The sequence below is a fragment of the Tenrec ecaudatus genome, chromosome X, assembly GCF_050624435.1.
Source record: "Tenrec ecaudatus isolate mTenEca1 chromosome X, mTenEca1.hap1, whole genome shotgun sequence".
NCBI classification, from domain to species: Eukaryota; Metazoa; Chordata; class Mammalia; order Afrosoricida; family Tenrecidae; genus Tenrec; species Tenrec ecaudatus.
The window spans coordinates 9,916,698-9,988,786 of NC_134548.1; the positions used below are offsets into that span (position 1 = coordinate 9,916,698).

Genomic DNA, 72,089 nt, shown 5'->3' on the forward strand with positions numbered 1-72,089 from the left:
CCAGACTAAGAACAGACTAGAAAGAAAGGCCTGATGGCTTATGTCTAAAATCACTTCAAGAAAATGCTGTGGATCACAGTAGAATTCGGCCTGATATAAAGCTGAAAGGCGAGCAATACACTGATAAAGGCTTGGATGGTACTATAGAATAGCTGTAACAGTGGGCACAAATATATCATCAATTATGAAGATGGCACAAGACCAGCGACCAACTAACACCACCATATAAGTTTTCCATGACTTGAAGCCAACTTGACAGCAACTAACAACAACCCATTTTAGACATGGCATCATATCCTGGACCTGGATTTAGAAAACTGAAAAGGAAGAACACCCTCAGCATATCTCAGACTGAAAGAACTGTGAAGAAAAACATTCAAGCCTTAAGCTGAAATCTCAAAAGGTCCTACTTTAAAAAGTATTGAATGACTTGGAAGCATCCAAAGAAGATGGAAGGAATATACAAAGTCACTGTACCCAAAAGTTGACATTCCATCCATTCAGGAGGTAGCACATTTTAAGAATCGATGGGATTGAAGGAATAAGTTCAAGCTTCACTGAAGACATTAGTGAAAATCAAGGCTCCAGGAACTGATGGATTACCAATAGAAATGTTCCAACAAGCTGATGAAGCACTGGAAGCACTCACTTGTCCATGCCAAGAAGTTTGTATGACAGCTAACTGGCTAACTGAATGGAAGAGATCTGCATTTATGCCCATTCCAAAGAATGGTGACCCAACAGAATGCTAAAATTATAGAACAATAGCATTAATAACACATACAAGTAAGGCTTTGCTGAAGATGCTTCAACAATGGTTGTAGCAGTATATTGACAAGGTCAAGCCAGATTCAAAAGAGGATGTAGCAAAAGGGTTATCATTGCTGATGTCAGGTGGATCTTGGCTGAAAGAAAAGAATACCAGAAAAATCTTTACTTATATTAACTATGGATAACACTGAGGAGACTGCTAATTCCAGAACATTTTATTGAATTCATGCAGAACCTGCTGATGTGCCAAGAAACATTCACTCCAACAGAACCAGGGGAAATGACATGGTTTAAAATCAAGGTTTAAAATTGTGTTAGGGTTATATACTGTCACGATACTTATTCAATCTGCTGAGAAGCTGGACTATCTGAAAGAAAAGAGACATGAGAATTGGAGGATGACTTATGAACAACTTGCGACATGCAGACAATACAACCTAGCTTGCTGAAAGTGAGGAGTACTGGAAGCATTTGCTAATGAAGATCAATGACTGCAGCCTTCAAGATGGATTAATACTCAATGTAAAGAAAGTGAAAATCATCACAATTGGACCAATAGATACCATCATGATAAACGGAGAAGAAATCCAAGTTGTCAAGGATTTCCTTTTACTTGGATCCACAATCAATGGTCATGGAAGCAGTAGTCAAGAAACAGTAGTCAAAAAGGATGTATTGCTTTGGAAAAATTTGTTACACAAGACCTATTTAAAGTGTTGAAACCTCCTGCCCCCCAAGACCAATAATGAGAGTAGCAATACCAGGAAGGCAAGGGGAAAGTGGGTGGAGAAAGGGCAACTGATCACAATGATCTACATGTAATCCTCTCCCAGGGCGACTGACAACAGAAAGGTGAATGAAGGGAGTGATCAGTCTGTGTAAGACATGAAAAAATAGTAAGAAATTATAAATTAGCAAGGGCTCATGAGGGAGGGAGGAAGGAATAAATGAGGATCTGATACCAAGGGCTCAAGTAGAAAATGTTTGGAAAATGATGGTGGCAACAAATGTACAAATGTGGTTGACACAATGGATGGATAGGTGGATGGATGGATGGATTGTGATAAGAGCTGTATGAACCCCCAATAAAATAATATATATTTTTAAAGTGTTAAAGAACATGGATGTCACATTGAGTAATAAGGTGCACCTGACCCAAGTCATGGTATTTTCAATCACCTCATTTGAATGTGAAAGTTAGACATTGAATAAGGAAAACCAAATAATATCAATACATTTGAATTATGGTGCTGGCAAAGAATACTGAAAACACCGAGGACTTCCAGAAGAATAAACAGATCTGTCTTAAAAAAATACAGGTAACATTTTCCTTGGAGGTGAGAACAGGGAAACTTGGTCCCATGTCCTTTGACTATGTAATCAAGAGAGACCTTTCCCTGGAGAAATTCTCGTGATTGGGAACGAAAAAGAGGAAGCACAATTGATGAAATGGATGGACACAATGACTACAACAATGGGCTCAAGTATAACAACAATTGTAAGGATGGTGCAGGAGCGGGCAGTGTTCTGTTGTGCAGCGGTCTCTGTAAGTAGGAAGTGACTTGATGGCACACAACAACATGCAACTTAGGGAGGCCCACATGTGTAGTCATGTTTGTATTATCAAAAAGTTATCGGACATAAATAGGTCATTCGTCTTGCAAAATTCTATCATGTCACCACCCAGCATCATATCTACCACTAATGCAATAGTTTCCCATTACAGGGCCTTCTACAACAGACCCCAATGAGATAAAAAGGATAATCACAAAGTACTATGAAGGTTTGTATTCTAATGAATTCACTTTCCAATTACCAGTAATTATCAATGCATCTGGAGTGCATGCTAGATCAATTTCAGACTGCAGAAATTGGTGAAAATCTTCATCTTCTTCATGTTTAGCTTGAAAGGTTGGTGCCTAAATATGAAGAATGACACTTACTTGTCTTCCTTGGAGGTATCTGGATATTGTCCTGTAATTGACAGTGTTGTACTTCAGGATAGGTTTCATTTCACTTTTGATGATTTCCAAGGTTCCTAGATTTATACTTCACGCATGTCATGTTGTGATTATTGGTGGATGTTTGCATCACATGGGGTGTTTATTCGTGGATGTTTAAAGTGGCTTTAAAGAACAGAACTTGATTTTCGCACAGCTCAGAAAGCTGGAAGTCTCAATCCAGGGCACTTGCTCTGCTGTAGGGAAGACACTCTCTATCAGGTCTTGGGAAGGTCCTTGTTTCTTTCTGCTTCTGTAGCATTGATGTTCTTGGGTTCTCTGGAAATTTCCATGTGACATCTATCTCTACCCTCCTTGTGCTTGTTTGTCTTTGTGTCCAGGCAGCTCCTTCGAATTCAATCATAATTAGGTTTAGGACACTGCCCTCATTGATATTGTCAACTTGCTTGGTTTATTTACCATAAAAAAGCACAACCCAATTCTTAAACAGTATTATACCCACAGAGACAGGGGCTCTCACCATATATTTTTAGGAGACATAATTCAATCTACAACAAGTATCAATTAGATGCTGTTTCTCAGATGGCACTGACAATTCTCAGATGCAACACAGTTACTATTGTGTGATACTGACTAGATCTGACTCATAGCAGTGCATGCGATAGAGTAGAATGGTCTCAGACAGTTTTCTTAGCTGTCATCTCTATGAAACCAGATCACTAGGTCTGTCTCCTGAAGAACTGTTAAGTGGGTTCAAACTACGAATCTTAGCAACACCAGGGCTCTTTTGCTTCTGTTATTAGGTGCTGTCAAGTTGGTCTGACTCATAGCAACCCAAACACTTCCAGGTCCTCTACCCCCTGACAACTGTTAGGTTTGAGCCAAGTTTTGAAGCCACTGTGTCAATCCGTCTTCTTGACTATCTTCCTCTTTTCTACTGATCTTTATCTTCTCAAACCTGATTTTCTCTCTTCTCAATCTCCCTGACCAGAATCGCCATCCAAGACAGAAACCTGAGCTGCTCTAGATTGCGTCATTGTCCTCCCCACGTCACTAACTCCAGAGGGTCTGTGTTCTCAGTCACCCTTGAAGTGACTAAGTCTCGATTGTCATTGCTGGAGCCTCAATTCAAAATTGCAGGCGATGATACAGAAGAGCTATCCAGAGACACACTTGGCCTAGAACCTAACAGGGCTGGGACTAGAACCTACCCCTTTGGACCACGGTGTTCCTCAGCTTCAGATTCTTCCCTGGGCTCTGCCTACAGCTTGTGAATATGATTGTAGAGCCTGCCGTGGGCAATGGGAAGCAGCTGGCAGCAGGGAGTTCGGGTGTTAGGATATCAGGCTACTTCAAGTCCACTTGCTTGGTCAATTTCTCTGTATTTCATTTACTTTCCTTATCTGTAAAATGGGAATGATAATGTTTCTTCACCACATGTATGAAAGCTGGGAGGATATTGTTTGTTTTCATACTTGTTTTGCCAGTAAAACCAAAGCTGACCTTAATGATGAGTGATGGGACCCAATATGGCCTTTATTTATCCAATTAAGAACATTCTCCCAGTTCATTGTACAAGTATGGCCACTGGACCAACTATGCAAGATGTTGTTTTACTTTTCAGCTGTACAACAGTGTCTGATTCTGCGATGTGTTTGACCTAAAGGTTTTCAGAAACTGGTTGTGTATCTGTCATAGCTACTTCATAGGTTTGTCAGAGGTGTTTAAGAAATTATTACCTGTCAGGCAATTAGAGCATTGACCATTGTAAACTCTTTGGAAATATTTGAAAAAACAAAGGGTTCATGTAACACGGAACTCTAGAAACCAAGTAAATGGCAAAGCACTTTGTGTTTGTATAGAGGTTGAAGTGTTTGCGGCCTCACCATTTTCCACTGGCTTTCTACCACAGCTTTCCTCTTGGAAAGAAATGGAACAATCGAGGGATATGAAAAGCCCTTTGGAATGGTATCCCAACCCTTTCCTTGTTTGAAGGTAACTTCTCTTCTAAGATTGGTATGAATCATTTCCTTGAAACGTTTCTAGAGTTTACTTTTAGTGTGTAGGAGTGAGGTAGTTAGTTTATTGTGCCAACCTGGCTGATAAACACACGTGGGATTAATTGAAGAGCGGAAAAATAAATGGCTCGGCAAGCTTGCCTTTCTTATCTCTTGTTCTTTGCTCATTGGACCAGTGTGCAGCTGCCTTGCTTGTTCTGTGCCTCCATTTGCAAGCTACACTACCTGTGGGACACCTAACCCATGGACTGTGTCACTGTAATTTGAGGTTCCTTCAAGACCTGCTTCGCCACACCATTGGAATTGACATCTCTTGAGTTGGGGATTGTCAGACCCTGTCATCTGGCTGACTGTTGGTGACCTGCCTTGCTGTTTGCTGCCTGTGCCCAGATAGCCTGAATTGCTCTACAGAGGACTACCCAGTGGCCCTCAAGACGTGAAGGACTGCCAGTGTCTCACAGCTGTCTCACAGGAGTGAGTTGCACTGAGCTATTTGTACTGCTTTAAAATTTAACTGTTTATTTCTTGTGTTATATATTTATCTATCTGTTTAAATATATATAATTATTAGCAATATGGTTTTGTCTCCCTAGAGAATTTTAGCACAAGGAGTCTCTATTTTTTTTTAAAGCTTTGGGTAAATGCTATCTTACTGTACCTATTGTAGAACCTCCGTTTTTATGAGACACTAATGGCTTTTCATGTATTTTGTGGTTTTGCTAGTTGACATCGAGTTGGCTTCAACTCCTGGTGAGCCCATGTACCACAGACGCAAATACTGCCCGGACCGGGGCCATCTTCACAATTGTTGAAGTCATTCGTTATACTTCGATGTAGTGAGAGGGCTCCCTCTTCTAGAGTCACTGTGAGTCTTCCAGCATAGTAAAACCAGTGCTCTGTGGTGATTCATATGGTTTCATTGCCTGATAGATTACTGGGTCTTTCTTCATATTATATCATAGGAAGCTCTGCCAAGACTTGTGCATCATGGGTAATTCTGCATACTTGAAATACTGGTGACATAGCTTCCAGCATCATGGAAACATACAAGCCTTCACACTATGACAAACAGGTGATAGCTCATACAGGTAGTCTAGCTGAGTTCTCTCTATCTCTTTTTTTAACATTTTATTGGGGGCGCTTACAGTTCTTAATCACAATCCTTCCATCCATTCATTGTGTCAAGCACACTTGTACATGAGTTGTCATCATCCCTTTCAAAACATTTTCTTTCTATTTGAGACCTTGGTTTCAGCACATTCCCCATCTTCCCCACACTCCCATCCTCATGAACCCTTGACAAGTTATATTTTTTCATGTCTTACACCGACTGCTGTCTCCCTTCACCCACTTTTCTGCTGTCCATCCCCCTGGGAGGGGTTATAGGGTGATCATTGTGATCGGTTCCCCCTTTCTCCCCCCAACTTCCCCTTACTTTCCTGGTATCACTATTCTCATTATTGGTCCCAATGGTTTATCTGTCCTGGATTCACTGTATTTCCAGCTCTTATCTGTACCAGTGTACATCCTCTGGTCTAGCCAGATTTGTAAAGTAGAATTAGGATTATGATAGTGGAGGGGGGAGGGGAGGAAGAAGTATTTAGGAACTAGAGGAAAGTTGTATGTTTCATCGTTGCTACACTGCACCCTAACTGGCTCGTCTCCTCCTGCGACCCCTCCATAAGGGGATGTCCAGTTGCCTACAGAGGCTTTGGGTCCCCTCTCCCCACCCCCCCTCATTCACAATGATATGATTTTTTTGTTCTTTGATGCCTGATACCTGATCCTATTGACACCTAGTGATCACACGGGCTGGTGTGCTTCTTCCATGTGGGCTTTGTTGCTTCTCTGCTAGATGGCCGCCGGTTTATCTTCAAGCCTTTAAGACCCCAGATGCTATATCTTTTGTTAGCCGGGCACCATCAGCTTTCTTCACCACATATGCACCCATTTTGTCTTCAGAGATTGTGTTGGGAAGGTATAGTTCAATTCTCTTGAGTCTGCGTTGAGATTACTAACCTATGTCCTGTGGATATGCGCTTTAGTATTCACTGATTGCTTGCTAATAAAAATGGGAGCATGGTTACGCACATCTTTTTTGCATTATGTGGGAGTAGTGAGTCTCTTGGGCAAAACACCTGACAGCACCATTGTGTGTCATGTGCCCATGTTTGAACTTTGTGAGACAATACCAACGTATTCTCCCAGTTGGCAATTCGGTCTGCACAGCCATCCACAGTTCCTGCTCTTGCCATCGTGACTCATGTTTGGTGTTTTCACATTTTTTTAGACCTTTGCCAGTCTGAAGGGTGGGTGATATCCTTCATGTTTTCTTTTGCAATTCTCCAATTGCTAGTCAGGTGGGGCATCTTCCCTGTCATAGGCTTGTGTTAGGGGTTGAATTACCCTCCTCTCCCTAAAATATGTGTTCAGATTCTAACCCCTATACCTGTGGATATAATCCTGTTTGGAAATACGGTGTGTGCGTGCGTGTGTGTTTGTGTGTGTGTGTGTGTGTGTGTGATGTAAGCAACCTAAACACTTCTAGGTTATAAAAAGGTCAGAGTTGTCATAGATGTTATGTGAGGGAAGGGACTATGGAATGCCTAGGAATACCTACAAGGCCTTGGCATGAACAAGGTCTTCATTTGGACTTCAAGTCTGCAGAACTGGGAGAGAGTAAATGTCTGTTCTCTGAAGCCCTTCTACTTATGGTATTTGTGTTACCACGGCACAAGATGATTAAGACAGCTTATAAAATGATGTCCAGCCTCTCCTTGGCTACTCCCAGCTGGGTGTCCCTCAGCAGTTGGGTGGCATTTATAAGAATTGGCATACGATCCTACCAGCTTAGACACCCACAGATTTTTTTAGAACTGGCTGAAGAGCTAGAGCCTTTAGTTAGGTTCTGCCTGCTAAGGCACTCGCTCCTATGTACACCCAGGGAGAATGACCAGAGACTATCACCAACAAACACAAGCACAAATGGAACTATAAAAAAGAAGAGTGAAAAAATCCACAGACTGGAAGCCTTGGGTCTTGTTTTCACACTTCTTGGGTAAACAGATTTGCCAGCAGCTGGGAAAGAGTTCAGTCTGGGCGTCTAGTTGTTTCCAGCTCTCAGAACGCCCACATGGGTTCAGCTGAGGAAACGGCACCTGTCAGAATTCTTCTGATCAACTGAGGGCCCCTTCTCCTTGTGACTCTTTTCCTCGCAAACTTATCTTAGGGGTCCTTGGCACCCCCCCCCCCCCGGCCTGCAGATGAAGTGTTCTCTCTCCCGAGCCTCACCAAACCCCATACCAGTTTCCAAATGCAAGATACTGTTTCACAGGTGCTCCTTGGGAGAAAGATGGGGTTTAGGAATTCTAGTGGTGTGGTTGTTATATGTTGAACTGCGATCCACATAGTCAGCAGTTCAAAACCAACAGCAGCCTGAGAGAAAGTCTGGGTTTTTCACTCCTGTCAACAGTTACAGTCTCAGAAAACCCACAGGGGGTTGTTATGAGTCAGCACTGACTCGCTGCCAGTGAGTTTGGGTTTGGGGCTTTACGATGTGGCCAAGGAGCCCTGGTGGCAGAGTGGTTGTATGCATTAGGTTGCTAACCAGAAGGGCAGTGGTTTGAAACCACCAGCCTTTCTGAAGGGGAAAGAGATGTTCTACTTCTGTTGAGATTTATAGCCTGAGAAACCCACAGGCTATGAGTTGGAATCAACTTGATGACAATGAGTTGTTGTTTTCTTTGTCAGACCACGTGGCCAGCTGTATGTATTTGATGGGCACTAACTCAGTGCAGGAACCCCTGGGAGGCATCATGAGTTAACACACTTAGCCGGTAACCTCAGAAGGAAGGCCTGGTGATCTGTTTCTGAAAAAACAAGCTCTTGAAAATTAGTTCTTATCTGACATACACAAGGACATGACACACAGGGCTTGAAGGTAACTCAGTGCCATTTTAACTCAACGCTTTTCTCACAATGAGCCCAGGAGGAGGAATTATTACTACTCCAGTTCAAATTGGGAAGTGGAACTGCTGGAGATGAAAGGGCCATGTTGGTGACCGAGTCAGCAGAGGTGCGGCAGGCATGGTGGTTTCCCTATGGGAAAGGTAGGAGAAAACTAGAAAGGCGAACTTGATTCAGTCCTCTAGTGTCAAGACGGAAAATGTCACTCCCTAGTACTCAACAACCGGCAGCAATGACAGGCCATGCTTTGCCTGAGGCGCCCTGTTAGTGCAGTGGTTAGGTCTTGGGTTTCAATCTGCAAGGCCTGCAGTTCAAAACCATCAGCTGCTCTGCAGGAGACAGGCAGGGCTTTTTATTCCAGTAAACAGTTTCGGAAACCCACAGGGGCAGTTCTGTCCTGTCCTGTAGGGTCATTATGAGTTGGCATGGACTCAATGGCAGCAAGTTTGGGTTTTATGCGTGATTGTGTTTTGCCTGTGTACCTGAGTCTGACTGATTCTACAATTTGGCATATGAATGCATGATGAAATAGGAATAATACAATTTGAAGTTTTTGTCATATGCCAACTTCACTAAATCCAGAAAGTTTGTTCTGGATTTTGTCTGCAGTCTGTCTCCTGGCACAAATCCCCAGGAGCTTCGGAAAAAAAAAAACACCAGGGCCTCATGCAAGTCAGGCATGTGTCTCAGGATGAGGGAACTCAGAGTTGAATGCTGGTGGGGAGGAACGTGGCAATTTTGAAACTCCCTCCCAGAGGCCAAGGCAGGTGCACTCTGGCAGCTCAAGGTCATACCTCATTCCAAAAGGGGCTGGTTTTTATTTTTATCAATCATTTTATTGGGGACTCTTACAGCCCTTGTAACATTCCACACATCAGTTATATCAAGCATAATTGTACTTATGTTGCTATCGTTATGTCTAAAACATTTTCAACTTGAGCCCTTGGTATAAGCTCTTTTTTCCCACCCTCCCACTCTCATGAATCCTTGATCAATTGTATATTATTATTTTGCATCTTACACTGTCAGTTGTGTTGTCTCCCTTTACCCACATTTTTGTTATTCATCCCCTTGGGGGGGTGGTTATATATCCAACCTTGTGATGGGTTTCCCCCTTAAGTCGTTGGTTTTCATTGGTGACTCACGCTCCACGGGGATGCTAGAAATAATGGCAGACAAGGGTGGCATCCATTCCAGGAGGGCAGGGATTGGCAAAATCCAGCTTTGTAAGCCCAATTCAGCCGATGGCCTTGCAATGCACTGTATTATTTAATGTGGCTCATTGTCACCCCCAGCGCATGACTTTTGCTGAACAAAAGACAGGGGAAGAAACAGATAGGATTCGTGGTGAGTGCTTGTGAACTGGGGTCATTTTGATTGTCGTTCTGCTGGTTATAAAATGAGCCTTCTGCGAAGCAGCAAGAGCAGACAGGAGTGAAGTAGGTTCTGAGACTCCCTGCACACTGAACCTTTCTGATCCAGGAGATGGTAGCGACACCAGAGTAGTAGTACCAGAAGAACTAGGAGCTAGAGCCAGAGACCGAGCAGTTTGTCCAGGTCATAGAGCAAGAGACCCTCAGTGCCTTCAGGCAGAAGGCTTGATTGTGAAGTATGAGGAGGTCCCCCATGAAACCGATTATTTTTCCAAAACTATGTATATAAGATTTTTAAAAAACCTATCACCTTCAAAGTACTCTCCATTACACTTCATACATTTGTCATATCTCTCCATTACACTTCATACATTTGTCATGCTTGGAAACATTTAAAAAACTCATGTTTCTCTGTTTTTTTTTCCCCTTTACCTCCTCTACACCATCACATCGCTGTTCTTTCATGTACCTCTTTATTCACAAAAACAAAGTAGCATGGAAAGAGGTCAGGTGAGTAAGGTGCATGGGGCAAGAGAGGCATGCTGGATTTTTTTTTGGGGGGGGCAAAAACTGGTGCATTAGGCTGTGTGAGCAGGTGCATTGTTGTAGCAAAACCAGTCCCCCATCTGCCACAAATCAGTTTTGTCACACGCTGTTACACAATCTTTTCACAACCTCTAAATAGAAAGCTTGATTAACAGTCTGATCTGGTGGAACAAACTCCAAATGCACTACAAGTTGACATTTTCATCCATTTGGGAAGTTGATGGACATACAGAAGAAAGATTATCATCAATCAACATTTCACCTTTTTTTGAAATGAGAAAACCACTTGTACACTTGAGTTTTTCCCATAGTGCTGTCCTTGTAAGCTGTATTCACCATCACAACAGTTTCTGTGGCATTTTCCCCAAGCAGAAAACAAAATTTCACAGCCACATGCTGTTCTCTTAAATCAGCCTTCAGCAGTTTGAGTCAAACTGCTTTTAAGAAAAATTCACTGTGGCCAGAGAGAACCTTCCCAGGTGACGCCACTGGGTGCACTCAGCAGAGTTGCTCAATGTTCGCCTAGAGGGAAAAAGACGTACTACAAAAGCTCTGCTCTGCCCAGCCCAAATCGGTTTCTTTTGGGGTACTCCCTCTAGGCAGTTAATTGGGGAAGCTTAAGCTTAGGCCCTTTGCTTTGAGTGGAGTAGTAGTGTGCCTTTTGGGGAATTTATGTAGGTGTCCTAATGGTATAATGGTTAGCAGCTGGCTAAGATCCTCAAGGTCAGCAGCTCAATAGCACCAGTCACTATGAAAAAGAAGGGACTTTCACTTTCTACAACTGTCACAGAAGTGTGACAGTCTTGGAAACTTGCAGCAGCAGTTCTACCCTATCGATAGGGTCACTATAAGTTGGGATGCACTTGATGGCAGCAAGTTTGGTTTTATTTTGGTTTATGTGGGGACTGCAAATGGATTGTGGGCTGTCACTGCCACCCATACCCTTTTTTCAAATTGGGGGACTCAGAATTTAAGCTCTAATCAGAAGTGAGAAACCAGAGACCTGCCTGGGGAACGGCTGAGAAGCTGCTGTCTTGTATCTTGAGCATTTCTAACTTGTTAACTTCTCTAACAATCCCCATGTTTCTATGTTCTGTGAGTTGCCCTGTGGCCATGCAATGGATTCTTGAACCCAGTTGAGAAGCAGAGGGTTCTGCGGGAAAGATGGCTGATGTTAGAATTGGTAAGGTGGAAGCAAGACCAACTTGGGGCTCCTAAGAACTGACCTTGGGCGATGCTGATAGGAATTGGCCTTGAAGATACTGACAGGGACTTCTAGTCTCCTTTCCCATTGTGAAACAAGAGGTCTGACCACTGTCCCCATGTACACATACATTTTCCCTCCCTTATCAGCCTGTTTATATAAAGTATTGTGACACACCCACATCCACTGACCATGCAGTCTTTGGTGGCCTCCATGTTGCAAGGGTATAAGTTGACTGTCACCACACACAGCGTTTACCAAGTCAAACACACAGGGCTTACAAAGCCAAAGCCATGTGTGCTCTGGGTCCTCTACAGAGCAAGTGTGCAGCCCCTGGCTTGGAGAGAAGTGGCACTTACTCATCTTGTTCCAGGCTCCAATCATTTTCTGTGGGGGCTAAGGAGGTAGAGTCAGGGGAGGTCCCAGGCTGGCTCCTATAAGGTATTTGCATAATTTAGCTTGGGAGAGAAAAGGCAAAACCAAAAAACCCACGCCCTGCCCTGGAGTAGAACTGCCCCCAAAGGTTTCTGAGGAAGTCATGGGGTGGTAGAAGGCCTCATTTTTTCACATGTGGGTGAGCAGATTACTTTAACCACCGCACCACCAGGGCTAGTAAAAGAAACACGGCACACTAGGCAGAAGGTGGAAAACTTTAATGGATCAAACGCCACCGATAATATAACAAGACCACGATGGACAGGGAGGGGCTGGGGCTCAATCTGCCTCCCAGCCCTGCCACCTCATGGCTCATTCTCTGAGCGCTAAGGGCAGGGTGGCCGGGCCCTGAAGCCGCCTCAAAACTTCAGGGGAATCACTGGCCAATACTTAGGCCTCTTGCGATCACAGAGCTTGTTGAAGCTCAGCTGCACAGCTGCCTCCATGGCCATAATCTTGGTGGCACTATCCCCGTATAGACGTTTCATCTCGGCCTTGCGCCTCTCGTCAGGCCTCCCAGATGGGGGCTCCACCGACCGGTGGTTGGAGAAGTACAGGTCATGGTCGGCGTTCACATACTCGCTGAGACGTTCTTCTTCCAGTTGCTGCAGCCGCCCTGAGAAACAACCATGAGAGAGACGGGGTGAATGAGGTTTCTGCCATGGCCAACTCGACTCCTAGTGACCCTCTGGGACAGCATAGAACTGTCTCCGACGGTTTCCAAGGCTGTCACCTTTAAACAAGCTAATGGCCAGGTTTTTCTTCCGAGGAGCTGTTGGGTGGATTCAAACTGCCAACCTTTTGGTTCGTTAGCAGTCAAACTTTCCCTGTAACTGCAAGTGTTAACGGATTTTTAAAAAACCCTCACTGTTCTCGTCTGGATTCTGATTCATAGTGACGCTATAGGGAGAGCGGACCTGCCCCTGAGGTCTGTAACTCTTCAGAGTGGAAAGCTCGTCTTTCATTCTGCTCCACCTGGTCACAGTGGTGAGGAATCAATATGAGAATGGGCTGCATGTTTGATGCAATTTTTCTGTAAACCTAACATTACTCTGAAAAAAAAATAGTTGACTGAGACCACCCACCCCTCATCATCTGAGAAAACCCAAACCAAACTCCCTGCTATTGAGTCCATGGCGACTCATAGCGACCCTAAAGGACAGGGTAAGCACCCGTGGATTCCCAAGACTGTAACACTTTAAGGGAGTTGAGTAGAAAGCCCTGCCTTTCTACTGAGGAGCAGCTGGTGGTTTAGAACTATTGACCTTAAGGATCGCAGCCCAAAGGGGAAACAACTACACCACCAGCACTCCCCATCCTGGAGGGAGGGGAAAAAAAACTCAGATTAAAACACAAACCACCTGAGCCTCTCCTTTCCCTTGGGCATGCCCCGACCCACAGGCTGCTGGGCTAGCAGTGATGGGGCAGCTGGGAGAAATAAAGCTTCCAGCAAAATTCAGGGTTCCAGAGACAGTCCTGAAGCCCTACAAATGGTGGGCATCACAACTCTGGGAAAGGCACTGCCTTCAGACAGCCCGGCTAAGACAGGGAGTCCTGTCCTCTGGCCCTCCAGCTGTCTGCAAGTGGGTCACTTCTCACCTGGTACACCCTCCCTTTGCCCGTAACTGCCTGGCCTTGGGCAAATTTATATACCTCCCCCTTTCTTACTTTGAAGTGGGTTTTTCCAAAGCTACAAATGTTTCTTCCCCTCTCCTCTCTATTTTGAACTCTTCCAAATCCCAAGGCTATAATTTCTCATTGTATGGAAACTTCAAGATACCAATGAAATCATGCTGCAGCAGGTGCAATTTGGCCATGGAACATGACTGCGGTGTGTCTGCCAAGATGAACCAAGCAATAGGTAGCAGGACACACATCTCTGTCTACAGTTGCTACCAAGAGATATTCACGAAATAAGGAGTGAGGAAGGTTGGAGGGAGGTATAATGATACAAATCATGCTTTACACATGCACGCACACAAAGAGAATGATCAGTAGATTCATGGGTATTCTCCCCACTGCTACCTGGGAGGAGACACAGTCGTGAGCTCATCAAGTGCAAACCAGTTGCCACTGAATTGATTTCCCCTCCAAGTGTCCCCTCCACACGTGTCACAGTAAAGCTGTGGATGACTTTTCAGCAACAGATTGCCAGGCCTTTTTCCCATGGCACCACTGAGTGGTCTCAAACTCTTCAACCTTGTATATTTGGAGGGAAGGTGTTTTCAGTCTTTGAGGATGTTATTATAAAAACAGGGAAATTGAGTTATACGATCCAGAAATCCCCCTACTGGGTATATACCCAGAAGAGGCAAGAAACAAACCACGGCCAGACATTTGTGCTCCAATGTCCATTGCAGCACATTTCACAATTGCAAGGAGATGGAAATAACCTAAATTTCCATCAACAGATGAATGGATTAAAAAACTGTGGTACATACATACAATGGAATACTACGCATCACTAAAACGCAATGATGAACGCATGAAGCACATCGCCGTATGGAGGAAATTATGCTAAGTGAAGTAAGCCAAGCGCAAAAGGACAAGTACAACATGAGTCCGCTGACACCCCATCGGACTCGACTGGAGGACACTCCTACAGGTCAACAAACAGACCTTGCACTATTTACAGGTTTTTCTTTTTAAAATTTTTTCTTTTAAAAATTAATAAATTTTTTTGGTCCTTGGTTTTCTTTGTTATTGTCATCGTTGTGTTCTCTTTTGTCACTTTGTCTTGCTATGCCTTTTTTTGGTGCATATTATTAGTTCTGCAGGTCTATCTAGATAAAATAGGCTGGATGAATAGTCTGGAGGAGAAAGCAATGGGACCGATGGTTCCAGGTGGCCATGGGAGTGGGGGAAGTGGGGGAAAGGAGGTGGTATTTACCAACCCATGGACAAGGGAACAACTAGTGATCCAAAATTAGTGGCAAGGAGGGTGTGAGAGACCTGGTAGGGATTCAGCAAGGGCAATGTAACCGAGAGAAATTACTGAAACCCAAATGAAAGCTGAGCACGATAGTGGGACAAGAGGAAAGTAAAAGGAAACAGAGGAAAGAAGTAGGAGGCAAAGGGCATTTATAAAGGTCTAAATATAGGCATGCACATATGTAATTATATTTATATAGGATGATGGGGAAATTTATCTATGTGCACATATTTGTAAGTTTAGTATTAAGGCAGCATATGGACATTGGACCACCACTCAAGTACTTGCTCCATGCAAGAACACTTCATTCTATTAAATTGGCATTCCATGATGCACACCTTCCTGACACGATCGCTGAAGACAAATGTGTGCATAAGCAAACGTGGTTTAGAAAGCTGATGGTGCCAGGCTATAAAAAGATATAGCATCTGGGGTCTTAAAGACTTGCAGGTAAACAAGCAGCCATCCAGCTGAGAAGCAACAAAGGCCATATGGAAGAAGCACACCCGTCTGTGTGATCACGAGGTGTCAAAGGGACCAGGTATCAGGCATCAAAGAACAAAAAACCTTATCATTGGGTGCCCACCTTCCCGATATGATCACTGAAGACAAACGTGTGGATAAGCAAATGTGAAGAAAGTGGATGGTGTCTGGCTATCAAAAGATATAGCATCTGTGGTCCTAAAGGCTTAAAGATAAACAAGCGGCTATCTAGCTCAGAAGCAACAAAGTCCACATGGAAGAAGCACAGCAGACTGTGTGATCATGAGGTGTCGAAGGGATCAGGTATCAAAGAACAAAAAATCTTATCATTGTAAGTGAAGGGGAATACAGAGTGGAGACTCAATGTCCATCTGTAGGTAATGGGACACCCCCTTACAAAAGGGTCGCAGGGAGGCGATGAGCCAGTCAGGGTGCAGTGTAGCAATGATGAAACATACAACTTTCCTCTAATTTTTAAATGTTTCCTCCCCACCACTATCATGATCCCAATTCTACCTTACAAATCTGGCGAGACCACAGGATGTACACTGGTACAAATAGGAACCGGAATCACAGGGAATCCAGGACAGATGATCCCTTCAGGACCAGTGCTGAGAGTGGTGATACCAGAGGGTGGAGGGAAGGTGGGATAGAAAGGGGGAACCGATTATAAATATATATATATATATATATATATATATATATATATATATATCCTCTTCTCTGGAGGACGGACAACAGAAAAGTGGGTGAAGACATTGGACAGTGTAAGACATGACATAATAATATTTTATAAAGTATCAAGGGTTCAAGAGGGAGGGGGAGTAGGGAGGGAAAGGGAAAAATGAGCTGATACCAAGGGCTCAAATGGAGAGCAAATGTTTTGAGAACGATGAGGGCAAGAATGTACAAATGTGCTTGACACAGTTGATGTATGTATGGATTGTGATAAGAGTTGGATGAGCCCTCAATAAAGTGGTTTGAAAAATACACACATTAGGGAAACAAAAGGTCCATAAACTGGAGAAAGGTGAGTAGCACCACGTATATGGCCCTTTTCTGCCTTAGAATCTCTGTGGTTTGTTTTCACATAGGGAAATATGTGGATGAGCCAAACGACTGTCAAGCCCACTAAATGCAAGGTTAGCGTTTCCTCACCCGGGGACAGATGCGTCTCTAGGAACTGACGTGGTGTGAAGTGCAGAACTAAACCAGAGTCGATGCCTCCTGAGCAGGTGGTGCGAGGCCAACCCAGCTCTTTCCCTAACTTCCGTCATCTCTCTGCCACATCTGAAACTTCTGTGTGTAAATTCTAATCCTCCTAAATGAAACCCTGTTGGAAGTGGGATAGGAGCAGATTAACTATTTTCTAATTGGACAGAAAAAAAGGCCATTTCTAGACGTTTCTCTGACTTCCAAGGTAGCTTCAAAGGAGAGGGAACCAAATGCAGAGAGCTCAAGAAAAGTGGCCCTGCCTGTTTCTCATTCTTAGCTCTGGAAGTGAAAGGGCCAATAACCCGCAGACTCTGTACTGGCAGGGAAAGCCATAGTGAGGACAACTCTGCCTTGGGGAGGGGACCAGGCGCCACATTCATTTTCTCCTGTCTCCTTCCTTTGGGGAGTCAAAAGCCTGTCTTTTTATAAACTGAAGACTATGATAGAAAACCTAGTTGGCAGCTTTCCGAAGGAAGAGGAAATGAAAAGTGACTTGGGAAGCTGGACTTTGGGGTGGGCAGTGAGACTGGTTAGATCTGTTCAGAGCCACTAAGAGAACCTAGAGCAGTGGTTCTCAACCTTCCTCAGGCCGCGACCCTTTCATAGAGTTCCTCATGTTGTGATGACCCCCCCCCAACCATAACATTATTTTCATTGCTATGTCATCACTGTCATTTTGCTACTGTGATGAATCGGGCAACCCCTGTGAAAGGGTCGTTCGACCTCCAAAAGGGTTGAAAACTGCTGACCTAGAGGCATTTCGCACATGTGCTCTGCCTCCAAAAGTCAGACCAAGAGCAAATCTGAGGAAATGGCTGGGCAGGGGAATGGTGGGTTGACCCTGCCTTGGGTTCCAGTAAAGACAAATGCAATGAAATGACCTCTGCTTGGAGGTCCCCTCTTCTGATGGCTTCCATGGTTAACATCCCTCTGTCACTTTGGGGCAGACTCAGACCTTTCTACTCTGGCCCTCTCGTATTTCTCTTTCTGCCCAGAAGAAGGAAGCCAGCTCACCTGTAAGCCCCCCCCCTCAACCTTTTGCCCTCCATGTGACTCCCATCTGTCTGAGACTATCAGCAGCATCACCAACCGATTGAGTGAGACAACAGATGTATAGCTTCCTGTCTAAGTCTTTACTACATGCGGGAATCTGAGCTCTGGGAGGGATCCCTGCCATTGGGAGATGTGACTTCTTGCAACTTTTGCATGGCTAATTTTCTTATCCTTCTAATGTCACTTCTTCAGTGTAATATTTTTCTTTGCTCCCCTCCTGACAAAAAGCATCTCTCAGACAGTGAACATAACCACAGACTGTCAGAAGAATGAACAAATCTGCCTTAGAAGAGTGTTCCTTAGAGGCAAGGATTGTGAGACTGTCTCTTGCACTTTGGACATGTTGTCCCTGGGGAGGGACATCGTGCTTGCTAATGTGGAGGGACAGTGAGAAAGAGGAAGGCCCTTGATGGCATGACTTCAATAACGGACTTGAGCACAAGAACGACTGTGAGGGTGGTACTGGACTGAGCGGTATTCCATTCTGCTTGTACAAAAGGTCTCTATGGGTCAGGACTGACTTGACTGCACTGTGGTAGTTACATAAAATGTCAACTTTAGGGGTGGAATAACATTGAGGGGTGGAATCTAGCCTGTCAATGAGGCTACAGCCTGATTGTGCTTCCTTGTAGGCGTGACCTTCTCATAAGGAAGGTCCTGGGAACCTCCCCTTCTTCTCTCTCTGCTTTTACCACCATCCTGTTGGCGAGCCACTCAGATCTGCCTGAGCTCTGTGAGGCTTCCACCGCCCTTGGATCCACAAGCCTTTTCACCCACTGGCCTGTGATCTTTCTGCACAATGTATCATTGCATGTGGCTGCGTGTGTCTGAAGAGGGACTTGCGGACTTGAGTTGAACTGGGCTGGGATGTTTTCCTGATATACAATAACTTCTTGAGATAAAGTTCTTTCTTACACATATATGAGTGCCACTGGATTTATTTCTCTAGACCGCCGGGCCTAATACACGCACCTAACACCACCACCACCAATTCTAGAGAGAAGTATTTCCTTTCCCTGACAGCTATGGTTGAGTTGCTGTTACTACAAGGCAGGCCAGTGGCCCTCACTGAAGCTGAGTGACTTCTCCAGTTCATATTCAGCGAATTCTCATGGGCTCCTGACCCAGATCACCGACAAACTGTCAGTGGCTCTTAGTGGTAGCTGCACAGCATGACTGATCTGATTTGTGTCACTAAACTGCAATCTGGAAACTGTAGAATTAACAAATGTGTAATATATACACATATATACACACATATTTCATATATTTACATACATGTATATATTTCAGATTTATAATAGAATGTATTTGTCAATCAGATTTCTCCAGGGGTGTGTATACTCTTTCCTCCATATATATGTATATATGTATGTATGTATCTCTCTAGATGCTAGGTACTATGCTAGCAGGCCAGTCATAGGACTTTTCCAAAGGTAACCAAATTTGTAGCCCTGGTTGTTAGTTATCTGCTTGTCTTTCCTTCTCACCCAGGCTTCATCATGAAACTTTCAGACTGGACCTTACCCATTTCTGTCCCTCCGGAGACTGGGAGATAGTATGCTTGCCCTCACAGTTGCCTCCAAACACACAGGTGAAGGCCGAGCAGCCTGCTCCCAACACTGACAGGCACCTGGGTAGCTACTCCATGATGTCACTAAGTAGGTGCTCTGGAAAAACCATGTGGACACAAATGTTACCTTATTTTTCATAGACAACTCTTCCCTTGAAGACGCTGTTAAAGAAAGGTCAAAGTGCTGGTAACCCAGGAAGGGAGAAGCAGACACTCAAACCGCAAATGGTGCTGGGCAGAGCATCCTGTGGACCTGAGGGGCTGGAGGCCGGGGGCAAGTGGCACCAGGAGCTGAAGTGTTACCCTGATCCCTTGGCCTTAGGGTCACTTTGCCTTTACATAATCACACAGTTGAAAGAAAAAAAGAGTTCAAAGGCTATACTACAAATTTGAAAATCAGTGTGTTTCAGACCAAATGCTCTCTGATTGGTAGGGCCTCATGGTGACAGGTGACAACGGAAAATGTTTGTACCTCGTGACGACTTAGGAGACCCAGAAAACCTTGGAGTAGAATACATGCATGTAAAGGCCTCCCTAAATCTGCTTATGATTAATGGCTTCCTGCCTGTCAATGAAAGAAAGGGTTCTTCATCATGGGCAGTTTTTCTTCCTGTCAAAACAAGGGGAGGGCTCAGCCAAGCCGCAGGAGAATCCTCTGACGCCGGCAGAGAAGCTGGCCCATGGAATGTCAGGCATAATTGAACTGCTGCCCTGCAATTGGGAGTTCAGTCATTTTTATTGAAAACAGCTGGAGGGCTCAAGGTTTCCCAACTACTTTTTCCCTTGTAGGATGTTTGGCCCAAGCAATTTGTTTCCATACAAATGAGACATTTATGTCCTTTAAGATTCCAGCTTTAAAACAGGATTACTGGGCATGTAGAGTTAAAAAGTAAACAAATCAACTTTCCCTAGTCAAGACTATTAAGGTGAACCTTTACTGAGTCTCATCTGGGTTAATGGCAAGCAATTTTTGTACTTTCTGTCTCAATCTATACATTTCCATGATGTTACCAATGTGGAGAACGAGGCTTTCAACTCCTGTGAAGCATTACAATTTTGGAAACCCACTGGGGCAGTTCTAGCCTGCCCTATAGTTTAGCTATGAGTTGGCATCAAATCGATAGCAACTGAGTTTGTTTTTCTGGAATAATGTAGAACTATAGTCCATAAAAGAAAGAACAAGGTCATGGGAACTCATGTGGATGTTAACATACAGCCCTAAGACACTAATACTAGAGAATGTTACTTTCCTCCATTTGTCTAAGGGTAGAATTTCAACCTCGATCTGTGCTCGCCTATACTGACAGAATGATCTTACCACAACTGAAAGAAGTGCTGGTGGCACAGCGATTAAGCTCTTGGCGCATGGTTTCAGAGAGGCCCACAGTTCGACCCATCAGCCACTCTGGGAAAACGCGAAGGAATCCTGGAAACCCTCTGGGGAAGTTCTACTCAGTCCCACTGGGTGGCTGTTAGTTGGAATGGACGCTGAAGGAGCTGAGGGAAAGGTCCAACTTGATTTCCAACACCAATGCCTCACTCCCAGAACACAGGTGCTTACTAGAAGTAGGGCCATTTCAGACCCTGCCCGCCCCCCACCAGAGACATAGCTGGCCACTAAGCCAGAGACAGTCATCATTATCTTTCCCTCCCTCCCACTTGCACCAAGTTTTATCAGCTCAAGCACCGGATTCAAGTCTTTCCCAACATCTGAATGTAAAACACACACACATGTGCACGCACCCACACACACACACCATGCCCACTTGGCATGATTCAAAATTGAACTGCCTGACTTGGCTGAACACAGTGTCTGGATAACCTTATACTGAGGGGTAGTCAGCTGGGCCTCTAGGAAGTAGACTGAAGGCTCTGTGTGTGTGTGTGTGTGTGAGAGAGAGAGAGAGAGAGAGAGAGAGAGAGAGAGAGAGAGAGAGAGAGAGAGAGAGAGAGAGAGAGAGAGCGAGCGAGCGCAGGGGGACACATAACCTACAGAAAGGAGTTAAGGCCTCATCTACCCCTAGGGCCTTTGGTTGAGAAGAGCTCTAAGTCAAACCACCCCTAACCACTCTGAGAGGCTCTTCTCCTTTTTTGTAAAATTAATAATCACCCTGAAAGACAATGCTCTTCGAGGTGCCCTGTTTAATTTTATTTTGTCTCCCCTTCCCAACTGGGTTTCCGATCTTCAAGTCCCCGTTCCTGATCTCCCTCACACCTACCCCCAGCACACAAATGATATCTCTCCGCATGACTTGGGCCAGGGACAATGGGAATGCTTGTTTTCTGGGGGCCTTAATCGCTAATGGCGTGAACACCTTTGCCACATATCAGGCATATAACCTTGCAGGCTTTACTGATGCGTCTGCATGACTAAAAAGTGAGACTCTTCTCACCCTGACAAGGCATGTTTTCCCTCAGAAAGAACTGAAAACAGCTGCCCTGAAAAACGTCAAAACTGCCTACTGTTGACGTTTTGAATAACGGAAATGTTTTATTAGGAAATGACGGCATCCACCCTAATCACAACCATGTAGGCTCCCACTGCACAACGGGAGTTCTTTATTTGTCCTGGTGAATGGTTTGTGTTTCTCCCAGTGAGATAGCTTCAATTAGAGACTGCTGAGAAGGGCAGTTCTCACAAACAGAAACATCCTGTCCAATGGAGAGGATCTGATACTGAGAAAATGTTACACAAGCCCCAAGAAGATGAAGGCTGGCCTGACATTCGTGCAGCCCTGGATGTGAACAACAGCGAACAATGACAGGTTTCAAACGTGGCTCCGCTCTCCCTGGCTCATGCTAACTTGTAAAACTGTGCACTTCGTGTGCAACACAGAACATGAACGAACTGAATCACTAGCTACTGGTGGTTCAAAGAGAAAAGCAAAACAGGAAGCCAGAGCCCAGGGGCCAGCGTGTCTCGGCCGGCGGTGTCACAAGCCTCCGGGTAGAGCGTTGGAATCCCCCAAGGTCCTCATCCTTTCTGCCTTGGGAATTCCATCCTCCCATTGCTGCTAAAATCAGCTGGAGACTGTCCCCACCACCTGCCATGCACTGGGAGTGGATTAGCCCCTGGCAGCTTCTGCCAGCCAGCAGCGTCACCTGCAGCAAGAAGACAGCAGACCAACTGGGCCTCTCCACCCTCAGACAGACCATCCCATTTCCAAGGCAAGAAGACTGAGGCACAGAACACACAAGGTGAGTGGCCCTGGGGAGGATAAAAAAGTACAGCTAGTGAATGCTGGGGCTAAGCTTGGACCTTGAGATTTTCAGTTTTGCCTGGTGAAAACAAATGTTAATAACAAATAATGTTAATACCAAAAGTTACGGTTAAATGGGAGGAGTGCCAAGATCTTGGTAAAATTATTCTGGCTGACTTTCTCACTAGCTCACAATAAGACAAAGGCACAAGGCATTTTCTTCCCAGAGATGGCAAGAACCTGTCTGCTTCCTTGTGGCGCCCGGTCCCAGATTGCATCTGGGATCCGAGAAGATTCTCTCAGTGATGATAATAGCACTGTCTGGAGCTGTGAAGCAAAGGAAAACAAGAAGCAGTTTCGGGATGATGGCCAACATGCCATTCATAAAGTGTAGAAAATGCTCCGGATCGGACTGCCTTCATCCAACTCCCGCAGAGTAACAGCCAAGCGAGAACCTTGTGAATATGACCTGAAAACCGCTGGTTGAAGACTTATAATGGCCGCTGATATACTTCATCTAGTCATTCAAAAGAATACTCAATGGCAGGCACAAGCCAGGCAATGGGAAGAGGTAGGGCTGGGAGTGGTTCATAGCCAGACCTGGATGGACCACTACTGCTTGTTTCTTTTTCTTTCTTTTTAAAAAAATAATTCTATTGGGGGATTATACAGCTCTTAGCACAATCCATACATCCATCCATTGTGTCATGCAGATGTGCACATTTGTTGCTATCATTTTCAAAACATTTTCTAATTGAGCCCTTGGTATCAGCTCATTTTCCCCCTAACTCCCCCACCCACCCAAACCCTTGATAATTTATAGATTATTTTTTTTCATGTCTAACACCAATTGATGTCTCCCTTCACCCACTTTTCTGTTGTCTGTCCCACTGCAAGGGGTTATATGTAGATCATTGTGATCGGTTTCCCCTTTCTCCCCCCACATTCCCCTTATCCTCCTGGTACCACTATTCTCATTATTGGTCCTCAGGGGCTTATCTCTCTTGGATTCCCTGTGTTTCCAGCTCTTATCTGTACTAGTCTAGCTGGATTTGTAAGGTAGGATTTGGGTCATTAATAGTGGGGGGGAGGAAGAATTAAACTAGAAGATAGTTGCACGTGTCATCAGTGCTACACTGTACCCTGACTGGCTCTTCTCTTCCTTGTGACCCTTCTGTAAGGGGATGTCCAATTGTCTACAGATGGGCTTTGGGTCTCCACTCTGCCCTTCCCTTCATTCACATTGATGTGACTTTTTGTTCTAGGTCTTTGATGCCTGATACCTGATCCCATGGACACCTCATGGTCACACAGGCTGGTATGCTTCTTCCATGTGGATTTGGTTGCTTCTCAGCTAGATGGCTGGCTGTTTATCTTCAAGCCTGTAAGACCCCAAATGCTATATCTTTTGAAAGCCAGGCACCATCAGCTTTCTTCACCACATTTGCTTATGCACCCATTTGTCTTTAGCGATCGTCAGGAAGGTGAGCATCATGGAATGCCAGTTTAATAGCCCAAAGTGTTCTTTCATTGAGGGAGTACTTGAGTAGAGACCCAGCGTCCATCTGCTACCTCAGTGCTTAACACAGAAATATATGGACATAGATCTATTTCCTTATCTTTATAGATATATTTACATACACACATGCCTATATGCCTATATTTAGACCTCGATAATTGCCATTTTCCTCTCCTTCTTTCCTCTATTTCCTTTTACTTTCTTCTTGTCCCCTAATGACAATATTCCTGCGTAGGCACCAAATACACAGAGAGGACCATAGGGCCAGCCCCACCACAAGACATGACATCCCTCACAGACCCATAGCACTTTGAGGAACAACACTGGAGGCACAGTGTGAGAATTGTGCCCAATCTGACCCCACCACACCAGGGCGAAATACTAAGAACATGGAACAGAGCAGCAAGTGGAGCAAAGCAATGAAGTCCCCAGGGAATACCAAAAACAGACGTTGGGGCCAGGGAGTGGCACCCCATCAGACTCAACTGGAAAATACTCTTAAAGGTCAACAAACTGACCTGTAGCTATTTGTAGGCTTTTCTCTTTAAAAAAAATTTTTTGGTCGTTGTTTTTGTTTAGTTTTGTTTTCTTCTGTTCTGTTTTGTTTTTGTGCTTTGTATTGTCTCTGCATGTCTATCTAGATAAGATAGGTGGGATAAACAATCGGGGGAGAAAACAATGGGATCGATGGTTCCTGAGGGGTAGGCCAGAGGGGGCAGCGAGTAAGGAAGTAGGTGTTAATCCAACTTAGGGAGAAAGGAACAAGTGATCTAAAATTGAAGGCTGCCTGGTGGAGCTTGATCAAGGACAATATAACCGAGAGGAATTACTGAAACCCGAATGAAGGCTGAACATGATAGTGGGACAGGAGAAAAGTAAAAGGAAATAGAGTAAAGAGCGAATGTTTCTTTATTTTCATTTCATCCATAGCTATTTTTCCCCTACAAAAATTGAATAGCTGTCAGGTTTACAGAGGCGAGCTTCTACAAGTTTGTGGAACAAGCTTTCAGTTCCACTTTCAAACGAACTTTTTCATGCCCCCTTGTCTTTCAACTCAGCAGGTCACACAAGATGGTCATATGTATGACTGGGGCTGCCATCACAAGGACCACGCTAAAAGTGTCCGTCTTGGGAGGGGAAACCACGTTATGTCTACCTTCTGGGCAGGCTGACAGAAATCGGGCATCCCTTGATCAAATCTGCTTTTTCTTCAGCCTGCCCAGCGGCTACGAACCTGATCCAATGCTGACTCTATCACGTCCAATTCTGCTCCCCATGGCTGTATACTTTGAAAGAAATGTAGTCTATGTGCAATAGAAAACACTGACTTAAAAAGACTTCATGGGAGGGAGACATTTTCTAATATGCATCAAAGGATGCAACCCTTTAATCAAAGGAAAACCAGAAGTAGCAACTAGGCGAGGAATAGCACGCAGAGATACTAATGGGCACACAGAATTTAGACAGAGTGCACTGCTCAGTTCTGGCACTCAGGGAGGTGATCAATAAATGCTAGCCCGCTTCTACTAGGGAAATACAGATCATTTCAGCCAGAAAAGTCATGCTGCCATTCCCCGGCATCCATATAGAAAACTCGAGGTGAAACATTAAGCAACTAGACCTCAGTAAGAAAGAGGGTGAGAGTAGACACTGGTCAGAACAGGGAGAGGCGAGGGGAGTTGCGGGAGGGAAGCATCTGTGAATCTGGCAGCAGCACGTCAAGTGGAAATAGTCCCTCTCCATGCTCCAGAGAGCGCACTAGGCCACTCGAGTCCTTTGAAGCAAGTTAGGAAGAAATTCTAAAAACAGGAAAACTCCTGCTTTCTGATTGAAGCTTGAAGACCATTATGACCTCCATTCTCTAACCCAGGGGCAGAAGTGCCAGGCATGGCTCTCTCCCGTCAGTTGCACACTGCCCTCTGCTCTGTGGTCCCGCCGGTGGGGGTGACCCGGCAGTCATAGGGGAAGTCCTAGTGTCAGGCTAGAGTCTGAGTCAGTCAGTCCTTACACCCTGGTCCATGTCTTCCAAAGGCTGCATGTCCTCATCTGTGAAATGGATTCAATATTTTGAGGGGCTATTGGACACCCCCCGCACCCATGCATCTGGTTGAAATCAGACAGTCAATGAATGGTATAAGTGCAAGCTTTGTCCTCGAGCTTACCACAAAACAACAACAAAGTCCTCTACTGAAATCGCTCTAGCAGCTACCATCTCTGAAGTGTCTGGTCCCCACACGAGGAGTGCGGTTGCTGTATGAGGGAAGAAAGAGCAAGGGCCAGACTTACGTCGCTCCTCTTTGTGCCGCTCGGTCTGCTCAAAGTACTCGCGCAGCTCCGGGGTGATCTGCATGTTGCTCAGGTCGCACTCAATCTCCTCGTCTGACTCGCTCACCATCTTCCCCTCTAATGAGAAAGCTGCCGTTTCTCTGGTGCAGGTCTGGAACTGAGCGTAGGCACGTGGGTGCTGCCAAGACCCCCAAGGATGCAACTGTGCACCCTGGGGGCTCTGGGGCCCCGAGTGAGGGCCGTAGGAGGACCAAGGACATTCACTTTTCTCAGCAGGATTGCTGTAGTTTAGAGACACAGCAGAGAAGTACCACATGGGATTGGCGTAGGATTCTAGAGCCTTCCTGTAAGCAAGGCGGTGGTTCTGCAGCCAGGCCATTCCTTGGTAATAATGCTGCCAATATCTCTCATAGACCGGATGGAGATACCAGGGGTCAGAGTCCTTCCACGATGGCACCTATGAGATGGAAGGAGTAGAGGGGAGATGCCATCCAATGTTTCCTCAGCTCAGCAACAAGTATTTCCTGAGGACCTCCTCTGCCTTGCTCTCCCTGGGGATACTGCCAGGACCAGACAGTGAGAGAGACGTTACTCACCCTTATGCACCCTGGCTCTGTCAATACATGGCAAGAGGCAACACAGGATAGTCAGTTCAATGCCAGAGCACACAGAAAAGGGGGCATACACTCAGGATTTGAGATACAGTCCAGGGAGAGAGACGGGCCCCAAGTGTGTCATCTCAGCCCTCTCTCCGACTGAATTAAGTGACTCATTCCGCCTGGAGCATCCTCCCTGCTAACCCCAAGTCCCTGCTGACCCAGCCCCACTCAAGTGTACCCCCTTTTCCTTATGAATGAAAAACCAAAGCAGCAACAAACTTAAGTTTTCTGCCATCTCTGAGGGTTCCGAGTCCCAGAATCTAGGACAGAACCAGTACAGGGACACCAGCTGCTTACTGCAGGTATGAGCGAGGCATGCAAAGCCCAGTTCCTGAGGTCACCTCTTGCCAGGCCCCAACTTCAGGCCCACAAGACCCTAGCACCTGGGTAGGACGATGTGGTTTGAAAAAGAGGGACCACCACTGTGGTATGCTTAGATGGGCCATGGGACACCACAGGAGCTGGCAGTCAATTACTGGTTTCCTATTGAAAGTAAAACCTATGAAAATCCTTACATCACTATGGAGTAGCTCACATCTCTCTATAAAAAAGGGAGCCCTGGTGGTGATGGGGGTCAGGCTGTTTGGCTGCTAGGTGCAAAGTCAATGGTTTAAACCCACCATCTGCTCCTCAGAGGTAAGATGAAGCTGTTTGCTTCCATCGAGATTTCGTCAGGCAAACCCTATATAGGGTCTCTGTAAGTCACCATCGACTTGATAGTAAGTGGGGTTTTATCTAATGTTGAACAGGTTTCAACGGAGTTTCCAGACTAAGACAGTCTAAGGTTGTAAGGCCTAGCAATTGACTTCTGAAGACCGCTCAGTGCAAACCTTGTGGATTACTATGGGCTGATCAGCAACTAGGGATGGTGCAGGGCGGGGCAGCACCTGATTCAGTTGCAATCAAGGTCACTGTGACTTGGGAGCTCACTGGATGTCAGCTGATGATAAGTATACAAAAAATAACACACAGAACACAATCTAAAAATTTATAACTATTTAGTACATTTATGAATCCTCAATCCTAGGAGCGCTGGTGGTCTAGTGGGTTACTTGGTGGGTTGCTAAATGCAAGATCAGCAGTTTGAAACCACCAGCCTCTCTGCAGGAGAAAGATGAGGCTTCCTACTCCTATAGAGTTATATCCTCAGAAATCTACACAGGGCAGCTCTACCTCGTCCTTTAGGGTCACTAAAAATTGGAATCAACTTGATCGCACGGAGCAAGGATCCTCACTACATGCCTACCTAAACCAATGCTGGCTTTTCCAACACCGAGGAGAAAACATCTTTCTGATTCATCGCAGCTTTTGCTGTATCTGGGCCTGGGAGACGCTATTCTAAAACAGAACTCTTGTCAGCCTTGGTTGTGCCCTGGGCTTTCATTCTAAGTGGGCCTCTTTTTGCTTTGGGATTTGACTGCAATGAGTCTCTCTTCATGGTCACCATCTCTTTCCTCTTTGTAGAAAACACACTGGTCCTGGGAGACATATGCTGAGTGGTCATGCCATCTGCTTACCAAATAGGTCACCTCTGCCCAGAGCAAGGTTCCCTGGCCCTTACCTACTTGTTTGTTATTTATGGGTTGATTCGCATGAAATGCCAAAAGTGAGTTTCATCTGTAATATAATCTAGTCAGATTATTCCCTCTCCCCACCCTTTGCATTCAGTGGTTCAGAGCTACTAAAACCCCAGCTTACATCCGCATGTACCTTTCCAAAAAAAGCCTCATAAGGAACCCTGGGGATGTATTGGGTTACTCATTGGGCTGTTAACCATCAGGGCAAGAGTTCAAAGCCATCAGCCGCTCTGCTGGAGAAGCATGAGGCATTCTGCTCCCGTCAAGAATGACAGTCTCAGAAACCTACAGGGGCAGTTCTAGTCTGTTCTGTAGGGTCTCTAAGAGTCGGCACCGACTCCATGGTAGCGAGAACGAGAGTCTCAGGGTCGGTGAGACCAAAGCACTAGGCTACGTGAGTTTGTGCACACAGCTAGCCGAGGGCTGGACACTCTGGAAAGCAGATGCTCATTCACTTAATGTCAGGGTCACAAGCAAAAAATCCCCCAACCTTGAGAAATACACTTGAGTTCTCTGGTTGGTAATTTCTACCAGATGGTTGGCTACAGTTAAGGTTAAATATCCCGAGGGCGAAGTGACCACGTCTGTCTTTTCCACCATCGCCCACCAGGAACACTCACATTTGTTTCCAATTGAGGAAGCGTCCCAGCAGGGTATCTCCAATAGGGCTGTCCATACATTTGCCTCAACGGGGCCTGTGCTTTCCATTTCCTGGTCTGCATTCTGGAGCACGGCAGTGAATGATGACTGGAAAGGAGGTAACAAGTACAGGGAGGATAAAAGTGTCAAGTAAGCCCACACTATTTTAAAATGAATGTACAAGTTTAACACATGAGATTTTCAGTTGGCCTGAAAATCTGGCACACTGCTCTGAGAAGGGCTCCCTGGGCTACCTTACCCCAATTCATAGCCACACCGCTGGGCTGGATGGAGAACTAACCCATCGGGGTCCCAAGGCTGCACATGCTTACAGGAGCAGACTGCCAGATTGCCACAGCTTTCTCCCGTGGTACAGCTAGTGGGTTCCAACCGTGGACCTGGTGATTGGTAGCCGATGTCTTTCACCATGGCACCACCCAGCTAATGAAGCCTAAGAAGGGGCTTGCCACTCGGAGAAGCCCACTGAAGTGGTAGGAAGAAGCACACAGCCACGTGGCGGCTGTAAGGGACCATCTGTAAGTGGCCACGTTTCATTCTCCTACGATGATAGCCAGTAGTGCTTTCTAGGAGCTGCAGCGCAGGGTGCCATTTAAGTGAGCTAGCTCGATGTGCTCTCAGGCAAATGTTTCCCAGGGGAACCAGGCGGCCAGGAATGAGACTAGATAGGCCTATGAGGCAACAGGCCACTCTACGGCAATGAAGCATGTTGAATGTCCAGTTCTATACTTCCCACAGCACAATGACTGGCTGGTTGGTAGGACGATCACTGCTCCAGAGCTGGGGAGTCTGCCGACTGCAATGGTGTCACAATTAGTCTGGTGACGGAACAGCACTGCAGCTCGCTCTGCAGCCACAGACCGGTCTTGGCTGTGAAGGTGGTAGGGACGGTATTCTGAGAACCCGAGGGGGGATCTAGGTTGCTCCACTGTGCAGAGCTGAGAGCGTAGGCCCACTGAAGTGTGATGGCCACGTGGCCCAGCTGTCAATGGCTCTGCTTCATGCAATGGTTAAAGTGCTCCGCTGCTAGTCAAAATGTCAGAGGTTGGAATCCATCAGTTGCACCAATGAGAAAGATGTGGCAGTCTGGTCCTAAAAACATTTACAGTTTGGGAACCTCACAGGAGAGTCCTACTCTCTTACAGGGTTGCTGTAAGGACGTAAAAGCAGGTCAGTAAATAAGGAAGACTCAAGAACATTTGAATTATTGTGTTGGCAAAGAAGACTAACACACGAGGACACGTAGCCTTCTGAAGCACTGCAGTCCCTACAGACCTTCTCTCAGCTATCCTTTATAGTGGAACCGATTTAATAGAAGGAATTTTAGGAGGATATTCCCTTGACAAAGCAACCTTAACCCATTAATAATAATAATAATACTGACAGTACCAGGAATTGCCAAAAGAACAAATAGATCTCTCATGGAAGAAGTACAGCCAGAATTCTTTGAAGCAAGGATGGCGAGAGCTTATCTCACATGCTTAGGACATGTTATTAGGAGGGGCCAGTCCCTAGAAAAGGACCTCGTGCTTGGTGAAGCCAAGGGGCATTGGAAAGGAGGAAGACCTTCTGCCAAGATGGAGGAACCACAGTGGCTGCAACCATAGGATCATATAGAATTGTGAGAAGGCGCAGGACTGGGCAGGGTTTCGTTCTGCGGTCCCTATAAGTCAGAAAGGACTCGATGGCAAACGATGACAGCAACACGGGTTGGCAACAGCTGTGGGTTTGGTTTTGATTTAGGTGGTTTAAGGGGGGAGGGAGCTTGTGGTAATATGAGAAGTATCCTATACCTTTGACTCCCCCCCCTCCCTGCCAACTTCTAATTGCTGTGGCGTCAACTCTGACGCATGGCGACCTCTGTATCCTCTGTAAAAATGTGCTTTGTGGGGCTTTCAATTGCTACGTTTTGGGGAAGTAGATCACCAAGCTTTTCTTTGGAGGTGCCTCTAGATAGTCTTGAACCATCAACCTATTGGTTAGCATCTGGAGGCTTAACAGTTTGTACTGCGCAGGGATTCTGATGTCTTTGACACAACAAACACTGTAGTCAAAGGACTGGCACAGAAGGCACAGGAGGTAGGGAAACTGAGCACTTCATGAGCATAAGAGAAAATACAGGAAAATGATCCGCACCGAGCAAGGAAAACCAATCCAAAGTGTTTGTACCAGAAGCCACTCAGTCTCAGCCCAGTATGTCTGATGTCTCTAAAACACATAAGCAACACTGCTAAGGTGCTGGACTTTCTGACACCCAGGCCACCAGGTGATGCTGGATTTATGGGAATGAGGACGGACCATCATTCCACCTGGGCAATGCTCTCGTCATCATTCTGGCCACCAGGGCACTTAACATCAGATTCCCACAGGGTGCAGCAGGCTGACTCCTGGGGCTGGGAAGTCGCATGTACTCACCCCCTCCTCCCCTCGGCGGCTTCCTGAATTTCCATTCCCAAACCCCTTGAATCTGGGAATCAGATCCTTCCACATATGTCCAGTAATATAGTTCAACCCCTATAATCCCAGAATATTCCATTAAAAATAATTCTGGAGAATTGAGGACACACAAACTAGTTACTTTCTCAAAACTCAAGATAGGGTAGAGAAAACCACTTTTCAAAGAAGAGCAGCTTCCACGCTGTGGTTGGCTTGCTCTAGAATTCTAGTGCGGCTTTTCTTATTCTGTATCAGTAACTTTTTCTGTGCAGGGCCGGATAGCAAACATCTGGGCCACATCTAGTCGTGGTCACACAGTCTAAGGGCTTTTCTTTGCCTTGTTTCTCCTTCAATGTTCTGAAAAGCACTGCTAAGGCCACGGGTAGTATAACAACAAGCTGGGTCAGCCTGGGCCCTCTGTTGTTCTAGGCTACCATGCTCAAAAAAGAGGTAGAATAGCATCATTCTTCTCTTTCCACTTGGCAACATGGAGCGGACCTTGGCGATTCCTACATATCTCGTCCATTGGTGGCTTGGAATAAGAGTAAGGAACAGGAAAACTGTGACTATGACCAACAGCAATCCTGGCCACCAAACTAAACTCGGTGCCACTGAGTCAATGCCGACTCATAACGACCATATAGGACAGGATAGCACTGCGCCTGTGGGTTTCCAATATGTGACTAGAAATCCCAGTCATTCTCCCTTAGAACAGCTGGTGGTTTCAAACTGCTGACCTGGAAGATCACAGCCCAACGTGTCAAGGCTCCCTATCCTCACTACTGGTTCCTAATATTTGGGGTTAAAAAAAAAGTTTCTCTGACTAAACAGACCATGGTCTGCCAGAAGAATGAATAAACTGTCTTGGAAGAAGTACAGCAGAATGTTCATTGGAAGTGAGGAGGGCAAGACTTCATCAAGTACATTGAGCATGTTAACAGAAGAGACCGATTCCTGGAGGACGTCAGCATGCTTGACAGTGTAGAGGGTCAGTGAAATGGGGGAAGGCCCTCCATGAGATGGACTGGCACAGTGGCTGCGACAATGGGCTCCAACATGGCAATGATTATAAGGATGGCACAGGACAGGGGTCACTTGATTTTGTTGTACACAGGGACGTGATGAGTCAAAATCGACTCACTGGCATCTAATAGCAACAACATGGCCAAGTAGGAATCGTGGGTCTTTTCTTAAAGGGCTACATAGTCATTTAAAGGTTTAAGCACATTCTTGCAGAACAGCACCCATTAGCAAGTGGTGATCATGCGGCGCCTCTTGATTTCTAACTGTGGCCTGCCAACTGCCATCAGAGGAGCGGGAGACAGTTCTAAAGGTCTGCTCCCTGGAAGAAGGAATTGTTTTTCCCCTGCTAACCCCGTCAGTTAAATCCCAAGGCAGAGTGAGAACCAGCTTGAAAGTGGGGTCCAGGCAACTTTTGGAAGCTGGTCACTCTTTCTAGACAGAAAGCTTAAGGATCTAACAAAAGAAGAATGCCTGTGGGTCTGAATAGACAACATTTGGACTGATCCTCACCTCCCAGAGCCACCCTCTCAGACCCCAGCCCCTTCTACTAACACTGCTTCCGGCATGCATGGCACATTCCAATTCCCTTTGAATACTATTTATTTTTCCCTGCTGTGCCCCTGCCTCCAGGGGACAGGGTGTCTTCTCTTCAATGGCCCAGCCTTTGTGCGCCAAACAGCAACTTTTTGCCTGGTGAGCTGGTGGAGAGCTGAGAAAAGGGACTGGCGATGTCAGGAGGGCTGGGACCCACAGCCATCTGAACTGGGCAGCCGTCCCCAGCGAGCACAATGGCAGCACAGTCACTGGCCAGCTGAACCCAAGCTAGGACAGAGACCGAATTCATTGTCCGGTTGTCCACAACCTCCAAAGGAGGAAGGGGGAAGAAAACAGGGCTGAGGTCATTCACTGAGCACTGCCGGGGCCCATGGGCCAAAGACAGGGGCCTTCAAGTCCTGAGAGATGCCGTTTCCCAGCCAGCCAGTCTCAAAACGCGCATTCATTCTTCAGGGAGCCTGCACTGCGCCTGGAGGACAGAGGCTGAGAGGCATACATATACATGAAGCCGACAAGACAAGAGCAGTGCAGTTTTCTGAGGATAAAATGCGACTATGTCCATTCAAGTTACTAAAAAAGTCCACAAAGGAGGAATGGGGCTTTGTAGCAAGGTAGTGACATCACCCATATGGTTTGGATCGCCCCATTGATATCTGTATAAATAGAGGATGTGCCATTGCAACCAGATCAATGGAAGCACACAGTTCCCCCACCCCCAATGCTAATGCAGACACTGTAATAGGACCCTCCCCCTACTCTCATTTTCCCCTGTGAAGAAATATCTATGTTTTCCAGACTTATGACGTTTAAATACAGCGCAGGACAACTCACTTGCTTTTGGTTAGATACTTCTTACTAGGCAATCACTGAAGAAGAGGTGCAGGCCAAAGCCCCGAGAACAGAGCCTTTTTGAGCTCACTGGATAGGCAAGGGCATCTAACTAGGGCCCGAATTTAAACAATTTCAAGGGAGGTGGACGGGAGTCTCTGCTGGGGATGGCGCCGAGGAAAACACAAAGGCATGGGAAGCAATATGCACCCCAAAACAGGAGTTAGCCACAGCTCAATGGAATGTTCAGGCAGTAATAACAGAGATGTCTTTGGAAGATACCTGCCCCCATAACTCAGACATATTATATAAAAGATGAGGCCTGCAGGCTCATGCGGCCCATAGTCTTATGGGCACCTCGGGCCCCCTGCTTGCTGATGTGGACATTCAAGACGTTCTAATAGCCTTCCTCAACCCTGAGAGGCCTAAGCTCTACCTTTGGGCTGGTCACAGGCCTCTGCAAGTGCATTTGCCACCATCTTCCCAAAGTCTATACCTCCTCATTTACTGCTGGGCCACCTAACCCACTGCCCTCTATTCGGACAGCAATCTCACTGGACAGAGCAGAACTGCCCCACCGTGTTTCTAAGGCTGGAAGTCTTTGTGGCACTAAATAGCCACATCTTTCTCCCTTAGACCACCTGTCTGCTGAGTTTGAACTATTCAACTTCTGGTCAGCAGCCCAGCGCTTAACGACTGTGCCACCATCGATAACAACAGGAGATCCCCCAAACCAGAATTGTATTTCCTTTCTATTCCTGCAACCCCAAATCCTCCCCTCCCTTCATTCTCTGGATGTCAGCACAGTGGCCTACAGATAGATGGAGAAAGACTGAATGTCCCCCCACAACGTGTCCCCCTGACAAATGACATTCCACCCACAGAAGGACATTGTTCCAAATTTGGGCAAGTGTGACAGATTTGCGAATGGATTTCTTTGCAAGTTCTCCGAATCCCCATGTGACCAGAGTTCGAATCAAGCGTGAAATATGAGGCCACACAAAAACTAAGTTAGCGGGACTCATGATCCCCCGGCTGGGGACGGGACAAGTGAGGACACCATGATACAATTCCAAAGAGGAAAGAGAGCAGTTCACTCCAGCGCGTGCATCTCCTTCAGACTGTGACCAGCAGGGAGACTGGGTTTAAGAACAAAGCAGGCACTGCACGGGAAGAGCAAATCAGTACATCCTGAATCGCCCAACGCAATTAAGCCCACCAGTTGGTTTGGGAGACAGTTCAAGTCTTCCCAGGTCCCCAGGTCCACAAACACAGGAGTGGCCACCATGGAGAATGAACACAGCACGCCCTATGCCTTTGTCAGCTGTGTACTTAATTCCTGGGAGGCATGGATTTGGCCATCTGCTTCTTGAAATGCCGTTAGTTTTCCTTCCAGCATAAAATGAACTACCCTTTCTTGTCTGGAGAGCTCTGATGGCACAGTGAACTAGTGCTGAGTTGCTAACTGCAAAGTCAGCAGTTCAAAACCACCAGCTGCTCTGAAGGAGAAAAAGGAGGCCTACTCCCATTAAGAGCTAGTCTCAGAAACACACAGGGGAAGGTCTACTCTGCCCTATTGGGCAATTATGAGTCAGAACTCCATAGTAGTGAGTTTGGTTTTGGCTTCTCCTAGGTTGTTCATGGGCATCTCCCGACAACACCCTCTCCTTTGACCTCCATCCAAGAGGACTGGGGGAGTGGGAAGGTGAAAATCTAGTAAGTCAAATGATTCTCAAAGGCCTTAAATCTTTTCCTGCACAACCCGAAACCAAACCCACTGCCACCAGGTCAGTTTCAACTTATAGTGACCAGACAGAACAGGGTAGAACTGCTCCCTAGGGTTGCACAGGCGGATAGCCTCATTTTTCTCCTGTAGAGTGGCTGGTAGTTTTGATCCACCAACCTTGAGGTTAGTAATGCAACATTGACCTACTGCACCATCAGGGTTACTCCTTTACAAGAAGGAAGCATTTAAATTCATTACAGTATCTTTAGGCCAAGATATTTTTCACTCATCCCTCCTTTGTTCAACGATAGTTATGCTTGTCCAACTGTTTTTTCACCGGATTGTCAATTGTAGAGAAGTCCATCCAAGAGTTCTTTATAAATAAACCCTTTACCCTCCACTCTAGCCTTATTTACTCACCTCCTCCCTCCACTCCCACCCCTCTCATAAATCTAAATTCTGATTCTGGGAGGATGAACTATATCCTTTAGCATCTGTAAGTGAGTTTTGGGATGAATGTTTCCCATTGGAGCTGTGGTTTATATACTTCCTTAGCACAGCAATGGACACACAATGAGGGTTGGTCCATGACTGTAAAATGGCTTTCAGCTGGCCTTGTGCAAACCTACTAACCATTGCTCTGCTGGTACTGCCATCACATAGGGGCGATTGCTGAGATACTGTAGAGGTGAAATCATATTTTAAAACCTCCACACATTTAATGGGAACCCTGAGAGTAAACTGCCCCAGAGGTGTTATTTGTGTTATTAATCTGCAGATTTTCATGGAATATTTTTATTCCATGAAAAACTGAAGAATACATAGCTTTGCTTGTGAAAGAAGTTTAAGAACCATCCTTGTAAAAAAGACCATTCAGAATCAGGTCATCTTAGCCAAAAGGCTCTTAGGATTTCAGGGCTGACAGGCCCGTCTCCGCACGTACCCCCCTGATGAACTCTAGTTCATCAGAGGAAGTAAGGTGGGCAAAGACATGGCTTGCCTCCCCAAGTAAGACGCACAGATGAGCCCAGGTACCACATACTCTCAAGAGATCTTCCACCCCACACTCTGCTCTTCCACAGAGGTCAAAGTGCAAGGGCAAAACAAGAAAAGTTACAAGTGATTGAGCAGGCCAGTGACCCTGATACACTCCGAGGCAAGGCTGGGGTCGCGAGAATAGAAAGGAAATAAGATTCAGGATTGGGGAAATTCCCTCCCTGGGCCGCAATTTGAGAGATTCTGATTTCATTGGTCTGGGATTAGAGCCAGGCATCAGAATGCTTAAAAAGCCACGCAGGTGATTCAATGTACGCCTGTAGAGTATTAACCAGGAACTCCGGCCCATCTGCGGCGGCAAACTGAAAAATAAATCAACGTGGCCGCTAGGACGCTCAACTCTTCCCGCCTCCGAAACCAGGGGCGTCTAGGTTCCTCCCTCACTCCCGAAAGGAACCCCAGTTGTCCCCGGAGTCACCTCGTAGGGATGCAGCTTGCAGATTCCGGGCGGTGGGCGATCAAGGACCTAGTTTTCAGTGGGAGGACAGGGTAAGGCGGTTGCCAGGGTAACCAGAAGTGCACTTCCGGCTCAGGCCGCATGAGTGTGACGATACCGGAAGTCCCGCCTCTCTCCGCGGAATCCAAGGGGCGGGGCAGGAAGTGGGCTCAGGAGGCAGTGGCTGCGCGTGCGCAGACTGATGGGGCGGGATGGGAAGACCGACTTTCAATCTCCTCCCTAAGATTTCTTATTCATTCCTTTGTCTCAAGTCTTTTACTGTTACTATTATTTTCAAACTAAAATGGTGGGTGATAGTGGCCTTCTGCAGTTTTGGAAGTTAAATTTACCCAGCTATGAGTGTAATCCCAGTGCTTACTTTACTTAACCTATTTGGGTCTTGGGTTTCTCACCCATACATTGTGAATAAAATCTAGTGCACACATGGTGCATTAGACTCTATTTAAAAATTGTCAATATTCTTTATGCCTTCGTCATCTATGGTACCTGCCCTATTAGCAGCCCAGGAGGTTCAAGAACCAAGCATCAAGTCCTAGAATATAAATCCAAGTCACATATCTTTTATGGGATAAGAGCTCCAAAAGGGCCCTTAGGGTTTTCCACTTCAGGAAATTTATCCTGAGAAAGTAACAAATGCAAACAGGATATTCATTGCAAAATTATCTCAAAAGGAGTGAAATTGGAACCACTCTGTCTAACAGCAGGGCTAGCTAAGGCAGTTAGGCTCTATCAGTGTGTGTACTATTTTTATACCATACTATTTCCAGACTAGGTGCCCTGGTGGTGCAGGCTAAGTGCTTGGCTGCTGTCCAAAAGGTCAGCAGTTGAAACCCACCAGCTATGTCACCAGCTTTCCTCAGGAGATCTATGTGGCAGTTGGCTTTTGTAAAGATTCACAGCCTTGGAAATCCTCTGGGATGGTCTCACTCAGTCTTACAGGGTGGCTACCAGTTCATCCCAGTTACCCTGGAGTTGAATCTGATTCACGGAGACCCCACATAGGGCAAAGTACAACTATGCTCGACCATGGGGCTTTCCATGGCTACTGTTCTAGAAGAAAATTGCCAGACCTTTCCTCCAAGGTGCGCCTGGGTAGATTTAAACCTCCAACCCATAGGTTAAGCAGCCTGGCGCATTAACCGTTGGCACCACTCAGTGACAACCCAATGAAGTACTATCAAAAGAAAATAAGGCAAACCACTTGCCATAAAAGAAACACACTCAAAAAGATGATGATCAAAGACTACAGTCTTCAGTATAGATTACACCACAACACAAAGCAAACAACAAGCAACTTCGTGATGACAGGAGAAAGGTATTAGGCTATTCGTTCTGTTACTGTCATATAGGCTCAGAAGAGTGACTCCAAAATTCTTTTCTCTCACACACAATAGTATGATTGCTAGTAGTCCAGATGGCATAGCAGCTTTATGGAGCTAAAGACCGCAGTTCCACGCTGCCCACGTGCTCCAAGATGGCGTACCACTCTACTGCCAGCCAGCAGGGCCACCCTCTTTCCCTCTTAGGCAGGGTATCCATCTAGGTATGTTTGACATTTTGGACCAGATAATTCTCTGTGGTGGGGGCTTTCTTGGATACTGTAGGATGTCTAGCGGCATCCTTGGCCTCTGCCCCATTGGGTATGAGTAGTACCCACACCCCAGTTGGTATAACAAGAAATGTCTCCAGATCCTGCCAAGTGTCTTCTGATGGACAAAATGACTTCCGGTTCAGACCTACAGATTTCAGGTTACTACCCAGAAGTTGTTCATCATGCTTTGGTCCACATCTCAGTGATGGCCACAGCACTATTCCTTTGCCAACCCAAGGGTAGGGAAACTTGGGATTGGCTTTCTTTCAGGGGGCCAGCTAAAAGGTAGCTAGCTATTTATGGAAGACTAGCAGCTAGCAGAGTCTCCCCATCCTGGAGTCTCCACTGAACAGGGGCTTGAAAAATCGACCATGTTCCTTTTGTCTTGCTTCCTAATTATTCATTTAATTCACTTGCACAAAAATATAGGTCGTGAGGAGCTTTAAACACTTCTGAGAAACAGGGCTCCTTGACTGAGATGGAGGAGGTTGAATTTCCGCTTGTATTTTTGCGCCATCTTGTGGCATTCGAGTGGAATTCAAAAGAGCCCTGTTGGTGTAGTGGTTATGACTCGGGCTACTAATCTCCAGGTCAGCAGATCAAAACCACCAGCTGCTCAGCAGGAGAACATGTCTTTCCATTCTCAGAAACCTACAAGGGCAGGGCAGTTCTACTCTGTCCTATAGGGTTGCTATGAGTCAGTATCGACTTGATGGCAGTGAGTGAGTGGTGGCATTCCGCAAGTCTTGACATTAAAAAAAAACAAAACAAAACAAGTTGCCTGCTAGTCAAAGAGCCTTGGCAGGCAGTGGTTAAGTGCTTGGCTGCTAGTTAATGGTCCAACTCCGCCAGCTGCTCTGTAGGCGACAGATAAAACCGTTTGCTTCTGTAAAGGTTGCAGCCCTGAGAGCAGAGCCTTTCTTGGTGACCTTGAACTGTCAAACTTCCACTTAGCAGCAGAGTGGATGGCTGCTGTTATTCGGTGCTGACTGAGCAACCCCCTATACAACAGCACTGCCTGGACTTGTGTCATCCGTCCTAGACCTGAGCCCCTGTGTCAATCCTTCTCATCGAAGGCCTCCTTCTTCACTGTCTCTCTAATTCAGTAAGCATGTTGTCCCTTTTCCAGGGTCTGGTCTCTTCCGGTGACCTGTCCAAAATCTTTGAGATGAAGTCCCACCATCCTCTCATCTAGGAAACATTCTGGCTTGATTGCTCATCCTGTATCAAGTTTATTTCTTTTATGGTCTTCAGGCACAACATTCAAATGATAAATAAACCTTAAATGAGTAACACTGACTGCCATTGAGTCAATTATAACTCATAGAGAAACTATAGGATCAAGTAGAACTAGCCCTGTGGGTTTTTAAGACTGTAACCCTTTACAGGAGTAGAAAGCCTCTTCTTTCTCACCCTGAGCTGGCTGCTGGTTTTGAACTGCCGACCTTGCTGTTAGTGGTCCAATGTGTAATTACTATGCTACCAGGGCTCCTAAATGAGCAATATTGTGGCTTTAAAGGGTCTTTTGAGATGAGGAACTCTACTGACATTTGGAACTGGATCATTCTTTGTGGTAGGGCTGTCTTATGCATTTACAAGATGTAACGCAACATCCCTGGCCTCCTCCCACCATTGGAAAGCACCACCCTCCACACAGGACAGTCACATGTCTCCAGGCATTGTTAAATGCACCCTGAAGGCAGTGTGTGTGTGTGTGTGTGTGTGTGTGTGTATGTGTGTGTTTGTGTGAGATGTCCTCCCCAGTTAAGAGCCACTCCTTTCAATACAGTCTGGAAAATCCCACTGTCCATTAAGGCCACACGTCACTGTATACTGGCAGTGGGAGAGCCGTGGGAAGACAGGCGCTGAAGTGCAGGTCCCAAGGCAGCAGGACTTCTCTCCAAGATCAGTCCTCCACCCCAGGTTGGGAAGCAAGAACAAATGCAGAGTGACTGCGAGAATGGGCTCAAGGATCTCAAGGATCACGAAGATGGGGTAGGACCAGCCATATTTCAATCTGTGGTACACAGGGCCCCCAGGCGGCAGAGCCCACTGGAAAGCAAGTGACAACAACAGAAACAGCAACACCCACTCTGATTTGGATGCTCGCTCTTTGATACTATTGGCCATGCTCTCTTCTTGGCAACTACAGCAAACTTCCCTCTCTAGGCGAATGTCTCCAGATTTGTTTTTACTAATAAATGCATGCACATGCATACCACTCCATCCCTTACACACACACACACACACACACACACACACACACACACCACAATGGCTTCCTATAGACACGGCAGTATTGCCTATCTGTTGCAGGTAGGATTTCCCAGGAAGCTGCCTGTAGGAGGAAGGCTGATTATGGAGAGACTGTCAGCTCTGTACCAATTCCAAGGAGAGGGATGGAGCTAGGTTGAGTAAAGCAGGGGCTCACACGTTTGGTATGATTGCCATTTGAGGCAGGAGAGTTCTTCTTGATGTGGGACTGTTGTGTTCATTGTAGCTGTTGAGCAGCATCTCTGGTATGTCTACTCACTAGATGCTAATAACAACCCTCCGGGTATGAATAACTAAATAGGTCTTCAGATCTTGCTAGAGGTGGCCTGCATGACAAAATCACCCCCAGATGAGAACCACCGGGGTAGTGAACTGTGATGTGGGTTTGACAATCCCTGGGATCTCCTGGGGAGAATTCCCCATCAGAGTCATGAAAAGCCAGAATGAGATTGCTGGGTCAGTCATTGGCCATGAGCTCCTGAAAAGTATGGTGGCCTTGGGTGAGTTAGTAACTGTGATGGGGCAACTTAGGGATCATGACCTGTACCAAAACAATTGTTCATAGACTTGTCAGTGTCTGCGCTAAATGATAAAATCCCTGAGAATGGGGACCAGGCATTATCTGATTCTGTATCCTGGATATGCACAAATGCAAATAATTTAACAGAGGATTTCATTGTGCATTTTCCTGAGACTCTGGAAATTCCTCCACATTAATCCATCTTCTCGTTCTTATGTGTAATCATGAGTCCTTTGGGGGCAAGGAACAGGAGTTCTGATCAGCTGATAATATTCAACAGGACTGAGCTAATCTTTACCTGGGTCAGGAATCTTCTGTAGATGAGATTCTTTCTCAGTAATTTAAAAAAGGATTATGAGATTGGTGTGGAAGAGAACCAAATAATTTCTGAGCTATTACACAGAATTCAAGTAATGCAATTTTTGCTGGAATAGATGTGATTATGAAACAGGCCCACAAAAGACCATCAGGATTTGTCCACCAGAGGGAAGAGTTGTATTACCTTATTGCTGGAGAAAATCTTTTAGCTGGAGTACAAAGGCAGAGTTGGAACCGGGAAGTTGGTACCCTGTTATTTATGTCCCACATGTGTAACCAAGTACCCCTAGACATCTAAAGCCCAACAATATATTATTTGTGGGTTTTTTATTTTACATTATTGCCTTTCCCACTATTCTTTTTCATTATTTCAAAAATCGTTGCCTGTTCAAAAAGATCAGGATTAGGTTAAAGGGACTCTCTAAATAATATTGTTATTTTGACTTGGTTCAAGAACTATGATATGGGGAATGTCAAACTCTGCTAAAATTCACTGCCCCCACGCCGGTTCCTACTCACAACAACACTGTAGGACTGGGAGAATTGCCCCTGTGAGTTTCTGAGACTGGAACTCTTTATAAGGGTAGAAAGTCTCACATGTCTCCATTGGAGTGGTTGGTGGTTTTGAACAACTGACTTTGTGGTTAGCAGCTCAACACATAACCACAAAGCCACCAGGGACCCATGACCAGTTGGTTACAGATAAGACTGCTGTGATCCCTAGGGGTTTAATTGACTGATTTTTGGAATTAGATCACCGCCGAACACCAGCCCCTCAGCAGGAGAAAGACAAGGCTTCCTGCTCTCCTAGAGATTTACAGTTTTGGAACCCCCAAGGAATAAACTTACCTTGTCCTACATTGCAGCCATGAGTTGGAATCCACTTTCTTCCTAGTCTGTCTGAGGCTAGAAGCTCTGCTGGAAGCCATTCAGCATGATAGCAACACCCAAGCCTCCTCAGACACAGAGTGGTGACTGCACATTGGTGAAGAGTTGTGGTAGTCAATTTGAGACTTAAGAGTGAAGGGGTGGCATTTAGCTTGTCATTTGGGTAGCGGCTTGATGGCCTCATTTGGAGGTGCTACGGAGAAAAATAGCTTGCTGGAGGCAGGACACTCACTCACTTCATGCGAGACATTACTGACAATGAGCCTGAGGGAGCTACGCTGATATAGCTAGAGCCCTGGGAGCTGGAGGAACCACGTGGAGGTCTCTGCCAGCACTAAGATGCTTCTACCACCACTGGATCCACAAGACTCTCAACCCAGTGCCCTGTGATCTTCCTGCATTCAGCATTGTTGCATGGCTGCATGGGTCTAAAGAGGAATTTATCGACTTGGGTTGGACATATGGGCTAATATCAGACTTATAGATTTGATCTGGACTGGACTGGGATGGGCTGTTTTCTTAAAGTACAATTACTCTTTATATAAAGCTCTTTCCTATACATGCATATGAATATCTATGAATTTATTTCTCTAGTTTACCCAGACTAACACAGCATCATTTCATGTGTTGCATGAGTCTGAAGACACATTTACAGGTTGGTATCAGACATATGGGATAAGATCGGACTTATGGACTTGCTCTGGACTGGGCTGGGTTGTTTTCTCAATATTCAATTGCTTTTGTATGTAAAGCTCTTTCTTATACACATAGGAGTGTCTATGAATTTGTTTCTCGAGTACCCATACACACATAAGAGTTAAACCTGGGTCCCACACAGAAGGTGAAAATTCTACCACTTAACCGTCATTCCACCCCCACCCCCACCCCAAATCCCAGTGCCCTCAAATGGAGTTCAGCTCATAGCAACCATACAAGACCAAGTACAACTGTTCCTTAGCGTTTCCTAGACTGTGATTCTTTATAGGAGCAGATAGCCTCAGAGGCGGCTTGGTGTAAAGCAACAACCTTGCAGTTAGCAGCCCAATGCTAACCCACTGTGCCACCAGGGATCCTTGCATAGAGGAGCAATGATGCCATTCACAGGTGGGTGAGGTGCACGCACGGCGTAAGAGCCGTGGGCATCTGTTCAGTAGATGCATGGGGAGGAATTGAAGTTGTTAGAGAGTGTTGCCCACGTGGATGATAATTACATTCCGTCATTTTTTTTTCTTTGTGAGGGGTTTGACGGAGTCAGTCTCTAGGTTCTTTGGCGATTCAGGGTAGTGGCAGGAGGTGGAATGGGACCCAATGAGATGCTAGATTGCTGCTGACCTGGGAGGAGGTATTTGGTTAATACCACGTTACTGCTACCCTAACCTCACAAAGCATCTCATTTGAAAATTAGCTTTCTTCTTTTACATATTCCTCATTCCAGCCCTGGTAGCTTACACCTTGGGTCAGCAGTTCAAAACCACCAGCTGCTCCACAGGAGAAAGACAAGGCTTTCTACACACACAAAGAGTTACAGTCAGGGTCATTATGTGTCAAAATCCACTCGATGGTAGGGGATTTGAGTTTGGATCATGCAATAGCAATGCCAAACTATAAAAGGACAGAAAAGTTAAACATGTGAAAGCGTTTATTGCAGTATTATTCATGGATCATTGGTGACACTGAAAGTAATTGAGGAACATGGAATATCAGGGAGCTGAGGCCCCTGGGTGGTGCGAACATGTAAACACTGGGCTATCAACCCAAAGGGGGTTGGAATCTACCCAAAGGCACCTCAGAAGAAAGTCTGGACGACCTATTCACACTCCGCCTCCCCAGCCCCACCTAGCCATTGAAAGCCCTATGGCTGTCAGTTCTAGTTGAAACACATGGGGTGGCCTCGAGTCAGGATCAAGTCCACGATCTTTTTTTTTCATAAAAATGAAAATGATGACTATTTTATAGGTACATGGAGGGTGACTCCAAGAAAATGATGTATAAGAACAAAGCAGATTAAATGCGTAAGCTGTTAGCACTTTGTAGAAATGCAGACTTTAGGTGCTTGGGAAAAAGTGGTGCGGGCGATGGAATGGTAAAAGAAAGACGGTCAAGGAGTGAGAGAGTAGTATGCTTCTTTTTCCCCTTCCTCCCTCCTCTCTTCTTTTGTCTTCCTCTCTTCCTTCTCCTTTCTTAAACCAAATTATTGTGGCTAGAGTGCTATTTGTAGAACAAGACACCGATAAAGGGATTTCCTTGCTTTATTCAAAAGGTAATACATAGAATTCATCTTTTCCTGAAAGGAATGACTGTCATACTGAAATGAAGGATGACTCTGTTTTTTGTGATTTACAGATGTGGACTCTTCCAAACACCATCAAGAACAAGCACCAAACCATTTTGGCTGAAAAGGGCTTCAACAGTTTCTGGAGCATATTTTTTTCTTTTCCACATATTTCAGAGTGACCTCGTCAAATGTTACGTTTTCTCCCACAGGGCAATGGATCAGTGCTTAGGTGCAGTTCAAGCACAGGATAATTTGCTGCTGCATAGCATGATCAACCCTCCTTCCGTCTTTGATGCCTCAGTTCTTATATTTACAGGCTAGTTTTGGGGTCTTTTCATCTTTTTAAGTATCTTCTTTTGGGGGCTGGGTCGGGGGGCTGCATTGCTTAGAAATCCTGGTGGCGTAGTGGTTGGCTCGTATCGGGCTGCTCAATTTTCTCAGCTGTCTGATGCCACAAAGAGTTACAGACTTGAAATCCCATGGGGAAGTTCTACTTTGTGAATAAGAATTAACTTGATTAAAAAAAAAGAATTGACTTGATAACAGTGTGTTTTGACTTTTGGTGAGTTTAATGCCCACTTACATGATCGTGTTGGTGAAGCCTATTGAAAGTTCCATGAGTTCCAGAAAAACAAACAAACCTGTCTTGTAAGAAATACAGCCAGAATGCTCCTTAGAGGCTAGGATGGCGTGCCTTCTTTGAATGTTTTAGGAGAGACCCGGAAAAGGACATCATGCTTGGTAGAGGATCATTGAAAAAGAGGAAGATTCCCAATCAGATGGATTGACACAGTGGTTACAACAATGGTCTCTAACATGGCCTTGATTGTGATGATGGTGCAGGGCCAGACAGTGGTTTTTTCTGTTATACAGAGGGTTGCTGACTGCATAGCGCCCAATAACAGGGTTGCCTTTGAGCCTTGAGCCTCACTCACTGTTGTCGAGTCCATAGTGACTCATAGCAACCCTGTAGAACAGGGTAGAACTGGCCCAGTGGGTTTCTGAGACTAACTGTTTATGGGAAAAGAAAGCCAAATATTTCTCCCTTGGAGCAGTTGGTGGGCTTGAACTGCCTGCCTTGTGGAAACAGCTCAATATAGAACCACTACATCACCAGGGCCTTGGGCAGCCTTCCTTTAATAACCACTTAAGAAATCTGCTGTCTGACATGACACATTAGAAAACCATACAATCTATGGATTGTGATAAGAGTTGTATGAGCCCCTAATAAACTGTTTAAAATAAAAAGAGTTTGACGAAGCCCCAATAAAATGATCCTGAAGTTAAAAAAAAAGAAAACCATACAATCAAATTTTCTAGAATTATCTGTGGTGATGAGTCCTTTGGTGATAGAAATGATTATTTCACATTCTCAGCTGCTAACCAGAAGGTTGGTGGGTGAAGTCTACACAGAGGCACCTCACAAGAGTAGCCTAGTGATCTCTCTCTGAAAAAGCAGCCATTGACCACTCAGTGGAAGCCCAGTCCGAATGCACACTCGGGGTCTTCCGAGTAGGAATGCTCTTGATGGCAACTAGTTTCCATAGGGAGAGCTCCGAAGGGCATCCCGCTGTATGGAGACGTGGCAATGACTGTTGTGGTTGCTCTGAGGTATCTTGTCTCACTTTTCAGTTCTTGGTTGTTTCTGGATAAGTTGAAGTCCCAGGGAAACAAACTTTACATCAGGGAGATGTTGCTGCAGGGAAAAGAAAACCATGGCTCACAAACAAAGCAGAGTTGTAGTAAATCCAGTCGCTGCCAACAAATCAATAAAAATGAAAGCAGCACCAAGCAATCAATAGTTATAAAAATACCCACGCCTGCATCTGTTCAATTCTATTTCCATGTCACTTCATTCTTTGCCCTCATAGACTTCATTTTCAGACAAATTGACCTCCATTTTGGAAAGGGGCAATAGCCTGAAAATGAAATTTCATTCATGGAATTATCAAACATACATCTGAGAAAAATAATGTATAGAATCCAGGGATCTCTTCCCTTTGTCAATCAATCAACAGGCAGATGTGTGATATCGCAGTCATAATTTGAACATATAAAGCAATTGCTAGATGCTCTGGAGACTCATAATAAAAATAGATTCATACTCCCAACCCTCTTAGTTTCAGCGAAAGAATGAACTATAGAAGTAGAGTGAACCATGTATGCAATTAAAATTTAATTCAATTTATTAAAATTTTAGTGATCTGTAACTCGCTGTTCTATAAATCAGAGTCCATGCTATTTTCTTCTAATACTGGTGTCTACAGGAAGACTCCAGTTCAACCTTAGCCACAATGGAGTTGTGTATACTCTTGAACTTCACCTCTTTTCTGAAGGTATTTATGCATTCCTAGAGTGTGGTATTTATATATTCTGGTGTCAATTTGAGGATTAAGAGTGTAGGGGTGTAGTCTAGCCTGTCAATCCAGACACAGTCAATGAGACCTCTGTGTGGGCATGGCCTTCTCCTGAGAATTCTGGGAACTCCTGTATTTTCCTCCTTGGAGGTGGCAGACACTTTCTCTTTTGACTGACACCCTTGGAGACATTGCAGCTGACAAGATACATGGAACTATGCTCATGACCTGAGCTGGAGAAGCCACATGGAACTACCCTGATGTAACCAGACTTCTGAAGCTGGAGAAGTGACGTAGAGACGCCTGCCGTTGCTGAGACGTTTACAATGCCACTGGATCCACAAGACTTCCAAAACACTTGCCAGTGAGCATCCTGAATTTGGTGCCATTGCATATGTTTCATGAGCATGAGGAGGACATTATAGATTGGTATCAGACATATTGGCTGGTATTGGACTTATGGACTAGATCTGGACTGGGCTGGGATGTTTTCTCAATATCCAACTGCTTTGTATATTAACCTCTTTCTTATACACATATGAGTCTCTATGGTATTGTTTCTTTAGTCTACCCAGATTAACACACAGAGTTTAGGGAGACTTATTATACTTCTAAGCTGTCTCTTCCCCACCCCCCTCTATAACCCAGCAAACTTGGCAAAATCACCCAAATTAGAAACCCAAACCCCATTGCTGTTGAATTGATTCTGTCTCATAGTGATTCTATAGGACAGAATAGAATTGCTCTGTAGTTTGCCACATCTTTCTCCTGAGGAGCAGCTGGTGGATTCAAACCACTGATCAATTTGTTAGCAACTGAATGCTTACCCAACGCACCACCAACAACTCCTCAAATAAGCAAACTCATGTCTATCTAATCTACATGGAAAGATAACTTATAATGGGTATTTGTAAGTTTATATTGCTTAACTCGCAAGAATCTTACTGATTCCATGGCTCAGTGGACGAGGAGGGACTGTACACTTAGACACTTGGATCGATAACTAAGAAGTGACCATCGTCTAAGACTCAAGGTCAATTCCTAGACAAACTTGTTCACTGTGATTGTAAACAATCATCACATCAGAAAATGATCTAAAGGTCTATACGGTTTTAGTGCTCATCATATGCCGGGGTTGACTGTCCATGAAGCAAGAGGAGCACACATAGGGTTGTGTTAGGATTAGAATAGTTTTATCATACAAAGCTACTTGAGAAAATTGTTCTCTTTATATCATTTGTATTTGAAGACTATAGTAATGAAAATCTATAGTATCCCTTTGTGTTATCTCAATAAATTGCATACACAGATACAAACAGTGGATTCCATATATATATTTTACCCCATGGGACTGGGGACAAGAATAACTTATAGAAAAATTGCCCAATTATATATATATATATATATATATATATATATTGGAATAATGCAAAATAAAGTGTTTAGAGTCCAGAAATCCTTCCAAATCACGTTTTATCCAAAAATTAAGAAACAAAACCTTTAATCACATCTTTACAATATTATGAACAATTATGAAGAAATAAACCAATACCTTTAATATTTTTTTGCTCTTTTTCTGTTAGAAATGAATTTGGTAGACAAAGGTGGCCCAACATGTAGGATTTCTCTTTTGAATGTAGGATGCTATGAACATTCATAAAGTTGGTCATCAGTATCTTAGTAAAGAATCACTTGATGTTGAGAATGATGTACAGACTCTATTTATTAGGTACCCATTTGTTTATCTGGGGAGATTTGGTGGTGCCACAGGAGAAAGACAAAGCTTTCTATTCTCCTAAAGCGTTACGGTCTTGGAAACCCACAGCGGCAGTTGTATTGTATTCTGTCCTATAGGGTTGCTATGACCTGGAATCAACTCTATGGCAGTGACTTTTGATGGTTTATTTGGTATTATATTGAACTAAACAAGTATAATCCATTTAATATGCTTAATTTATAAAAAACTATAATCCATTTAATATGCTTAATTGATAAAACTAAACGATTAATTGAAAAAATGTAATTAATAAAAAGAAAAGAAAAGAATGTACTAGTTGAAACCTTTATAGCAATAGTTCTTAGCCTGTGCTTCACATTAGAAATATTTGAAGAGATTTAAAAAGCAAACCAAAACAAAACAATAAACTTAAGCCATGCCACAGACCTGATTGATCTAAAATCACTACCCTTCAAAACAAGCAAACAAACAAACAAACACAAAAACAAACAAAACCTTTGTTATCAAGTCCCAGTAACTACTATAAGGCAGAGTATAACTTCCCCCAAAGAATTTCCAAGGCTATAAATCCTCACAAATCCAGACTGCCACATCTTTCTCCCATGGCGTGGCTGGTGGGTTCAAACGGTTTAAAGAACATCCCTGCTTACTATTAGTTTTGTTGCTGTGGGGACTGTTGTTTTTTTAAAAAAACAATCTTTTTCTTTAATCATCTTGAGAGACAGTTTCTGTTTCTTTTGCTTTATTCCAAAAGAAGGATCTTATTTGCTTTCTGTTCATTCTCCTGCCGTTTTCATCGCTCCTGGTCTTTTTGGCCAAGGCAATCAATACAGCATAACAACATGTAGAGTCAGACCATGCTAGGCTTGAAGGCATGTTGGGCTATTTTCTACTTGTCATAGATCGACAATTTGATTTCTTAGTTAGAATCCTGCCCACCATCTTTCTAAAGCAGTGGTTCTACAGCTGGAGGTGATTTTGTTTCCCAGGAGACATTTGTCAATGTCTGGAGACATTTTCGATGGTCATGATCAGGGTAGGGGGTGGGGGAGTGGTTGCTTCTAGCATCTAATAGATAAAGGATGGTGTATTAGTCCAGGTAGACTAGAGAAACAAGTTCATAGTCACTCATAAGTGTACAGGAAAGAGCTTTATATACAAGAGCAATTGAATATTGAGAAAACATCCCAGCCCAGGCCACATCAAGTACATAAGTCCAATATTAGCCCATATGTTCGATACCAATCTATAAAGTCCTCTTCAGACTCATGCAACCCATGAAATGATGCTGTATTAGTCTGGGTAGACTAGAGGAACAAATGCATAGACACTCATATGTGTGTATAGGAAAGAGCTTTATATAAAGAGTAATTTTTACATTAAGAAAACAGCCCAGGCCAGTCCAGATGAAGTCCTTAAGTCCACTATTAGCCCATGTGTCCGAAACCAACCTTAAATTCCTCTTCAAACTCACAAAACACATGCAATGATGCCAAATGCAGGAAGATCACAGACGAGTGTGTGGGAAGTCTTGTGAATCCAGTGGAGTTGTAACTGTCTCAGCACTGGTGTGGGTCTCCATGTGGCTCCTCCAGCTCCCAGGGCTCTGGCTGCATCAGCCTCTCTTCATTCAAAATGTCTCGCAGGGAGTGAATGAGTGTCCCACCTTCAGCGACCTAGTTTATTTCCGAAATGTGTCTCTAAATGATATCATTAAGCTGCAACCTGATTGAAAGGTAACTCCACCCCTTTACTCCTAAATTTGAAATTGACAGCAGATTATGTAACTTCCACAGATGGGGATTCGACTCAACATCCTACAATACAGATAGTCAGTGCCCACAACTGAGAATGACACATGCCTACCACTCACTTCCATTGAGTTCATTCTAACTCATATGCCACCAGAGCTCCTTCCACATGTCTCTAATACTGATTTTCGAAGCATTGAAAGGAGGCCAGGTGGTGTAGTTCACATTTGGCTGTGAACTATAAGGTAAGCAGTTTGAAACCGCCAGCTATTCTGAGGGAAAAAGCTGAGGCTTTCTATTCTCATTAAGAGTTACAGCCCAGGGAGTGCTGGGGGTGGACTTTGGGGCCAGGGCGTGGTACCCCAACAGACTGGACTGGAAAACACTCCTAAGGGCCAATGAACGATCCTTTAACTGACTACAAGCTTTTCTTTCTTGATGTGTTTTGTTTTGTTCTTTGTCAGTGGTTTGTAGTTGTTGTTTTGTTGTATACTGTTGCTTTGTTTTCTTCTGTCTTGTTTTTGTGCATGCTATTATCTCCACAGATCTGTCTAAATAAGATAGACTGGATGAACTCTCTGGAGGAAAAACAGCGGGACCGACAGTTCCGGGGGGACTTGGGATAGGGGGAGGTTGGGGGGTAAGGAAATGGTATTAACAAACCCAGGGACAAGGGAACAACATGGGATCCAAATTGGTGGTGAGGGGGGAGTGGCAGGCCTGGTAGTGGATGATCATGGGTAAGGTAACGTAAAGAAGAGGTATAGCTGTAACCCAGGTGGGGATGGGGCATGCTAGTGGGGCAGGAGGAAGGTTAATGGAAATAGAGGAAAGAGCTGGGAGGCAAAGGGTATTTATAGAGGTCTAGACAAAGACAGGTACATGCAAATATATATATGAGAATGGGGAAATAGATCTATGTGCCTATATTTATAGGTTTAGTATTAAGGTGGCAGAAGGACCTTGGGTCTCTACTCAAGCACTCCCTCAATGCATTAATACTTCCTTCTATTAAATTGGCATTCTATGATGCTCACCCTCCCGACACAACCGCTGAAGCCAAAGCGGGTGAACAAGCAAATGTGGTGAAGAAAGCTGATGGTGCCGGGCTATCAAAAGAGACAGCGTCTAGGGTCTTAAAGGCTTGAAGATAAACAAGCAGCCATCTAGCTCAGAAGCAACAAAGCCCACATGGAAGAAGCACATCAGCCTGTGTGATCACGTGGTTCCGAAGGGATCAGTTATCAGTCATCAAAGAACAAAAATCATATCATTGGGTGCACACCTCCATGATACGATCGCTGAGGACCAATGGGTGCATAAGCAAATGTGGTGAAGAAAGATGATGGTGCCCAGCTATCAAAAGAGATAGTGTCTGGGGTCTTAAAGGTTTGAAGGAGAACAAACAGCCATCTAGCTCAGAAGCGACAAAGCCCACATGGAAGAAGTACACCAGCCTGTGAGATCACAAGGTATCGAAGGGATCAGGTATAAGGCGTCATCAAAAAAAAAATCTTACCATAGTGAATGAAGGGGGAAGTGCAGAGTGGAGACCCAAAGCCCATTTGTCGGCGACTGGAGATCCCCTCACCGAGGGGCCTAGGGGAGGAGATGAGTCAGTCAGGGTGCGACGTAGCACCAATGAAGAATAGAGCTTTCCTCCAGTTCCTAAATGCTCCCCCCCACCCCACTACCATGATCCGAATTCTACCTTGCAAGTCTGGATAGAGCAGAGGCTGTACACTGGTGCAAATAGGAGCTAGAGGCACAGGAAATCCAGGGTGGATGATACCTTCAGGACCAGGGGTGTGAGGAGTGATACTGGGAGGGTAGAGGGTGAGTGGGTTGGAAAGGGGGAACTGATTACGAGGATCTACATGTGACCTCCTCCGTGGGGGACGGACAACAGAAAAGGGGTGAAGGGAGATGCCAGATAGGGCAAGATATGACAAAATAACAATTTATAAATTATCAAAGGCTCATGAGGGAGGGGGAACGGGGAGGGAGGGGAAAAAAGAGGACTTGATGCAAAGGGCTTAAGTGGAGAGCAAATGCTTTGAAAATGATTAGGGCAAAGAATGTACAGATGTGCTTTATACAATTGAAGTATGGATATGTATGGGTTGTGATAAGCGTTGTGTGAGCCCCTAATAAATTTTAAAAAATGAGTTACAGCCTTGGTTATGCACGGGGGAGATTCTACTCTGTCTCATAGGGTTGATGTGAGTCAGAATCCACTCTGGCAGTGAGTCTGTTTTTTAGTTTGAGGCTGATAATGTTCATGAAATAATGTCTATTCTGGCTCAAGATCTAGAGGACTCTTGACTTTTTGTGGGGATTGCTGTTGTTGTTAGGTGTCACTGCCCAGTGGCAGCTCTATTCTAGGGACAGAAACTTCCTCTGAGTCTAAACCCTATAATCTCTCCTGATAACCTGTTCAAAGTATGTGAGACAACGTTTCACCATCCTCACGTCTAAAAAGCCTTCTGGCTGTAGTTCTTCCAAGATAGGACTATTTCTTCTTTTGACCACCCCCAGTACTTTCAACCCTACCAGCCACACCTCGGAAAAAGTTGAGGCTACTTGCTTACATGAAAACTGACAGCTTTGGAAATCTTAAGGATCAGTTCTAGTCTGTCCTCTATAAGTCAGAATTGACTTGATGGCCATGTGTTTGATGTTTTTATGCCAGAGACCCAGATTCGATTCCAACATACTTCGTGTGCAGCTGCCACTCTTCTGTCAAAGGAGGCTTACATGCTGCTATGTTGCAGAGCAGGTTTCAGTAGAGCTTCCAGACTAACAAGGACAAGGAAAAGCCCGGTGACCTACTTCTGCAAGTGGTCATATGGCTGACACAGAGCAGGGGAGCATTCGGACCCAGTGCTGATGAGATCTGAATGAGTCAGGACTAACCAGATGGGTCCTACCAACAGCAGCATCAACTTATACTTGAACAAAATGAAACATGGCTGTGCTTCAATATTCCCAGTGGAACTAGTAGGCTTTCTCTTATATTACCTGAAAATAGATGTTTCACAGTGACTCCAGAGGCCACAACACATTGGGCTGCTAACCTCCAGGTCAGCAGTTCAAAACCATCAGCTCTTCCATGGGAGAAAGATGAGGCTTTCTACTCCCTTAAAGAGTGACAGTCTGGGAAAATTCCAGGCACAGCTCTACCCTGTCCTATAGGGTCGCTGTGAGTCAGAATGGACTCAAAGGTAGCAAGAAAGGCTCCTGATGAGGATACTTGCATCATCCCTATTGACTCCCCTGGGCCCCTCCCTGTTGAGCATGGGAGTCCCTGGGGTGCAAACGATTAATGCACTCTAATGCCAATGCCAATGGAAAGGCTTGAGCCCAATGAGGGACATCTTGGAGCAGGACCTGGTGATTTGCTTCCCAAAAACCAGTCCTTAGTAACCACCTGAGGCGTAGTTCTACTCTGGCGCCCATGGGGGTGGGTTTCCATGACGTGGGATCCACTGGATGGTAAGTGGTCCTTGAGCTGAAGGCATATCCCCTCTGGGAAGTTCTCAAAAAGTCCCTCAAGCTCTGACACTGCTGGGCTTTCTCACATTAACCCCCTTGAAGAAAAGTAGCATTTCCTGCTCCCCTTATGGTTTCTGGGCGGTATAAATGTACAGTGAGGGCAAAAACCATCAAAATCTGTGGAAGGACATGTCAGTGGGCACCTCTAACTCACTGCAGGAAATTGATCTAAAATGAGAGTGACATGAATCCCCATGGTATTAATTAGGCAGTTTGCTGGCTCCATCTTCTACTCATTTAAATCATTTCCTGCAGTTTGACTTTACCTGTTGGTATGCAAATATGTGCCACTGAACAAATTTGATTTTCACCAAATGGATGTATATATATTGAAAAAAGCCTTGAAATGTATTTCAATGTCAAAATAGGAATATAAGAATCTATTAAAATATAAGGTAGAGTCTCCAAGCAGCCCTGGTGACACTGTGGGTTAGGTGCTGGTCTGTTAACCACAAGGTTGGTGGTTCTAACCCACCAGCAGCACTATGGGAGTATGATAAGGCTGGCTGCTCAGGTAAGTATTTACAGCCTTGGATACCATATATAGGGTTGCTGTCCGTCGGAATGGACTTGATCACAATGGCTTTGGTTTTAGATGTTTGTAGAAGCGCTGAACATTTAGCATTCACATCCAAAGATTTTGTGCCTCCTGTTAGGCAAGAAACGTGGCTCTATGGCCCCAATTACTGAAGGGGTTGCTTGTCATGGTGAGACAGGACTACTTCAGAGACAGAGAAGTTCTGTAATGGGATAAAAGACCTTCTGCCCATGATCCCTCTGCTGGAAGTATTTTTCAACCCTGGCTTTATTTCAGGTCCCCTTTTTAGAATGCAGAATTCCCGGGTGCCACGAGCATTTATTGCACTCAGCCACTAACTGCTAGGTTGGAGCTTTATGGTACCTCAGAAGAGAGGCCTGGCAAGCTTCTTCTGAAAAGCCAGCCACTGAAAACCCTAGGGAGCAGAGCTCCATTCTGACACATACTCTGACACAGTCATGAGCTGACTGATATGGGAACTGGTCTTAGAAAGCAGGGGTGACATCCAAGCCTTATGGTAGTGAGATAGATAGATAGATAGATAGATAGATAGATAGATAGGGAGTTGGGAGGGATCTGAGCAGTCCAAGAACTGCTGGGAGCTTACTGTGTTGGGGGCCGAGGCCAGGGGCAGGCCTCAGGAAAACCAAGTGAGAGAGGGAGCGATTGCTGATTCCTCTCACTTTGCAAATGGGCCTTCTTCCTCCTCTTAAAAAAAGAAAACAAATAGCTAGATCCAGGGTCCTGACTCAGTTAGTGGGTGAGCAATGTGAGAATGTGTATTTTCTGACAATGACCACACATTGCTAGTGTTGAGAACCACTGACAGTACAGTCTAGGAGCGCTGGTGACATAGTGATTTACACGTTCAATCTCGATCCCCAGGGTCAGCAGTTCAAAACCATCAGCCGCTTCCAGGGAGAAAGATGGGGGCTTACTACTCCTGTAGAGTGCCAATCTTGGAAACCCCCAAGGGCAGTTCTACCCTCTCCTATAGGGTCACTATGAGTCAGAATCAACTTGATGGCAGTACACTTGGAGAGACTGTGAGACTGTGCTCACCCAGTGGAGCAGAGGACAGGATAGTCTCTAATTTGGCTAATGGTAGAGGGGAGGGGCTACAGGGAGCAGGAGGGGTGGGGTTGGGAGGGGCAGGCCACATGGTGCAGCAGGCAGGATGGGTGGAAGGAAGGATGCTTGCCACCCAAGCCGCACAAGGGCAAGTGTGATGTTAGCACAATATGCCATCACTCTCCTTTATCCTGTTGTGGTTGTACCATGCCCAATGCCCTTATCCTCCCAGGTTTGCACTAGTGTCAGATTTGTCAGTGTAGTTGGCCCCTTCTCTAATGTTCACAGAGTGCCAGTGTTGGGACTATGGGATGAGGTCTTTGTTTTTATAGGACCAGCAGCCTCCACCGTCATCCAGGGCAGGTTACAAAAGCAAAGGACAGAATAGAACTGCCCCTGTGAGTTCCTGAGTCTGTAACTCTTGATGGGAGTAGAAAGCCACATTATTCTCCATTGGAGAGGCCAATGAATTTGAACTGCTGATGTTATTACCAGCCCAATGTGTAAAGCACTATGCCACCAGAGCTCCTCCCAGGGTTGGTTAAAACACTGGAAAAACCATGGCTAGTGATTCCTTTATCTCAAAGGCAGGGACATGTCTGCCCAGTGAGAGGTGGCCTTCAAGCAAACCATGGAGAAAAGTGCTTGAATGCGCACATACTCCACATCACATTTGCAAACCTGCCGTGGGTTTCTTCTCCTTTATAAATGGCACAAGAGAGAGTAACCCAACATGAAATGAATGAAATAAATATGTCACCATTTGTGGTATTGGCATATGGGTATAACATAGAAGGGCCTGGGGACTGTCCAGGATCTGGAGAAGTGCTGTCTGAAAGAATTTTCTGGAAAGATAGAAATGTTCTCTAAATGTTCTCTATCTCTTTAGTACAGTCTCTAGTGTGCTAGCCACTTTTGCTCTTGAGCATTTGAAATGTGGCTAATATGGCTGAAGACTTGAATTTCAGATTTGAATTAGGTAAAATTTTAAAAAAGTTTTATTGACAAGTAATTTACATATCATATAATTCAATAGTTCAGTCATTCGATTATATTAAAGAGAATTGTATAATCACCCCCATATCAATTTTAGCACATTTCCCCCTTCCCCATGATTAAATCAACTTTAAGATGAGTTATGCAATAACAATGTGTTCTAGTGCTCCCTTCACTCCATCTTCAATATTTACTCCCCAAATCCCCTTCCCCTCCCTATTGTCTACCCTGCCATCCCTGATTTCCCTTCATCCCCTTGTATCAGTTATCATTATACTTCCACTCCTCCTGTGCTTTTCAGCTGGAAGGCCCAACAAAGTACAATAAAAAACAAAATCTCACTGAGGTGGTAAGGTTAAAAACATAAAAGTATACAGACAAAAATACAAATAATGCATAATGAGGAAAAGACCCCCAACGACCTTCAAAAAGTCAGGGAAGAGATACTTGTACCCGGAACAATTTCAGGTCACATCTATAGGGTGGTCAACTGACCAACTGTCGAGATCGATCCAGCAAGATTACATTAGTCTCTGCCAAGTAGGAAGGCTGATGGAGACTCTTGCCTGTGGCTAGAGCGAATCTGCCAGTGGCTCAGTCTGACTAGAGACTCTGAAGATGGGTTTTGGACTCCCACTGTCCTCATAGCCCTCCATAAAATAGGTGTTCATAATTTTTGCTCTGATGCTTTTTCTCCTCACCATATTTGAATTTTGTAATTGTCATCTCTGGATCACACAGGCTGGTGAGCTTCTTCTGTAAGGATTTAGGTGACTCCTCACTTAGATGGCTGCTTGTTTGAATGCAAGCCTTGAAGACCCCAGACACCATTCCGATTGGTAGCTGGGCACCATCTGCACCACACTTTGATGTAACACCCTTATCTTCAGTGATCATTTCATAAAGGTGAGTATTGAGTAGGGCCATGACATAAGAAAGGATTGTTCTTAAGTTGGAGTTAGGATTTAGTGTGAGTCCAAAACCCATTCCTGGATCTATGCCTTTTAAAAAAATTTGCAGTAACTTGGGAGCCAATACATATGCCATATCATTCCATAATTCAATCATGTCAAACATAATTGCACAATTTCTTCCATAATCATGCTTTCCAAAACATTCTTTTCCTTCCTGGGCTTCTTGACATCACCTCCCTCTTATCTCCCCCACTCCTCTATATTCCCCTTCCCTCCAACCCTTGTTATATTTTCTTTCCCTGTAGGCCCAGAATCCCTGGGCTTCATTTAGCAAAAAACGAAGAAACAGCAGAGCTTCAGAAGGGTGAGCCCAAATGGAAACACACCTCTGAGTTATGCCCTAATATGAATGAGCATGAGTCAAATATTACAGAATGGCCATCACAGGATTGCCAGGAGAATGTGTATCTTAACACAGGGCCTTGATGTACCAAGACCTTGTTTGTTCGCCAACCAACAGCACACTGCTCTTGGGACAGCTGTCTTCTTCTACCTCAGATACAGTGTGTTTTCCAGCTTAAGTCCTCTGGTTACAAGTGTGTCTGGGGTAGAGTTCAGTTCACCCAGTGAAGTTCCCATTTTGGGGTGTCACTGATGCAGTCTCTGGTGCATGATGTGCACCCTGAAGATTCAGGATTCAGTGCCCAGTGTTCTGTGACCCAGGCCTGGGTTCCCGGGATACCACAGTACACCTTAGGTCAATTCAGCCCTCCTGCTGCACGCCACTGAAGACCTTCCCCACTTAATGATCCCAAAAGCATCCTCAGTCTCTCCTCCCCCACACCTGGTGGTCAACCCTACCTCCCCTCTCCCTAACATTGGAGTCTGTTGTGACTTCCTCTATTTTACCCCTATTTCTAGATATTGATATCTGGTCCTCCACCCCCCCCACACTTTTTTTTTAAGTGTATAGAGGTTTGCTGTTTTTGTTAATCCTTTAAAAGAACCAACTTTTTGCTATGTTGATTCTTTCTATTGTTTCTGCTTTCCAGTTCATTTATCTCGGATCTAATTTTTATGATTTCTTTTCTTTTGCTGTTAGAAGGATTCTGCTGTTGGTTCTGTTCTAGCTGCTGACTTAAGGTCCTGAGCATACGTCTTTCCTTGTTTTTCTTTTAAAAAAATCATTTTATTGGGGGCTCTTACAGATCTTATAACAATCCATACATCAATTGTACTACTCACATTTGTGCATGTTGCCATCATCATTTTCAAAGCATTTTCTTTCTACTTGAGCCCTTGGTATCAGCACCTCCCCCCACTTGTGAACCCTTGATAAATGATACATTATCGTTATTTTCATACCTTACACTATCCACTGTCTCCCTTTGCCCATGTATCTGTTGTTTGTTCCCCTGGGGGGGGGGGCGGGGAGATGCTAAATGCTGATCTTTGCGATTGTTTCCCCATTTCTCCCCCTTCTCCCCCCACATTTCCCCTATCCTCATGGTATCGCTACTCCCATTATTGTTCTTGAGGGGTTTATCTGTCCTGGCTTCCATGTGCCCAGGTATCTTATCTATACCAATGTATATGCTCCGGTCTAGCCAGATTTGTAAGGTAGAACTGGGTTATGATAGTGGGGACTGGGGGGGGGGGAGGAAGAATTAAAGAATTGCATTAATTTTGTATGTTTCATTGGTGCTTTATTGTACCCTAGCTGACTCACTCCTTCCTTGTTACCCTTCTGTGAGCGGATGTCCAATTGTCTACAGATTGGCCTGGATCTCCACTCCAACCCTCCTTGTTCACATTGATATGATAGTTTGTCTAGGGTCTTCTTATGCCTGATATCTGATCCCATAGACACCTCACGCGCACAGAGGCTGGTATGCTTCTTCCACGTAGACTTTGTTGTTTCCCTGCTATATGGGCCCTTGTTTAAATTCAAGTCTTTTAGAACCAAGATTCTATATCGCCTAATAATTGGGCACCCTCAGTTGTCTTCACCACATTAGCTTATGCACCCATTTTGTCTTAAGCAATTGTGTTGGGGAGGTGAGCATCACAGAATGCCAGATTATTAGGACAAAAAGTTCTTGCATTGAGGGAGGGCTTGGCTAGTGGACCAATGTCTCTCTGTTATCTTAGTACTTAACATATAGATATATGTGCATAGACTTATATCCCTATTACATATTAATATGGTTACATAAGTAGATGCCTATATTTATAACTCTATAAATGTCTTTTGCTTCCTAAATCTTTCCTCTATTTCCTTTACTTTCCTCCTGTCCCCCTATCATGCTTGACCTTCATTTGGCTCTCAGTAATTCCTCTCAACTACATTGCACTTGATCAAACCCCATCAGGCATCCCATGCACTCCGCCCTCCTTGTCATCAGTTTTAGATCTTTTGTTTCCTTGTCTCTCAGTCTGTTGGCTCCCCGCCCCCTTGCTTCCTCCTCTCTCATGTCACCCCAGAACTATTGGTCTCCTTGTTTTCTCCTAAGGATTTTAAACAATTATATATATATATATATATATATATATATATATATATATATATATATATATATTACAGAGAGAGAGAGAAGAAAAAGGGGGGAAAGCCTATAAATATCTCTAAGCCTGTCTGCTGACCCTTATGAATGTTTTCTGATCTGTTTTAATGAGATGCCAAACCCTGCCCCCAAGTCAGAAGTCTATTGTCTGGATTCTTTGGAAACTTTGTTGGTTTGTTCCCCTTGTTGCTTTGTTGAATTCCCTTCATGTTTCACCCTCGTGTGGGGGGTCAGACTGGGCACAGTACCCTCACTGTGTCTCCAGTGCTGTCCCCTGCAGCGCTGTGGGTTAGTGAGGGGATGTTGTGTCCCGTGGCGGGCTTGGCCCTATTATTCTCTCTGTGCAATGGCTGCTCTGAGTGGGAATGCAATGGCTCTGAGTGGGCCAGCATGCAGTTCTCTTTCTCTCTCTCTTCCTCCCTCCCTCCCTCCCTCTTAGTTTGCTTCCCTGTGATCTGGACAGATGGACACTCTTCCCAGGCTGTATCTTCAGTGCTGCCCCCTGTAGTGTATTCTTCTGGGGAGGGGATCCACGTAGCTGGGATAGGGGCTGGTCCCACAGTCCTCTCTGTTGGTTTGTTGGTATGTTGCCCTTAAGGCTTGGCACACCGGGTTGAGGACTGATCCCTCTCTCCCTTTCCTGTGGAGACATAAACAACACCCTTTCTGTGGATGTGTTAGTGCCCTGCTCCCTCATTTCTAATTTTAGACGATTAAGGGAAATAACATGGAAGGCTCTCAGTTCATGGTAAGCATTTCCTAAATGCCACACTCCTTCCTTCTTAGGAAGAGAAGCTTCTTCCAATTCTATCTGATAGCTTTATTGGTGTACTTTGTAGACTTAGAAACGTCTTGGGGAACCATGGGCACTTCCTTCAGTCTCTTCTCTCAATGACATACCGGTATCATTTTGAAGGGAAGAGAATTGATGCTCAAGGTTTAGGGGCAGTACAGACTTAGGTTCAGCTGATATCTAGTGTCTAGACTCATCTTTTATGGCTTCTTCAATCATCTCACAGATCTTCTCTCACTCATACAGCTCGCTTTGGATTTTTCCCTTTTATCAGTAAGTCCAACCTTCATCCATTGCCACAGGGTGAATTATCCAATAAGGAAGGTAAGCATTTGCTTACTTACTAATCTGCAGTGTACACTGTGCCATGGGTTGTAGTGGAAAACATGTGAAATTATTCACTCAAACATTTTTGTTTTCACTGCTGGGCAGTCAATACTGACTCAAAATCACCTCATAGGACCAAGTAAAACTGTCCCTTGGGTTTCCAAGGCTCTAAATCTTTACAGAAGCAGAAAGCTGCACCACTCTCCCATAGAGTGAAACTGTTCACTACAGATTAGTAAGTAAGCATGTGCAAGACTGTGCTTACCTTGCTGACTGGGGACTGTGTCCTTGTCAGAAATAGTAAATTTGAAAAGAGGCTTTGGTTCTGGAGGAAGGTGCTGTGGGGCTGGGAGAGCGGCAGATGCCATCCAGACCTAGAAAAAGAATCTTGGATATGATGAAAAAATATGAACTTGTTCACTACAGATTAGTAACTAAGCACAAGCCAGACTGTGTTTATTGGATACTCTGACAGTTATCTTGCTTATGGGGTAATTCTACACTGCTCAGAGATTGCCTTTCTTAGAGTGGTTTTAATTTCCAACTATTATTATTATTATTACTCCTGCTCTTCAAATGCCATCAGTCATTTCTTCAGTACATTTTGATTGGCGGAAATTTGTCACATCGCATCTTTTTGTATTTCTTATTTCTTTCAGCCTACTTCTTGCTGTAGATCACTCTTGGGTATAAGAATTCAACCTTTTACTGAGAGCAGGCTGGGAAAATTCTCAGACATATAGGACATTGACTACAGCTCTTTAAAAATTCAGAGCACAGTCTAGTCAACAGAAAAGCTTCTCAATTTCCTTGTGGATTATGGGTTTTTTTTGAAGATTCAAATTAACAGTGTTTTATTAATCCCTAAAATGCAAAATGTCCAACACAGAAACAAAGCACAATCACTACTTCACTTGCAATTTGGCTGTGTTACCTGTAGGTGGCAGTGTTGTTTGGCATAAGCAACATCACTGAAGGTGTGTTGATTGAAATCAAGATAAATACCCCCCCCTTTTTTTTTAAGTGAAAACAATTTAGTGTAAGCACTATGGCATAATTTATAAAGTTTCTTACTTGTGTTTTCAGTCAGCATTTCTACCCAAGCCCTGGAGAACTGCAATGGGATCTTTATAGAATCTGGAGTGGATCTTTTAAATGATTTAAGGCATGGGCAATCTTTTTTTCCCTTTTTTTTCCCCCCTCCAACATGCTCAGCTTTTTAATGTGGGGGCTCAGGTGTCCTGAGTAAAGACGATTGCGGCTCCATTTCTGAAAACCCAACAGCCAAATGATCAGCCAGGAAAAGCTGTGTCCCACAGTCTCATGACTCCAGAGCCATCTCATTTTGTAGTCATTTCCTTTCAGCTGTTTGTGCTCCACAGTGAATAATAAACAGGGGCCTCAACTGTAAAGAGAGATTTTTCTCTTCCAGGCGCAAATGCTGAGATTGCAAAAGAAAAAAGGAAGGAAGGAAGGAAGGAAGGAAGAAAAGAAAAGAAGAAACCTGAATATAAATCTTGTCATACCTGATAACAAATGCTTGAGATCTTTATCTATTCTAAGAGGTGAGAGCTTCCAAGAAGTGTATTAGGAAAAGCACTGCACTATGTCTCTGAATAGCTAGGGTACTATCAGTCAGCACTGTCTATGAAGAGTTCCCTACCGCCTGCTGAGCTTTCTTCTTTTCCCGTATTTGTCAGTCCTATGGTGTGTTCCAAACATCAAGTAACGGTGGTCTCTGATGGGTGGTAAAGGGTTGGGATAAGTGTTCATTTTTTGCTTTGTATTCCTTTTCCAAGAGCTCCCACGAGGCAAATAAAAACATAATGCGAATACATATAGGGATGAAAAAATCTGAAAGGTGCCCATTGTTTTTATTAGCTGCTGTGTGGTCAATACCAATGCAGGACAGCCCCCTGCGTACAGAGTAAAACGTCCCCGTAGGGTTTTCAAGGCCATGACCGTTTGGAAGAAAATTATCAGACTTTGCTTTTGAGATGACTTTGGGTTGATTTGAAATGCTAACCTTTTGATTAGTAGCCATTTCTTAACAATCTGTGTCACCTTTTCAAAGGACTTGTTGGAAGGAACATTCCCACTGTCAGTGAGTTGATTTCCACTCATAATGACCCTTGATAGGGTTTCTGAGGCTGTGAATCTTTATGGGAGTAGACAGCCTCGTCTTTCTCCCAAGGAACTGTTAGGTCTTTCTCTCCGGCCTAAATCTCAGCCTCGGTCCTTGGCTCCACGCGAGAAAGATTTGGGCTCGTGATCCAAGTGAATTTAATGAAAGTTCAAAGAAGCATCAGGTTTTACGCGGCACCCATAGGATTCCTTTGACCATGCGGCCTGGCAGAGACTGCCCCAGGTTATGCAAGGATCTCTCTCCTCCCAGGAAGACGACCAGACCACCAAAGCAAGACAAGACCAAAAAAGCCTCTCCCTTCCCGTCCCTGCCTTTTCAAGGGTTCCCGGGGGAGGTGTGGTGAACAACCCCAGGTTGATCCCATTGGCTGAATTGCAATCACCTGGCCCAGGTGGGCTGCTCCAGGTGTAACGCCCATCTGGGCCCACCGGCGGGAAAATCCAGCTTTTGTCCTTTGCTGGCTCTCCTGGGCATGCGTAAATGGACTTCCCCATTACCTAGACTAAGCTACCTAACAGAACGGTTGGTAGTTTTGAGTCCCCGGCCTTGTGGTTAGCAGCCCAATGCTTACCTGAAAATGCCAACAGGGCTCCTTGAAAGATGCATATAACTCTTAATATTTTTTGTGGGGGCGCTGAAGTATAATTTTTAGAATCTGAGTCACAGTTTTGGAATGTCCTCGTAGAACCACGTCACAGAAAATCACACGTTATTTGAACTCTTGGTGGATCTGCCTGCGAAGTGTTTCGTTTTCACCCAAGTTCACTTAATGTATCTTCCCACTCATCTCCCTAGTGCTGCAACCCACATTGTAATCACCTTCTTGTATACAAAGCAAAGTTGGGAAGATTCCAGGACTGAAACACAAAGATTTTTTTTAAAAGTTGTACCTCAATTTGAAAGTCTATATTGTGGAACAGTATCCAAACTCCATACCAAAATATGAATGCACAATTAGTAAGTGAATAAAGCACATTATCAAACAGCATTGCTGAGGGGCTCCAGTTTTAGTTATCCTAAAGAGATAAATTGCAAACTTTCAACAAAATATTACTATATTTTCTCGACAATTTACAATATATATAATTGTTCTACAACAATAACAACTATTTTCTGGCACTACAGGATGACCAAAAGAAAGTAGAAGCTGGCTGTATTCTTTAAAAAAAATAGTTTTATTGATATAAAATCCACAAACCCTATACTATCATAGTTAAGTCTCTTTTAAAAAGCATTTCAATACCTCATCACAATCAGTTGTACTGCTCCATCCCCTGTCCCGCATCCATGATTTTCTCCCCAATTCTCCCCAACTTCGCCCTCCCCAATAAACCATCGCATCAGTTATTGCTTTTATGCATTCACTCCCTCTGTGCTTCAAAAACCCAGAAACCTAACAGAAATAAGAAAAAAGGAAACAAAGAAAAAAATAATAAAAATAAAGAATAAGAAAGAAAAGACCACCAGCAATATTAAAAAGTCAGAGAAGAAATTTCTGTCATGGGTCAAGAGTCGTGGTTCTCAACCTTCCTAATACCGCGACCCTTTAATACAGTTCCACATGTTGCAGTGACCCCCACCCATAAAATTATTTTCATTGCTACTTCATCACTGTCATTTTGCTACTGTGGTGAATTGGGTGACTCCTGTGAAAGGGTAGTTCAACCCCCAAAGGAATCCAGACCCACAGATTGAGAACCACTGGTCAAGAGGGAGGTCAACTGACCAAGTATTATATTACACCATAGTTCGTGGCTCTGATTCTTGAAAGAAGGGAAGTGGGCTGGTGAAGATGAAAGGCAAACATTTTTTTTTCAAATAAACCACAGATGAGGAAATGTACAATTGCAGAACAATGAAAAAGACAGTTCTTTAGACTAAAGGGAAATGATATCAAATGGTATTTCAAATATGGAAAAATAAAAAATACTGGAAATGATAAATATTTACATAACTATAAAATATTTTTATTCTGTTTGGAATCTTAACTTATTTACAATACAACTGTATAAATCAAAACAATATTTTATTTTTATAATCTATGCACATATGAAATATATGACAATAATAACAAAAGGGGTAGTAAATTATACTGTTACAAGATATTTTACATTCTGTGAAGTGGTTCAAAATTAACCCTACATAGATTCTGATAAGGATCCATATTGTAATCAGTAGAGGTTCCATTAGAGATACAGCTTGAAAGTCAATAGAGGAAAAAAGTGGCCAAAAGTCATTGCAAAATTAAAATAATATTTGACCAAACAATAGATGGGCAGAAAACCAGACAGGAAAACTAGAATAGTAAAATGGAACACCTAATCATAATTATGACACTAATTACATTAAATGAAAATTAACTGAACCTGAGATCCATTGGGCTTCTAACCACAAGGTCAAAAGTTTGAAACTACCAGCCACTCCTCAGGATAAACCAGAGGCTTTCTACTGTCATAAAGAGTTCATTTCAGAAGCCCAGTGGGGCAGTTCTATTCTGCCCTGTAAGTTCTCTTTGAGTCAGCATTGTGAGTATGGTACTTTTTTTAGATTTAAAAGGCAGAGATTGTCAGTTGGGATAAAAAAAACAAGATCCAAGTTGATGCAGTCCATCAGAAAGACTCATTTAAATAGTAGCAAACCATCTTTCTCCTTCAGAGTGACTCATGTTTTCAAAATACTGACCTTGAGGCTGGCAGCCCAATACCTAGGCCACTATGCCCTGAGGGCTTTTATATAAGGACATAGATAGGTTGAAAAACAAAAGGATGAAAAAAATCTATATGATACAACTCCAAAGCATAAGACAGAATGGTTATATTAATGTTAGACAAGGATAGTTGAAGAGATGGTGTGGAAGTCACATCTGAACTACTCTGGTTATAGAAGAGAATTCAGCTCTCTATCTGTTTAAGGATTATTCCCATGAGTCAGAGGTCAGGCATGTCTCTACCTTCCAATGCTCTTTACCTTATTTTTGACACTAACTGCCCCTCTCATGACGTTGCTGTGCTTGGCATTCCCTTGCAATGGCTACCAGAACTCACGACAATACACATTATTATAAGGCTCATCAAGGAACCCTGGCGGTATAGTGATTACTCATTGGGCTGCTAAGTGCCAGGTCAGCACTTGGAAACCACCAGCAGCTCCAAACCACCAGCAGCTCTGTGAGAACAAGATTATAGAATAATATCATCAATACCACATGAAAGTAAAGTTTTGCTGAAGATCATCCTACAATGGTTGCAGCAGCACTTTAACAGGGAGCTGTCAGAGGTTCAGGCCAGATTCTGAAGAGAATATGGAGCAAAGAATATAATTGTTGTTGTCAGATGGATCTTGGCTGAAATCAGAGAATACCAGAAAGATGTTTATTTGTGTTTTATTGACTATGCCAAGGCATTCAACTGTGTGGATCATAACAAACTATAGATAACCTTGAGAACAATGGGAATTCTAACATACTGCGTTTTGCTCATGTGGAATATGTACATGGATCAAGGGCAAATGATTACTTCATGGTTTAACATCCAGAAAGGTATGTGCCACAATTGTATCCTCTCATTATACTTATTCTATATGGATGTGGATCAAATTATCAGAGAAGCTGGATTATATGAATAGGAGTGTGGCATCCCGATTGGAGGAAGGTTTAGTAACAATCTGCAGTCTGTAGGTGACACAACCTTGCTTACTGAAAATAAGGGGACTTGAAGCACTTGCTGATGAAGAAAGATCAAGAATTGAAACACTAAGTATGGATTACAGTTCAACATAGAAAATATAAAAATCCTTAAACTGGAGCAATAGGTAGTATCAGGATCAATGGAGAACAGATGAAAGTTGTCAAGGTTTTGGTTTTGCTTGACTCCACAATCAATGCTCGTGGAAGCAGCAGTCAAGAGATGAAATGATACATTGCATTGGGCAAATCTGCTGTGTGGCACTGGCTAAATCTCTTTAGAACAGTGGTTCTCAACTTTCGTAATGCCGTGACCCTTTCATACAGTTCCTCATGTTGTGGTGACCCCCCACCATAAAATTATTTTAATTTACTTCATAACTGTCATTGTGCTACTGTTATGAATTGGGTGACCCCTGTGAGAACTGCTGCTTTAGAGTATTAAACAGAAGGAAGTTACATTGAGGACTAAGGAGTGTCTGACCTAAGCCATGGTATTTTCCATTGCATGTAAAAGTTGGACATTGAATAAGGAAGACTGAAGAAGAATTGATGTATTTGAATTGTGGTGCTGGAGAAGAATATTACTATTGAAAGTATCCTGGATTGCCAGAAGGAGTGTTCCTTAGAGGCAAGGATGGTGAGACTTCATCTTATATACTTTTGGAAATTTTGCCAGGAGAGACCAGTGCCTGGAGAAGGACATCATGCTTGGTAAAGTAGAGGGGCCGCAAAAGAGAAGAAACCCCTCCATCAGATGAATGGACACAGTGGCTGCAACAATGGGCTCAAACATGGGAACCATTGTGAGGCTGGCGCAGTGTTTCCTCTTGTTGCGCATGGTGTCACTGTGGGTCAGACCTGACTTGATGGCACCTAACCACAACACCTTATTTGCATGTGCCTCCAACCCAGTCATTTGGCAGAATTTATAAAAATGATGGATATAATAACGATATCAAGTAATTTCATTTCATCACAGTAATCTCCATGACAGGGAGTATTTCCAGAGATGAGAGGGATACTTTATACTGGTAAAATGATCAAATACTCAGGAAGGCATTTCAGTGCACGAATCGAATAACTGAGGCTCAAAATATGTGTAGCAAAAACCAATAGATCTAAAGTTAGAAATGACTTAATCTCTTATCATTCTTGGAGATTTACACACTTCTCTCTTGATAACTGATGGAAATATTCAAAATAAAATCTATGAGATGATAGAATATTCAAACACCATTAATTATTTTGCCATGATCGATATTTATAGAACTTGACATACACCCAAGAACACATGGTGCATTCACCAAATAGACTATATGAAAGGCCAGAATGTTCTCTACCTACAATGAAAACCAATAAAGTCATTTATACGAAGAGCTTCAAATGTTTTCTTTCATTAACTTTTTATTATGAGTTACGTGGGGATTTACCTATCAGATTATTATTTTTTTATTCAACAACTTAAACAACGTATTGACCTTCCCCATAGCTTCCCCTATTCTCATGCCCCCGCTTGTCTCTGCATTTCCCCCTTTTAAAATATTATCCTCCCTTTACTCAAGTTAACACCTCCTAGCCTATTACTCCCCCTTTCCTCTCCCACTCCTGTTATCTATCTAAGTTCGTTTCTTATGGTAGGAAATGCTGTTTGTAAAAGCATTTTTTATATCAGTGTTCTAATATAGTATTTGTCCATTTGTAATTTACTACTTTCACCATGTCCTCTATATCACCATGTCATGATGTCTTTCATAGTTTTCATCATTATTCTTCAGTCATGTGTAGCATTCCATTGTATGTGCGTGCGTGTGTACCAAAGTTTATTTATCCATTCTCACGCCAATGGATATTCAGGTGGTTTCCATCCTCTTGCTATGGGGATAGTGCTGCGATAAACATGGATGCACGCATATCTGCTCATGTCATGTTTTTTTTCTATAGGGTATGTACCAATTGCACAGTTGATGGGTCATGCGGTATTTCCATTCAAAATTGTTAGAGGAACCACTAGACTGCTTCCCACAGTGGTGTACTATATTACAGTCCCATCAGCAGTGTTTGAGAATTCAAATCTGTCCACACCCATTCTAGCATTTTGTTGCTTCCTGCTTTTTTGAATATTCCTATCAATGCTGGCTGGGGTGAGGTGGCGTCTCATAATTGTTTAGATTTGCATCTCTCAAATGGCTAGTCCCTTTCTTCATGTTGGTTGGTTGCCTGAATGTCTTCTTTGTTAAACTGTTCCTGTCCTCTGCCCATTTCTTAAATGGGTTATTCATCTTTTTCTTGACATATTGTACTTTTCTCTATGTATTAGAAGCTCCTCCCTTGTGTGACATATCACTGCTACATATTTTTCCCAGTTCATGTTTTACTCTTTTTGGTGAAATCTTTTGATGTACACAAGTATCCTATTTTTAAGAGATCTCAGCCATCAATCTTATCTTAGCCCAAATATTTGGAAATCAACATACATCTAAACCATCGCTCAAAGAAGAAACCACAAAGTAAATTAGAAAATATTTGTACTTAAATGCTAATGAAAATGTGAACTATAAAAATTTGTAGGAGATAAATAAAGCAGAATTTAGATAGAAACTTATGTTGAAATAGTTATACTCTAAAAGAAGGGAGGCAATTCTACCTTACAAGTCAGGCTAGACCAGAGCATGTACACAGGTACAAATAAGAGCTGGAAACAGGGAATCCAGGACAGATAAACCCCTCTTGACTAATATTGAGAGTAGCCATACCAGAAGGGTAAGGGAAAGGTGGGGTAGTTAGGGGGAACTGATCACAATGATCTACCTATAACCCCCTCCTAGGAGCATGGACAACAGAAAAGTGGGTGAAGGGAGACATCAATCAGTGTAAGACATGAAAAATAATAACAATTTATAAATGATCAAATGTTCATGAGGGAGGGATGGTGGGGGAAGGAGGGGAAAATGAGGCGCTGATACCAAGGACTCAAGTAGAAAGAAAATGTTATGAAAATGATGATGGCAACAAATATACAAATGTGCTTGACACAATGGATGGATGTATGGATTGTGATAAGAGTTGTATGAACCCCCAGTAAAATGATTAAAAAATAAATATATAAAAGAAGGGAGGCTTAAAAGGAGCAACTTAAAGTTCTCCTAGTAGAAATTAGGAAAAGAAGACCTTAAGAAACCCAAAGTAAGCAGGAGGAATGATGTGACAAAGATAAGAGCAGTAAATGAGTTAAAACGACCAATAGAGAAATTTAAGAAATCCAAAAGTGTATGCCTGGGGAAAAATTGAAAATGGAAAGTCCCTTAGCTATACAGATTATTACTGCAGAAGAGAACACCTATTTCCCATCGGGAATGAGAGGGAGAAATCTCTGTGTCTTATGATTCTGGAAGGTTTCCAGCAAAAGGACATTGGGCCCATAGGGTGTACTCCACTTTTGACTCTACTTGCTTATTTAATTTTTTATGTTCCAAAAGAGTGACTCAAGATACAACCAAATCTTAAGGGATGGATCCTGCCTTATGAACATAACTGCAACACCTCTTGCCTCATAGTACACAATGCTGAGACTCATGGCACAGTCAAGTTGGCACATCCTTTGGGGGGAGCAAAACTCAATCCATAACATGTCCTTGTATCTTACAATAGGCAGGGCTTAAACCATTTGTCCACCCTGCTGAGAATTTTCCTTTCTACCCCACATGTACTGAGTCAAAATCTCCAAGTGATTTTTAATATATACCTAAGAATCACCTGGGAATTTTGTTAAATGGAGATTCTGGTCCAGGAAATTTGGGATGGAAACATATTTTCATCAGGATGTCTAACTGGAATGAATCAATCTAAGGCATTGGTTCTGGGAAGAGATCCTCTACGATTCTGGTTGGCCTCTTTTCCTGCAAAAATGTGTATGAGTAAGTTTAGTGAGCACTACAGCCTTCACCGCTGCAGCTGGTCTTGAGACCACAACTAATATTTATCACCTCTCTCCTCGTCTACCCATTTTAGTTTCCACTCACTCTCGGCTATAAATAGGGGAATGGGTAAACAAAATATGCTATAGCTATGCAATGGAATACTACTTATATTCACATGGTGGAAAATGGCTTCACAATAAAAATGAATGAGCTGCTTATACATTCATCGCCATGTATGAATCTCAAGAACATGTTGAATGAGATATACTCTATGATTCTCTGCTTATTACTTTTAAGAACAGGCAACAGTAATAGATGTTGATAGACACCAGAACAGTGGTTATGGGGAACCTCGGGGGATT

General features: G+C 44.2%; 1 protein-coding gene across 1 annotated transcript; it reads right to left on the reverse strand.

Annotated features, from left to right (window-relative positions):
• Positions 1-12,483: 12,483 nt before the first annotated feature.
• Positions 12,484-37,596, reverse strand: GEMIN8 (gem nuclear organelle associated protein 8). Its single transcript, XM_075538546.1, has 4 exons — positions 37,471-37,596; positions 29,392-29,518; positions 26,536-26,992; positions 12,484-12,890 (listed from the first exon to the last, which is right to left on the reverse strand). Exons 1-4 carry the CDS (start codon positions 37,590-37,592, stop codon positions 12,634-12,636), a joined length of 963 nt encoding a protein of 320 aa, XP_075394661.1. The 5' UTR covers positions 37,593-37,596; the 3' UTR covers positions 12,484-12,633.
• Positions 37,597-72,089: the final 34,493 nt, after the last annotated feature.

What these genes read in the sequence shown, in the direction of transcription:
- GEMIN8 (XM_075538546.1), bottom strand. Translation starts at nt 37,592, where the DNA reads ATGCGGCCTGAGCCGGAAGTGCACTTCTGGTTACCCTGGCAACCGCCT. An exon ending in TTCCTCAATTGGAAACAAAT is followed by an intron (nt 26,993 to 29,391) that starts GTGAGTGTTCCT and finishes TCCATCTCATAG; the next exon opens with GTGCCATCGTGGAAGGACTC. An exon ending in GCGGCACAAAGAGGAGCGAC is followed by an intron (nt 12,891 to 26,535) that starts GTAAGTCTGGCC and finishes GTTGTTTCTCAG; the next exon opens with GGCGGCTGCAGCAACTGGAA.